The 72,089-nt window shown below is 39.1% G+C and overlaps 2 protein-coding genes across 4 annotated transcripts in view; one reads left to right on the plus strand and one right to left on the minus strand.

The window, feature by feature from the left end:
- The window catches only part of IL7 (interleukin 7), an 11,030-nt gene extending 6,965 nt beyond the window's left edge, over positions 1-4,065 (plus strand). For both annotated transcript variants that reach the window (XM_054818448.1, XM_054818449.1), the window contains exons 3-5: positions 459-545; positions 1,333-1,485; positions 2,953-4,065. In XM_054818448.1, the coding sequence (XP_054674423.1) occupies positions 459-545; positions 1,333-1,485; positions 2,953-3,096 (384 nt within the window). In that variant the 3' untranslated portion in view covers positions 3,097-4,065. The remainder of the gene's footprint in view (positions 1-458; positions 546-1,332; positions 1,486-2,952) is intronic.
- Positions 4,066-9,176: 5,111 nt separating this feature from the next.
- On the minus strand, positions 9,177-49,461 carry ZC2HC1A (zinc finger C2HC-type containing 1A). Of its 2 annotated transcripts, XM_054818444.1 has the most exons (10): positions 49,350-49,461; positions 37,051-37,124; positions 35,674-35,790; positions 35,353-35,488; positions 31,878-32,026; positions 30,766-30,865; positions 29,743-29,851; positions 20,370-20,489; positions 15,655-15,762; positions 9,177-14,975 (listed from the first exon to the last, which is right to left on the minus strand). In XM_054818444.1, exons 1-10 carry the CDS (start codon positions 49,363-49,365, stop codon positions 14,789-14,791), a joined length of 1,116 nt encoding a protein of 371 aa, XP_054674419.1. In that variant the 5' UTR covers positions 49,366-49,461; the 3' UTR covers positions 9,177-14,788. The 2 variants fall into 2 exon arrangements, with proteins under 2 accessions (XP_054674419.1, XP_054674420.1); XM_054818445.1 differs by lacking the exon at positions 20,370-20,489.
- Between the last annotated feature and the right edge of the window lie 22,628 nt (positions 49,462-72,089).

Consider the following 72,089-nt stretch of genomic DNA (forward strand, 5'->3'; position numbering starts at 1 on the left):
TGGGGCAATGGGCACAGACTGAAACACTGGAGGTTCCCTCTGAATATCCTGAAAGTTTTTCACTGTGAGGGTGACCGAGCACTGGCACAGGTTGCCCAGAGAGGTTGTGGAGTCTCCACCCTTGGAGATACTCAAAAGCCGCCTGGACGTGGTCCTGGGCAACTGGCTGTAGGTGGCCCTGCTTGAGCAAGGGGGTTGGACCAGATGACCTCCAGAGGTCACTTCCAACCTCAGCTATGCTGTGATTCTAGGTGATACTGTGAATACCCTTAGAAACTGTAGCTGGATTGGGGTTTTCTTTGCCTGCTTGCCAAGGAAAAGCTGAGAATTGTACATTGACCCTGCTACACCTGAGGAGATGCTACAGAACAATTTAGCATTGGCATTACCAGCTGTTAGAAATTTGGCTCACTTGATTAAAAGTACTTCCATGTTAAAACATATATCATATTTTACAGGTAAACATATCTGCAGAATATCGTGACAGGTGCTGCAAGAATAAAAAACATGAAAATAGCAAAGTGTTTTTCTGCAATGATACTCAGGTAAAATTTAACTTCTCAGAATTTACTTTAAAGAATACAAACTCAAATGGGTTCTTTGTATAGTCCAGTCCCTGAATAACATATTGTGATAGAGAGTAATATTACCTTTTAATAATCAAATGATAATATTCCGCAGTGTTCCTTTTTTGAATTTGGAATCCAACAATTGTCAAGTAAATTGATATTTTTAAAATTAAATTATTAAGCAATTCCATATCCAAGAAATCATTTTTTTTCCTACTATAAAGATTCTTTTATATTTTTAATCCAAAATCGTACAAAAAACTTATTTTATTTTGCCAATGGAAGTAAACATAAAAATTTCCCAACATCTGTTTTCAGTTTTCTAAAGAAAATCATATTAGCTAAGCTTTTCACTTCAGATCTGAAAGCTTTAAAAATAATAGTTTGGGCAGATCTCAAATGATGGAAAACACAATTTTCAGCTGTTGCTGCAAATTTAATCATCATTTGATAAAAGGACTGACTCCAAAAATCACGCGCTGTTTTCCTGACTGGATCAGCTGATTTCATTACGACTAAGATTTCTCCCTAACATCCTTTCACTATTATTATTACTACTACTACAAATTGATACTTTAAATATTTTGAAGAGATGGCAGGTAGGTCAGATTAGTCATGTGTTTTGTTGGAAAAGAATGGCGCTATGAAAGCAAAAGAAACTAATGGTAACTGATGGAGCTTTTTTTTAAAGACAAACCAACATTATAAAGAATTAATGGTGCACAGACTTTTCAGGACATATTTTTTCTTGCTTTCTTTACAGGAAATAGAATCACTACAGAGTATGGCATGCAACATGCTCAGATTCTTTCATAAGCAAAAAATCAGCAAAGACTTTAGATGGAAAGCAGCATTAGTCTCATGTGGGACATTACAGGTTCTACAGTGCAAATGTGAAAGACATAAAAAAGAAAAGGTGAGTGGTAGTGATGGTCTACAGTTTATTGGACATATGTGACTTACTCCTTAGAGCTCTTCAACACAGACTATCATATCTACCTCTCAAAGGTACAAGTACCATGCACATGTTATATACATGATTAATTTTGCTTTGTAGAGCATATGTCTTGTAATAGACATTAAGCCCAGTGCAAAGACTGAGAAAGACGGTGATCTGGAAGTCTATAGTAAAGTTTTATGCTCTCGTTCAGTACTGAAATACCTGAATTAATTCTCCAGTAAAAGACAAAGACCACACTTGTGCAAAGAGGGCCTTGAACTTCTCTAGTGTATAAAATCGTAGCTGTTAATTGTCATTGGGGTTCTACCCTAAGATTAATGTTTAATTTGGTTTGTTTCAACAAGTAGTGGGAATTTCTCTCCTTTCCTTATTCCCTTTGATCTTTATTTTAACTACAATATCTCAAACTTAACAAGAACAGTTAAATATGAAAAGATTTGGATTTTTAGTCATTGGCAGAATCTGGTCCTTGGTTTTGTCACTCAAATCTAGCACAATGATCTATACATTACTTTAGCAAAGGAAGAGCCTTCTTTTAAGTGTGGCTTACAGTTACCTATTGAACACAAAAATATTGACCAACATCAAAAAGCCTCTCCATAGGCACCAAGGGATATAATTCTTTATGACTGGCTTAAATAGTCAGATTGAAGGCTGCATTTAACTGCTTTTTTTTCTCCTTGAAATGGAGAAACTCTTATAATCTAGGACCAGATCTTCAAAGTAATGTTGGTGTCTGTATTTTGCGTAGCCATCTGTGGTGAATCCAACATTTCTCTTGCCATAAGAGGTATCCCAGTTAAGTCATAGAAGTCAAAGAGTGTCACCCTTGAAACTTCTTCCAAACCTTGTGGTTGCCTGGTTTTATATAAAGACCAATTAAAATAATTTGGTAAAAATAATGAATGGTCATTGGGATATGGACAAGAGCCACGGTTGTCTTGTTTCTGGGTGAGATCCTGAACACTAGGCCTCAGCACCAACCCCTGGGAACAGGTCTGTCTTGTTCCACCAGTCTCAGGGTACCACACATGTAGTCATATCTTTGGAAGTTTGGCTCGCAATTTAATTTGCTTTATTTTTCCAGTCCTTCAAATAACAGAGGATAAATTTTAAACCACTGACAGAAGACGTACATGTTCTCAGTTGAACACACTGGTTTCAGCTGTCCCTACTTGTTGCGTGTTAAAACATGAGGGGCAGGGGTGGCAGCAGGGCTGTGCTTAGAGTGAGAACATCAGAGTGATGTAGGCTGTGTCCTGCCATGGCATGTTTTGTGAGTAGCCCAACTTTCTGGCTTAATTACCATGTAAGGTACCTCCATTATTTATTGAGATGTCATGGAATCAGTTTGTTTTAAAAGATGTCTGTATGAAAAGATTAAGCACTTCTCAATTAACAATACAAACTATTCTTTTTCAGGTATGCATGCAGGTAAATACGCATAATAAAGAAGATACAGAACAGTCCAAAAAGAAATGTAACCAAGAATTTTGTGAACTGAAAGAAAATATATCTAGCCTTCGATCCTGCTGGAATAAATTTGAAAAAATAATTTCCAGGTGAATCCTGCTCGCTGTTTTCTTTTGAAGTGGCATTACTTGGTATCTTTGCATTTTATATGCATTCTTCGAGTAACTCTACTCACTTATATGAACGCTTTATGCCAGAATTCTGATGGAAAGCTACTGTACCTTGTTCCTGGAGATGGAGTAAACAGAAACAGCTAAACCAAGCTGCCGAAATCCAAGAAGTGGAAATAAAAGACCAGTGTTTGAAACAAAGAACTCTGCAGAAGGCTGTGTCCCACCTTTGTGCTCTGGAAACTACTTTGAATTTTCTGATCTTTTGTGTAACTTTATAATACCATCATATGAAAGCAATCTACTTACATGTCTACTGCAATTTATAAAAACAACTTACAAGCTGCAGGTGAAGAAAACAGAATGGAAAAGTAGCTGGTTTCTTTATATAAAATGCATGAAGGACCAAAACAATTTACCAAACAATCAGCTGATCTTGGGTCTGTTCTGCTGATGCAATAATGTTTTCAGCATGGGTATCTAATGGGTCTGCAAACTGAGTTAGGTTTGGAAAAACAGGGAAAAAGTTAACTTTTTGAAAAACTTAGGAAGAGTACTGATTTTTGAGAGATGTAGCACACACCTACTGGCTGAAGTAGAGGCAAGAAAGCAAGACCTATGGAAGGCGGAAAAGGAGATGCCTGAATGTTTGTTCAGCTGACTGGAAACAGCACTAACCTTATGTATTTGGTTGTCCTAGAGTTAGCTGCAGGAGGAGCTAGAATTTCTTACCTTCAGATTGTGATTTCTTATATGCAATTATTTTATATAACGTGTTCAACATGTTAGACAAACGTTGACTTAAAATGTGTTAATATTTTCAGAGAATAATATATTGGCATTTAACTAATAAAGTGTTCATATTTAATTTTGGATAAATAGAAGTATTTTTATAGTTGTTTATAACTCTTTTGCAGTTTCTTACTTTGATATTATAACTCCTTTGGTAATAAAATATTTGTCTACTATGGAATCGGGCTGTTGAATTTTTGAGTGTCATTACTCCTTTTTTAGCTTTTTTTCACAGCTAGTCATTAAAAGCACAGCCAGCAATGTAACCTCCTGCTGCTTGGGACTTCCCATTATGAAATACCTATTTCTTAGTTGCTTATAACCTGGCCAGGTTAGGTAGACACTTCCATACCAGGTATCTGCCTTGGACTGCAGGGTCCAAAGTGGCAATGCTCGTGCCATTGCATCCAACTTGGGAATAAGGCAGGACAAGCAGAGCAGCAACAAATGCTCCTTAGCTGCCTCCCAAGATGAGAATCAGAAGGCGAACCACCTCGAGGGTGTGTATGGCTATGATGGATCCTCCTGCACCCCTCCAGGGAAACCTCCATGCTCCATTACCTCTCTGAAATGCCTGTACCCCAATGCATGCAGCATGGGGAATAAACAGGAAGAACTAGAGGCCTGTGTGTGGTCACAGGGTCGCGATCTCATTCTTGACAGGATAGCTCGCATGACTGGAATGCTGTCATGGATGGCTGCATACTTTTTAGGAAAGAGAGTCCAGCAAGGGGAGGTGGTGGAGTTGCTCTTTATGTGAGAGAGCAACTGGAACGTATCAAGCTCTGCCTTGGGGTGGATGACAAATGTGTCAAGAGTTTATGGGTAAGAATCAAGGGGCAGGCTAATATGGGTGACACTGTTGTGGCTGTTTACTACAGGCCACCTGATCAGGAAGAGGAAGTTGATGAAGCCTTCTACAGACTGCTGGAAGTAGCGTCACGATCGCAGGCCCTGGTCCTCATGGGGGACTTCAACCACCCTGATATTTGCTGGAAAGGCAACATGGCACATACAGTCCAGGAGGTTCCTTCAGAGCACTGGTGATAACTTTTTGACATAGGTGGTAGAGGAGCCAACAAGGAGAGGTGTGCTGCCAGACCTTGTACTAACAAACAAATGGTTGGGGATGTGGGCTTGGGAGCAGCCTTGGCTGCAGTGACCATGAGATGGTAGAGTTTAAGATCTTGCATGGAGGGAGCAGTGCAATAAGTAGGATTACGACCCTGGGTTTCAGGAGAGCTAACTTTGTCCTCTTCAAAGACCTACTTGGGAGAATTCCATGGGTTAGGGCTCTAGAAGGTAGGGGGGGATCAAGAGAGCTGGTCAATATTCAAGCACCACTTCCTCCAAGCTCAAGATCAGTGCATCCCTATGAGTAAGAAATGAAGCAAAGGAGGGAGGAGACCTGCATGGATGAGGAACATGCTTCTGGAAAAAGAGGGAAGAAGGAAGTTTACAGAACATGGAAGAAGGGACTGGCCACTTGGGAGGAATATATGAACCCTGTCAGAGTATGCAGGGATGCAGTGAGGAAGGCTAAGGCCCACTCGGAATTAAATCTGGCAAGGATTGTCAAGGACAACAAGAAGGTCTTCAAGTACATCAGCAGCAAAAGGAAGACTAGGGAAAATGTGGGCCCACTGCTGAATGAGGTGGGTGCCCTGGTGATGGAGGATACAGAGAAGGTGGAGTTACTGAATGCCTTCTTTGCTTCAGTCTTTACTGCTAAGGCTGGCCCTCAAGAAACCCAGACCCTGGAGATAAGAGAGAAAGTCTGGAGAAAGGAAGACTTTCCCTTGGTCAAGGAGGATTGGGTTAGAGAACATCTAGGCAAATTCCACATCCACAAATCCATGGGCCCCAATGGGACGCACCCACGAGTGCTCAGGGAGCTGGCAGATGTTATTGCTAAGCCACTCTCCATCATCTTTTAAAGGTCATGGAGAACAGCAGAGGTGCCTGAGGACTGGAGGAAAGCCAATGTCACTCCAGTCTTCAAAAAAGGTAAGAAGGAGGACTTAGAAAACTACAGGACAGTCAGCCTCACCTCCATCCCTGGAAAGGTGACGGAACAGCTCATTCTGGTTGTCACCTCTAAGCATGTGGAGGAAAAGAAGGTTATTGGGAGTGGTCAACATGGATTCACCAGGGGGAAATCATGCCTGACCAATCTGATAGCCTTCTGTGATGGCATGACCAGTTGGGTGGATGAGGGGAGAGCAGTGGATGTTGTCTACCTTGACTTCAGCTAGGCTTTTGACACTGTCTCCCATAATATCCTCATTGGCAAGCTTAGGAAGTGTGGGCTAGATGAGTGGACAGTGAGGTGGGTTGAGAACTGGCCGAATGGCAGAGCTCAGGGGGTTGTGGTAAGCAGCACAGAGTCTAGTTGGAGGCCTGTAGCTAGCAGTGTGCCCCAGGGGTCAGTACTGGGTCTGGTCTTGTTCAACATATTCATCAATGACCTGGATGAAGGGACAGAGTGCACCTTCAGCAAGTCTGCTGACAGTACAAAACTGGGAGGAGTGGCCGACACACCAGAAGGCTGCGTTGCCATTCAGCGAGACCTGGACAGGCCGGAGAGTTGGGCAGAGAGGAACCAAATGAAATTTAACAAGGGCAAGTGTAGGGTCCTGCACCTAGGGAGGAATAACCCCAAGCACCAGTACAGGTTGGGGGTTGACCTGCTGGGAAGCAGCGCTGTGGAGAAGGACCTGGGAGTCCTGGTGGACAATAAGTTAAGCATGAGCCAGCAGTGTGCCCTTGTGGCCAAGAAGGCCAATGGTACCTGAGGTGCCTTAAGGAGAACGTGTCCAGCAGGTCAAGGGAGGTTATCCTGCCCCTCTACTCTGCCCTGGTGAGGCCACACCTGGAGTTCTGTGTCCAGTTCTGGGCTCCCCAGTTCAAGAAAGACAGGGAACTACTGGAGAGAGTCCAGTGGAGGGCTACGAGGATGATGAGGGGACTGGAGAATCTCTCTCATGAGGAAAGGCTGAGAGAGCTGGGTCTGTTTAGCCTGGAGAAGACTGAGAGGGGATCTTATCAATGCTTACAAATATCTAATGGGTGGATGCCAAGAGGATGGGGCCAGGCTCTTTTGAGTGGTGCCCAGTGACAGGACAAGGGGCAATGGGCACAAACTGGAACACAGGGAGTTCTGTCTTAATCTGAGGAAAAACATCTTCACCGTGAGGGTGACCGAGCACTGGAACAGGCTGCCCAGAGAGGTTGTGGAGTCTCCTTCTCTGGAGACATTAAAAACCCGCGTGGACGTGATCCTGTGCAACCTGCTCTAGGTGATCCTGCTTTAGCAGGGGGGTTGGACTACATGATCGCCAAGAGGTCCCTTCCACCCCCTACTGTTCTGTGATTCTGTGACTAAATATTTGTGGAAAGCTTTAGTTAAGTCAGCCTGTTGTTTCCTGGTTCACAGTATGGTAACATATATTGTTTTATCTGTGCTAAAATACACTTTCCATGGAACTACTCTGAGAAAATTTTTGTATTCAGAACAAAGACCTGAAAAATGCTGGGATGTGCTTCACAGAACTGTATGGATCTCCTTTGAGTGGAATAAGATCTGCTGTAATGAATCCATGAAACCCAGTGTACCCTACTGGTAATGGTGAGGGAAGAGGTTAAGAGCAAAGCAAATATATCATTATGCTGTTCTGGAATACACTCACCTCAGCGCCCCCATCATTTTTGGTGAAGAGACTTCCTGAGGTAGGAGTAGTATCTTTGTAAAACTGTGATTAAGACTTTCACATATTCTCTAGCTCTTGATGTCAGAGATTGCCACTTGAATTCCAAATGGTGGGGGAAAAAAAACCCTGACCAAACCCAACCCATAACTTTTTTAAATAATAGGAAATGGAAACAGATTTCCCAATATCATACTGCAGATAAGAGAATGTAACTGCTATGGTAAGGACTTCTCTGGAAATCCCTTCTACTCAAAGAAGTCCCAGCAGACTGAGGACTAAGTTTGTCTCTGAGACTGAAGACCAGTTGCTTTTCTTTGGAAATTCAGGAACAGTTGAATGCCAAGATTTATTTCCTAACAACCACTTGGCAAGGAAAGGTCAGTGGGAATTAAAAGAAAAACACACAGATGCAATATTAGCTACTACAAAACTGAAAGCTGTCAGCTTAACTGACTTAAGCAGCAGCCCACAACTTAAATCTTGAGGCAAATCAAACAGTTTCAGGGCTATCCTGCAGAAAAGACCAGAGCAGAAATTTAAATTGAGTAATTATGAAATTGTGGGGTTTTTCTGATTGCTTCTCAAAAAATACCCTGCCTGCTTGATTCTTTGAATCTTATTGCCAAATTTCCTGAGTCACCACTTATATGCAAAGACTAACTCCTAAACTCAGTGACTTGTGCTCTTTGATTTATTCCTTCCGTTTGAGAACCTTCTCCTGAAATTACAAATGCGACAACAATAAACTGCTCTGCAGGAATGGACGAAGGGATGAAAATGTTGCAGGGTACCGCTACCACGCATCCCTCCCTGCCACTTTCATTTACATATTTATTTAAATATCTGGCCACAGGAAAGAAGGAATATGAGTAAGTCAAAACCATGATTTAGAAATGTGTGGAATTTATGGGAAGGTGTCACGGGAAAACATCTTAGGTATTTAAATTAGTAAAAAGAATTTTAGCACTGTTGTTGCAAGGGATTAGGAGAAAGCAGAAATGGGTGACTAACCCCTGTGAGCATTTCCTTTACAGGAAAAATAGAACTTCTGCCTTTTTTCCTGCCTAAACATTTCATCAACAAAACAGTGCACTAGCCACATGAAGGAGAACAAACCCAGATCAAGCTTAGGTTATATATTATACCTTACAGCCTTATTAAAAAAAAAGAAAAAAAAAGAATTATTTACTACAGGTATCACAGTGATAGGCTCTATATAAACTAAACTCTCCATATAGTTGGGAAAAAGAACAGATACAGAGTTAAATTCATATACATGGATCACACTGATTTAAATATCTGGTATACAGTATTTTTCAAGGTGACTGAGGAATCTGAATCTCACCTCACAAGTCAATTAAAAACTCCTGTCCTTTGAAAATAATAACTAAGTGGTTCTCTCCCAACCACTAGAAGACAATTGATGGTCCTCACATCAGGTCTGGTGTACTTGAGACGAAAGATATCATGATATTCATGAGGTTGAAATGATGTTACCTATTCCTATGTTACTTAAGACAATTTCACATTTGGCTACAAAAATGTGTGCATCACAAAAAAATTTATTGGCATATTTGCTTTATTGTTAACGAGTGGCAAATAAGCATTGGGTGGTGATTTACATTTATTAAACAGAACTGACACTTTAAAATAAACATAATATACCAAATAAGATGCAGACAAACCCAGGAATTCTGCAAAAAAACATCGGATGGTCACAAACAAAAATATTCAATGTACTGAGGGGCAAGGCAAACATAATAAATGCAATGTTGACAAAATTAATCACCTCAAACACATGAATGAACATTTCATTTAAAACCATAGAACATCAATAAATAAACTTATGAAGATACATACTAAATATCATATTAAGGATGAACACCAAAAGTTAGAGCAATCATGTAAAGTAGGTATTGTAACAGTCATAGAATACTCAGCACTTTAAAGATCAGACCCAAATCCATTCACGCTTCTGCCAGAAATCCAAATACAAATGTAGAGCTAAGGTAAACCATGCACTACTATTTAGATCTCAAGTTCAATATTCAGCTATATTAAACTGAATATTTGATTTGCTGACTAAAGAAGAAACACTAATTAAGAAAAAATCTGAATAAGCTGTTTTCTGGCAACATGAAATGGAATGGGGTTAAGTAGGATCCTCCAGAAATGTGCATTCTGGAATGACATAACAAAAATCCAACAACAACCCTGAACTAGTATGCAAGAGTAATGTCTTATATTGTGAATATCAGAAAGAAAATATTAACCAAGTAACTGCTGAATACAGCTAGAGAATCTTTTACCTAACATTTCTTTCAACACAATTAGGTAACTCAAACCTTACACAGTGAGTTGAAGGAAAAAAAAAAAGCAACAAAACCATATCAAGTTGGAACGAGCTGTACTTGAAAGGCAATAAAACTATTTTCACCAGTCACCAAAACAAATTTCACCAAAGATGAAGATTCTACCCTGTCATACAACCCATACAATTATTCATAGCTTAGTCAAACTGAAAAGAATTAAAGTTGCAAAAGACGCTCTTACGAAACACAAATTTGTCAGCCAAGATTAAAAAAAAACCAAACTTCTAACAAGTTTGTTCTTTGCAGAATACAAAGTCTATGTGATGGAAACTAGCACTTCTTGAGAACTTTGCAATACACAGACAATACCATTTCATTTTATACTCAGACTAATTACATAGCCTACATCAGTTCGCACTGCTACATGCCTTGTTTATAAGCATTTACACTACTGCAGTCGTACCTCCTTCCACTGATTTGATAAGCGTGCATCATAAAAATGTTCTCTTTGCACACTGCATTTCAGGCGCTCACTCTCAGTTGCAATGATGAATCAGGAGCTAGTCTCTCTCAGATGACAGAGAGCTTCCGTGACACTTGAAGATCAAGTCAGGTTTTAAAACACATTGTGGAGTTACAAGCCTGAGGACCTCGCTACCTGAGGCACTGCGGGAAGAGGGTGAGCGCCGGAGCACCATGGAGAGCTCCCCAACCAGAGAGCTCCCCGCACAGAGAGCTCCTCACCCACCACTATCTCCTTTCCCGGCCAAGGAACCAACCCTTCGGGTTGAGCTCTTCAGAGCCCCCCAGGAGGTTAAGGGCTCTTGGGAGTCTCTTTGGCAAATTTGAAAAACTCTGCCTAAATGTTCATTTCATAGGTACAAGCTGAAAGGGTGGTAAAGCACCTCCCCCTGCCCGCTTCCCTAGAGTGGTGTGTAAGACTGAGGGTATAACTATATCCATATAACCATATACATAAGTTGCTGTATATTTAGAGATTCCAGTTCTGAAACTACCTGGGGTGTGAGTATCATGCATAAATATAAACCTGTGTAAGATACATCATCTAAAGATCAAGCCTTATGCTATGTTGTTTTTACTACTGAAGCTGGCATTTCTCGTAACTCCATTGCACTTAAATAAGCGTAGTGCCTTTCTGGCATAGAGCTGTCCCTTGGATAACAGATATCCACAAAAGCAGAATGGGAATGTAAACACCTCAAAACCAGCCTTCTTGTTTCTTTAGATGGAATTTTACTTTTTTTTTTTCTTTTTTTGTCTCTTTAATTGAATGGAAGAACCTCAATAAGCACATTAAGAAGATACAGTGGCAGACGGTAAAAGAATGTCTGTCATAGGGTCAGACATTGGTATAGAAATCATTAAAAAAATCACAGCAATAGATTTCACTTTAAATGGATAGTAACTACATTAGTCCACTGTCTGAGGCTTCACACTCCTCCAGTAGCATTCAGTCCTGTTTTGTACCAACTCTGCTTTAACAAAGCAACTTCTACATTTGTATAACTTATGTGTTCTCAGAAAATACATGTGTGTTCACATGCACACACTATATATATATATACACACACACAGAGAAAACTGCAAAGACAGATGCTAAATGCAGTAATCACATAATCCTAATTTTACACATAAACTCTAAGGAATTTAGACTTTTAAGTTAAATACCTGTCAACAAGGCATACAGGGGATGACACTAGCTGAGTTGAGGATCATCAATCAGTGTAGTGAATCAGCGGTGCATAGTTCACGTAGGGGTTTTATCTTCACAACTATATATATTTTGATTCTTGAGACATTTTGGAACCTTCCCCTTTCAGTATATGTATCCTCCCCTGCAAACCAAGGCATAAAGGCGGGGGGAAGACTAGGGCAAGAGAGTTTGGACCTAAGTCATTCATAAATTAAATTCAGGAACTGTCTACACATGTAACATACTTGAAGATTCAAAATTCAAGGTCCATCTCCCCTAATAGTTTATCTTTTCTTTAAATATATTAAAAAAATGCTTCCCCTATTCAGTTCAGCAGGGGCATTATGAAAACAAATCTACGATTTCCTAACAAACATTCCACTGAGATGGGATTACAGTGATCTGTGCTGATAACCTGTGTGATACAATCGACTGTTGGTAACATCAAAGACTTTAGAAACCTGTGTCATTCAGTAACAAAAACAGTTGTTGAAGCGGAAACATATTACGCCTCTTGATAGTCTCACTATACAGTAATAAACTGCATAGTCAATTATATTTTCATTGTCTGCTTATCTTTATTATAGAATCAAACTCATACACATTATCCAATGTTACTATCAGCAGTCATTTATGTTCAATGGACCTTCTTGTAAGACCAAGTGAAAAGCTAAGGAAATATTTTTAAACTTCTTCTTTCAGTTTAGGTTAATACCTTGTCTAGTTCTTGCTATAAATCATAGAAATGTAAACAAAGTGAACGATGTGTCACTCAATTTACTAAACGGTGCATTGGAAGCAGAGGGTTACACAAACAGCTCAAAAAGCAAAAGTTACGGTAACTGTATGTGGATTGATTTAAAACTAGGAAACCTGTCACCTACAGTTCCAAGGAGAAACAGCCAATATGTTTTTTCTACAATTACAGCAATCCTGGAAAACCTGGAAGACATATCCTTATTTCCTTACTAAACTTTCCCTTTGTAGAAAGCACTCTCAATACATGCTAAATGCATTTTTCCAGCAGAAACAAGAACTGGAAATTCATCAAGTCAGACAAAGGAATTGATTCCTCAGTAGATTCACTAACTGATCAAACCTATTCTGGAGATGGATCTTTGCTGATGGGCACTCAGCTTGCAGTAATTCAGTCTGCAGATGTCCCTGGCCCAAGTCCAGGGCAAATTTTCTAAACCAGGCTTCTCTATGCAAAGGATGCAGGATTCCAATTTTTCCAAGTACAGATATGAATGTGCCAAAATATGGATCCTAGAACCTAAACTACCTAGAAGATAATTTGGCTAAGATTTGCCAGTTCTATCATTACCAGTCATCCATCCTACCATGCTCAGTAGCCAAGTTACACAAATTATAAGAAGACTACACAGACTGAAAGGACGATTTCTAAAAATAATTTTGTATAAAAAGTATAAGACAATTCCATGCCATTGAACTAATTCTAAAACATCAATAGTTTGTGGCCTGCAACATGACTACATCAAGTCTCTTAAATCTTTCATCTTCCAAGACTAGTACTTGCTTTGGAAATGCTTTTCTTCAATCGTGTTTTCTTCATAATTGGCCCCAGTGATAGTAATCACAGTTTTGAAAATGCAAACAATGATTGTAATACTATCATGGAAAACTACATTATATTTTGCATAAGCCACAATGAAATTACATAAATTGATACTAATGGTGTTTGTGAGCTGAAAGTAACCATTTCTGACAAAAAGAGTGTATGTCTTGTGGGAAAGGCACAATTAAGTTCTTTCAGATTGTTCTTCCACGCGTAACTAAGATGGTGCCAGTACTTCAAAACAAAACTTCACAAAACAAATTATTACATTCAGATACAAGTGATTCAGCTTGTGAATGGTTTTAATATCCTGTGTAATTTATAAAAAACAACAACAACTTCCAGGGCCTGACTCTTCTTCCCAATGAATTAATGTGAAGTTTGTTACTAACTTGAAGAGGCTGCTGTTCAGAGCCCAAGAATGCACAGAATTGCAAAAAAATCATATAAGGTATAGACATATAAACCTGTGGACCACAGTTGCTCCATTATGCACTTATATGTAAGCTGTGCTATTTGCACAGGAATAAGAATAAAAAACAGTCACTACTTACATCAAGTTCTACTGCTCTAATAACATACATTTTTATGGAAGTCTTTTTTTGTATTGGATACATCAAGAAGGCTGTTTTCAAAATAAGAGTTCAACATTTAGGTACGGTAAGTATAGACTTTGTCTCTCCTTCAGAAAATGAGGAATAGGTAAAAAAAGAATGGGACCATTGGAGACCTTTAAAGATAAAAAGCATGGAACTTCAGATATGCTAGTCATGGTGGAGCACAGGAGAAAGACGACAAGTACTTCTGAATAAAAGGAACAATAAAATGAGGATACCATATTTGTACTTATAAATACATTAAAATATTAACAAGTTCTTATGGAAAACAGAACATGGAAAGCCACAAACATAAATCTTGCTTTTCTTCTTATATGCAAACAGAATTTTCAGATGGTTTTTCTACTTTGAGTCTTTAAAAAAATCCTAGGAAGTAACTGGAAAGTCCAATTAGGATATTACTGTTAAAAGACTTTAAAGAGATCCAGTCTTTTTACACTTTTAACTAGGAATTTATAGGGAGTAGCTCATTGTTTTCACTTAGAACACAGTGTCTAAGTTACTATCACATACGAAGGAAATGCCTCCACAGAGAAACTTTTGAAGCCCAAGTTCTTCATGGCTAATTCCCTATGGGTAAGTATCTTCCTACATAAGTGATTTAGATAATCCTTTATCTAGTAGGATTTACAAGAAAAAGAACACTGAACCACTTCTGCTACCTAAGTTACTTAACACATTTTAACCTTAATTTTAAATATTTCCAACAGAGATTAAAGAGTATTTCCTCGAATGGCACAGTTTTAGGTACCTGCTATTTTTATATACAGTATATATATTTGTTTATAAATAACTGTGTAACCAGAAGATTGCACTCAGAAAATTACAATATGATGTTTCAACATGTTTGCAGCATGAAGTTTAACTGGAAGGAGTGCTCTAGCTTTCCATGCAGCAGTACATAGCAGATGCTTCCAATTTCTCATTTTCTTTTCGCTTTTAAGAATGTGTTCACACAACCATTCTTCGAATTCCACACTCACAGCAAAACTTTGCCCATTCCACTGGATACCTTGTTCCACATTCATGGCAGAACTTTGATAACTGTACAGGTGAATTTCCTTCGCTGCTTTTTGAACTTCCTCCGTTGACTGAGGATGGGCAGTCTCCACTGTCATACCCGATTTTACTGTCAGACCTGCAAATCCCCAGATACAGAACATTCTCTGTAACTCAGTTCAGTATAACTTCATGCAAAATTATTTTAATCCTTGCAGTGATTACTGCCATTGTTACTGTAATTTTCATGCTCACACTTCCTATTTATTTACAGTGGTATACCTTATAACTCTACCTAGACTCCCCTACTTATCTCCAGATAACCCCCTTCCCTGCAAGAATGCAAAAAATGCCAAAATTTTAGGAGCAGGATCAAATATTTGAGTCTCTAGTTAGATTAACTACAGTGTTTGAAAACTTAAAATTTAGCTTGTCAAAACAAGAAAGGCTAAAACAGCAATATTTTTTCTCCTCCCCTTTAAAAGGGCAGACACCAGAGAATTTCTTTGTGTGCTTTGCATGCAAATCTCATTCCAACTGAACCACTCACTTCCCATTTGAAAGACCATTCACTTATTTTTCAACAGCTTCTAAGATGTTTTTGACATTTTTAACACCATCTTCTGTGCATATCTGAGAGAGCTGATGACAAAGGTGTTCTGTTAGATGATAAATATGCAAAATACATGCCAAATCATATTGGCCATGAGTTATCTATTAACTGCAGAGAATAATATTTTCCCCAACTTCTTTCGTAATAAGTACTCCCCTTTAATGAAGGTTCTACTGCTGACAAAATCCACAAAGTTAAAAGCTACCTTGAGTAACTGTCTGAATTGCTAGTTTTTCTTTTGTTTGTTAGAGCACCTGTGCTCATGGTTCTTGCCACACTAGGAGGGGTTGACGTCCGTGTTTTTGTTGCGCCTCTAAAAAAGAATAAATGTCTGATGAATTATATACACACAGAATTATACATAAAAATATGCATTTACAAATCATATAAAAAAATGAGTTCAACAATCTATGAATCAATTAACTATATGAAAAAATATAACTTCTTTCTTACCAAGAGCAGACAGAAGAGCTTTGGCATGATTTGCTTGCTTCAGACTGAATAGGACTTGGATCTTAGAATAACAAGCTAAATGAAACAGCAAGTCCCATTCTGTTCATGTGTTTCACTTGCTGTCACACCAAAATACAGGTAGATCCTGCACTACTGGTTGTTTAGTATGTTCTAATGTCTACCCTGACAGACTACGAGTCACTTTTTAAGACTGGCAGGTATTTCAGAGAAATAGAGAGCAGCTGACTGCAGGTTTTAATAGTTTTAAAAAAATGTAGAAAGGATACCATATTCTCAATACTTTGTGACCAATATGAAGTGAGTCACAAGACTCACAAGAGCAAAGAAAGTCTATTCAGCTGGGCATTACGGCCTACAGTTTTTCTAGCATGTCACAGCGTTCTTAAGGTTGGCTTTGATAGCATGACCTCATAGGTGTGAAAGCTGCTTTCCTCGACACTTACAGGTTTTATGAGAAGCCAGTATGCAATGAATTGCACATCCTAAACATACAGAACATCTCACTGCTTGCTTTGATGAGGAGGGAAACATCAGAATCCCCTGAAAAATCTGAGTAACACTAAGAGAGAGAGATAGGAAGGGGCATCCTTTAATCATCAGTGACCAAGGACAGAATTCTTCTTCATTGCTCAAAAGAATTACCATTCACTGGGATTATTTCTTCTTTGGCAAAACTTCAGTGACTCATATCTTGTGCATGACCCAACAAGTTTTTCTGTTCTCATTCTTGAATATCGATGCATAAATGAAATTTAAGTTGGGACTAGCTCATGGACATTAAATTAAAAAAAAAAAAATTAAAACAAGACTCCATTTAAAAAACTGATCACCAAGAACCCAATCAGCAACAAAAACCCAAAAGTGATTTATTTTTTTTCCCTACCTAACTGCTCCTTTCAGAATTATAAACAACTTAGTCCTGGTTTGGTTTTCAAAGCACATATATGGAAATGCATGCAATTCCAGTAACTTCAAATGCAACACTGACACAACTGAGGAACAATGTAATAACTCCTGATTTTTAGACATGTTGCATAAAACATTTCTTCCTTCATGTGATGACCATAGGCTAAAGATGGCTTTTCAGTGCCTTCCATCACTTAAAACACTTCAGTGGAGAAGTGATCAAATACTAAGCACAAAAGCGGAAATCAGGAACTAAATTTAGGATTAAATCAAGTGAAATTGTATCTAACTAAGGTATTCAAATTTAACAAGAATGGTTTCTACATGCCAGTGGAACCATCAAAGATTCTGGCTTACTGGGCAGAACACCAACCTTCTCCATTAGTTTTCCTGTCTGTCCTTTTATTTGGCAAGGAGATTCTAAAGATTATTTTATTTAAAAAAATACTGTGCAAAATGAAAAGCACTACATAAGTTATATCAGAATTAAAACCTATTAAAAGTTATGTCAGTCTTTCAAAAGTTACAGAATTCCAGGATAAAAGCTCCAAGGGTAACCTAAATTATGCTGTTACAAGTATGCACAACAGTACAGATACTACATACTTTATCGTGTGTTATTTCCCCCATCTTGTTTTCACACCGAAGAGAGACCTTTCCTTATAATTGAGTAAAGTTCATTAGAGCTTAATAGTGGAAAAAACATACTGAACTGTTACTTTACTTGTTATAGAAACTTGGAAAAAACATATAAAGAAAAATTCAACTGTAGACACAGAAATGGTATGGATCATCATGGAGCAGGGATGAACAGACAATTATGCAAAGAACAGAACTGTGTCTCAATTCCTGTTTACACGACTACAAGTAATTTAAAACAAATTTTTCAAAAGTATTACTGATTTAGTTTTCTCTGTATTTTCAACTTGGGACCAACATACTACTTTTTCAAAACTAACAGCTTTAATTTTTTTACTAAAGTCTCTTCAGGGTGTACTTTGAATCAATAATTTTTTAACATAATGCTAGGAGACTTAGATATTTGAAAAAAATTAACACGAAAAATTGTCCACTAGTCTTTCCTGTATTTCAACTGTTCACTTCTCTAAAATATGTATATTATACTCTCATCCCACTAGGTACTGTGAAAATTCACCTGATACTTTAATACTAGGTATATACTAATTTCCCAGAAATCAGTGTCTTAAAAACAGGATTTGTACTATGTCTAGTACAGCATACAGACCACTGATTGAACCAGAAAAAAAAAATAAATCAAAGTTCTGAAAAGCCACATTGAAAGTGCACTATCCTGTGTACTGAGGGAGGCAGAGTTCCACGAACACATAAAACATTATTCATTAAAGGTTTAACAGAACATCTTAATTCTGAAGTGTTTAATCATAGTTTTCTGCAAAATTTCTGTAGATTTCTTTTACCAATTTTCCTGTAAAAATCAGAAAAAAATCTATTTTAAGACTAGAAACTTTAATATGAGTCTTATAACTGCCTGCAATGATTTCTGCCATTTTGACGAGTAAATCAACAGAACTAGCAGGCTGCCACTGTCTACAACTTTATTCATCCCAGATCTAGACACATAATTAGCATCAGGTTTCAGGTATATTTGATGACAAATCTTTAAATGACATCCTTAAGTTGTAATCTGATCTCTAGACACAGATGTCTTCCAACAAAGTCAGACATTCTTGACTATCTCAACTTTTGTCACCACAGCTCGGTCTCTTCTGATCTGTCCAACCTTTGCCACTTCTACCTAGTTGTCCAGTTCTGGGTTTTTTGTTTGGTTGGATTCTTTCATTTGTTTTGCTTTTGCAAAGATATATAAATCCCTGTTCAAAGTTGTATCATGTTAAGTATTAATGGAGCCTGACAGCAGATAAGGCTGTGTACCAGTGCCACCTCAAACTCTTAAAACCTGGACATACATTTAAAGATGTTTATTATCCAGTCTCGATTTCAAAATAAGGTTGATTCCTAAAGCAGCTCATGTTGTACATCTAGTTGTATTACCACTGCTTGCAAAATGAAAAACTGAAAGAAATTTGTAGAAGAAGCTTGCCTTTTTCTATTCATGTATTCACAATTTGGTTGGTTTTTGCTATAAAATACAGACTATCAAGCTTGCTTCCTAGACAGGGCGTTTTCAGATATTCTTGACAGCTGTCACTGTCACCCACAACAGCTCATAGTTCTGTGCAAAATCATAAATAAGTTCCTTATGACTAATGGCACACACGCCAATGTCCAGAAACCTTTGCCATAAACTGTAACCATCCACATAGCTATGCTGAATTTAACAACGGCTAGTAGCTATTCAGATTTGTCCAGTGCTGTTGGCGGATAACAATGTTGAGCAACCTCCTGCAAGGAAGGCAGATTTAATTCACAAACCCAGTGAACATTTGAATACGAACAACAGTGATGTTATGAAGAGCAGAATAAGTGCCTATACTCCTACAGAAGTTCTCTCAAGAAGAAAAAAAAATTAAAAAAAATCACTGCTCTATGGATAGGGGCTGCTGTAATCATGTGTAGTAACTCACTAAGCCAGATTTTCAATATCTTAGTAGTGTATTATAAAATCAAAAACGGATCTAATTTTTGATGGTTCACAGGATTTATAACTCTAATGAAGCATACAAAGGAACAAAAAACCAAATCTGTTTGTCTAAGAAGAGCTTCCCCTTCCTTCATTCCTTTTGCTTCTTCAAATAGAAACCGAAGTTCAAGATACTTCAGCTCTGGTTACAACACTAAAACAGCATTAACAGATTTAGAAACATTTCTACTATCTAAAGCATTACATTCCATGCATATGCCACATAATTAATTTTTAATTTCTCTTTTGCAATATGCTTTAAGGTATTGTTTATGAAAAATCAGCCCATTTGAATTTGGCATCTTCCAAATTATAGCACAGGGTTAACTACAATATACTATCTATCTCCTCTTTAAAAGACTGGAATACCCTTTCTTCCAAACTTAGATCTTAAGCTTGCTGAATATTCAAAGTCTTTGTATGAGATAAGTTGGACTTTACCTCTCATTACAAAGTCTGCTTTGCTTACATTCTTGGACCACCACAGCTATCTTACAGAAGTAGGAGACATATAATAATTGACTTTAAGAGAATAAAATTACTTTGTCATACAACATTTGCCTATAAGGCAGATATTTGTAGTTATCAGGCTTAAATGCTTGCTTCAGCTTTACACCATGCAAATTCAGTATTAACTCAGGTTTACAAAGGTAGAAGTTAATTACTCTTAGTCCATAATGAGTCAGTGACAGAAGAAATAAAATCTGAGAAGTCTTCACCTTTCCTGTCCCACTATGAAGCTGTTTAGCTAGCATAAACCAGACACTTATACTAATTATATTATATACTCTTTTCCCACAGCATTTATATTGACATACTGAGCAGCAGGTGTCTGTCAAGGTCACACTTTATTATTCCAGTGCTTTGGAGGAACATTTCTGCAAAACAGATAAACCACACTGATTTGTAATACTTACTTCTTCATAGGCAACAACTCATTTGGTCTTTTGATGGTACTGTCTGTTTTTGTATCAGTGTCATAAAACCTTTGCACATCTCTTCCAGTTCGCAGTGGTGGGCCTAACTTGTCCATCTTACTATTAAAATATATAAAGGGGTACTCATAAGGAGATTGCTAGATTGCTATTTAAGTAATTGCAAAAAAAAAAAAATTTACAATTAAATAGTTATATTCCCAAAGAATTCCCATTGACTAAAAAAAAAAATGTACAAATCAGACTTTAATAATCCAGCAAACAAAAGGGTTCTTAAATAGGAGAGGATTTTATAGACTTATATTTGGATTAGGTTTCCAATGCATTTTTTTATTCTTTAAAAAAAAAACCAAACCCAAATGTCAGTTATCCTCACAATCTGCACAATGCACTCACATTTGGCCTTTTGTCTTTTAAGAATGGCATTCATAATGTCAAACTTATCACATCTAGAAAAGGGGGCTCATAATTACAAGTCATAGTAACTTTATTAAGATGGTAGAAAATAAGAGATGTAAGTACAAGCCTCCTTAACTTAAGAATTAGCAAGAAGGAAAATTTTTCCTTTTTCACTTTTTTTTTTTCTCATAAAGGCTGAACATTGTGCCCAGAGAGAATAACATGCCTTCCATTCTCTTTTTTTTTTTTTAATGGAGATGAGAAAAGAAGAGAGGAAAGCCTGAAAGAAAAACGACTTTGTTTTAATATCAAAAAAACCACTCACAAGAGACAGTACTATACACACAGGCAAGACTTTAATACTTTTTTACTATTATAGATAACATTTCCAAACCAAAAAATAATAAACCAAAAATCAAATTTTAAACCCATTAAATTTAAAAAAACAACCAAACAACAAAATAAAACACACCAGCAACCCTCCCTCCCACACATCATAAGGAGAATTGCAGCTTTTGAGAAATCACAACTTATATTAGAAAAATTAGGTCTTCAAGTTCTGCATTTTTATCATGTTATACCATACAGTAACATCTGCAAGAAGACCATTATACCTCCATCCCTACGTCAATAATGTAACAGAAGTTTCTTCTTATTCTCAAGAAAAGCCTGGTAACTTAAGCCTTAACTGGAAAATGATGACACTTAGAATATTTTTATTGATCTTTCTGACATTAAAGAACTATAAAGAAACAAACCAAGCAAGATTTATGGAAATGTCTAGGTAGCTGAAACTTAGCTCCTCTGTAAGCTTTCTACCCATAAAGGGATGTCATAAGGAAAAACAAACCAGCAAAATCAACAAAACACACCCTCACACAGAGAAATATGTTCTTAAAATTACTGTGCAGTTTTCTGATTCTTGTCATACCACCTTAATAAATTACAATGCCAGGAATATTACTAAACAGGTAATTGCTGTCAAGGAAGCACATTATTTTCGATATAGCTTTTAATATAGGAAAAAAAAAAAAAAGCTCTGATGTGTCTCCAACACCTATATCATACTGCTTTTCATACATCATATTAAAAGGCACAGAACCTATGAAGTTTGCAACATAATTTGGATTTTTTTTAGGAAGCTTCTGGTGTGAACCTTACAATCCACATTACATCTGCAAAGCAAAGGAAATTTCTCCTTAAGGGAAAAAAAAATAAAAATCAACAATGCTAATTGATGTTAATTCATTATAAAGTCAGCAGGGAACACCAAGATTTTAGTCTTGACAATTTAGCCCCAAATAATGCAGGCTGTAAGATCAGTTCCCCTAGAGTTCCTCTTCCCACTCCTCCTCCCAAACAGATTTTTTAGTTCAAACTAATTAACTCAGGAAATGCTTAATCAATTCCTGTTTGACCAAATACATACTCTTTACATATTTCCCAAGGACTGAGAAGCAAGACTGAGTTTTTGACACTGCAAGACATATATTCCAACGTATCATAATTTTCTTAGCTCTTTTCTGAACCTTTAAGAATTTATTAACATCATCTGCAAACTACAGAATCTCATAGAATACCAAAGACAATAACCTGAAAAGAGTCATGATACTGCCCAAATAAAGAACTACAGTATTCTTCCACACTTAAACAAAACCGAAAAACCCAAAGCTGACAGCCCTTTCATGTACTAATGAAAAAAAGCATAATCATAAGAATCTTCTGAAATGCAAATATCACCAAGACAAATTCTTATTTACCTTGATTTCACTGAACAAAGCTAGGTAAGTTAGAGTCTTAATGAAAGGAAAAAGCTATTTTAAAAATATAATGTTTTTAAAGGCTGCACATGGTGTATGGCAAATACGTAAATGGAATTTAAAATTTACTGATACTGGTTAGGTGTGCCATTCATATTGCATTTCAGCTGTTAGGTGGTACTGGATGTGTCACTAACAGACATCATTGCCAGGAGCCATAACTTTGATCAGCTTAACATTAAATAGTATGTTTTATCCCCAAAATAAAAATGACGAAGTAATTTCTAAGGGTTCATTTGCAATGTTGAAAAACATCACATAATTTTCCAAGTCCCAGTTAAAAACAAAAATAAATACTGTACATAAATAAAACATGCATAGACAATTAATCTGTACATGCAAAAGATCCCTGGCTCGCCACAAACAGTGGTATCAAGTTCTGCTGGGCAAAACAGTTTGCCTGTGGGGGTGGACTTAGCCTGTTTACTTAGCCTTAAGACAGGAAGAAGAACCTACGCCATTTTTTCTCCTGAAGATCTGATTACTTCTCACAGGTTACTAGAACTGCCTTACCCCTAAAAAATGTAAGATAGTGCTAAACTTTGTACTCTTACAAAAAAATGTATCAAACTTAGGATCTTAACATGATTCACTATGAAATATAAGCCTAACTACAATTTCTGTAGAATTTATTTTCCTTTTCTCAGTTCTTCAAGGCCAAAAAGGATTAAATCCTATTTTCATGCAAGTGAATGAGAGTTTTCCTACTGACTACAATAGAGTCACACGCTACTCTTGCACTTTCACTTGATTCTGTAGAACTCAGAAATAATACCGTTACAAGTATTAGTGGAAGTGTAGCGTAACTGGCTGTGCTCTTACTGCGTCCAGGCATAACAAGAAAACTCTCACAGCAGAGCTCGGCTGACACATCATGATCTGTGTGTACAAAGTTAGCCTCACTAACACTAACCTAGCTTATATTGATGATGCTGTGGTGTGCTCTCTCGGTAGTCCTTTACTTGAGGAGCAGAATAGGAGAATTCAAATTAAAATACAAATAGTATAGCAAAAATTACTTAAAAGGAATTCATAAAATTTGGTTGCATTTCTCCTCATATAAAATAAAAAATTATACTGCAATATTGAAGTTGAACTTTGGATGAAATGAAGTTCAAGAATCTTTCCTTTACAGAACTGATCACTTTAGAGACCCAGTTCGTTTTAGCCTTCATGTGGAACACAAATGCACGAACGAGCAGTTCAAGAGTGCCACCTAAAGAGCAAGAAGGAAACTGCATGCCTGTATATTTTAATCACTTCTGACTGTAACATTAGCCCCCAGATAGTCCTTACTTGCCCCTTCCCATATCCATCACAGAGAACAGGTACCATGACTCTACAGAAAGCAGCAGTGTCTTATTAAATTCCTCCCCTCTAATATACGTATCATTCATCCTTGATATTGCACAATATAATTGTAATTCTACTATTAAGCCTCACTACCTGTCAAAACTGGAATTACAGCAATCTATGCAAAAATGGAAGGTTTTACTGAATTAATACGCAAAAAGCCAAAAAAATTACAGCTTGCCTTAGAGTAAACGGCAGGAGCTTATTTCTTGCAGCAAAAATTGGAATTTCACCTGGTCAAAAAAGTGTGCAGGCTCTTAAATATTTGCCAAGGAAAAAAAATAATCACATGATCTCTTTAACATTCCATTTGAAAGCCTGCCCTTAAAACAATACATGCACAACACTGTGCTCAGTAAATCTGTTCACTAATAACTCAGAAAGAAGGACATAACATCTTACAGCATGAGCTCTGATTTAGGTACAACAGAATCCCAGATCTCATGCTATGGCTTGTCATTTTACTGGTTAAATCATAAATCTAGCAAAAGAAATGTATCTTGTTTCATTGTAATGAAGGTTATTTTTATAAAATTTTAGAAGTGATTTTATTTTATAAAATAATTCTAACTGCAATTAGTTATAGCCTAAATTGTAAGATGTTTTAGTGTTCAAAATCTGTGTCACCACAATATTAACTATTCTTACTCTCTGACTTCGGATGTTGACTGTTAGTGTCTCAGTCTGTGCTCTGATATAATTTTGTAGGCATTTCAGCAGAACCCTACATATTTTCCCCTCACAGCCCAATGCTGAGGCTGAGATGATTAAGGGTAAAAGTGTCACTAGTGACCACTCCGAGGCACTTAACTCTTCCATGTTGTACTCTTTGATTCAATGTAGCTCCTGACAAACTTGTTCTCAGAAGTGAATGCAAAGTAGCCAAAAGAAAAAGAATTGCTGGATCTCAGGTAGAACTCTTAGAAAAAGAGACACTGCCATCTGTGAGAAGACTGGTTAGTATGACCAGCAAGAAATCATAAGGACTGTCTGGCAAAGTCAAGAAGAGAACATACATTTTTAAGAAGAGAGAAGTGAGGACTGCAGGAATAAACACACTCATCACATCCACACTCTTAAAAACTGGAAATTGTGTAGGCAATTAAGTGAGGTTATGAGCCAAGCTAACATTCACTGCCTCTCAGCAGAGATAATTATCTGAAAGCTATGCCAATCACAAGTCATTTATTTGCAGCTAACAGCATGTGTGAACAGAGAGAACCTGTGCAAACATCTCTCCATGTATTAACTGCTATTTGGCTTGCTCACATCACAAGTCTTCCTCCAAGCTTCAGAAGAGGAAATGGAAGACTACAGAATACAAGATAGTAAGTCCAGCGAGCAACTGACCGGCAAAATTAAACAAAACTTCCTTGTTAAGAAGGGAAGACCAAAACCTGTACCCCCTCACAAACCAATACAGACTGCAATTAGAAACTCTGTCAACAGGAAAAAGACTTTTCCAGTCAGCTGGGATTCATCACTGAGGTCAGAAACATGCCTTCGAATTAGCTGACTTGTTTTACTGTGGTTTGCAGACCTACTTGTTTGCCACTCATCAGTATGTGTTAATTCAACTTGGGCATCTCAGCCATCATGTGCCTTCTCCACATGGTTTTGAATTCTATTATTTCCTTTTCCCAGGGAAAGGACACTTCTGTACCCAGCATTTCCACCTCTTCTTTCTTCCCCATATCACCATTCCTCTCTCTCACTGATCTAAGTTTCACATACTAAACCACCTCTCTGCCTGTGGTAACATTCACTTGTAATCATGCTACCCCTACCCAACCCAATCCTCCTTGCTTCTGATAAAAATAATTTGCTTTTGCTCACATTCATCTTATGCAATTTTCCAGAACTGCACAAGATGACTCTTTCCTTTATTCTTGCACCCCATCCATTTGTTGCTTCTGAAATATTGTCTCTGATTACATCACAATTAGCTATGACACACCCATAACTTGATTATTCTCTAAGGCTCTCATCTCTCGCAATGACCTAGATCGCTATTACCAGATTTTACAATTCTGAGAAAACACAGGAAAATAAAGCAGCAGGAACAGAAAAGCTGAAGTCTGATATAAGGCAAAGAAAAGCAAAGGTCATCACCACACAGGGCAGCACAGCGACCCTTTTCCTTTTCTGTTTTCCATTACAATGTGTTTCTTCACCTAACACCATGAGTAACATTCCTCTGATTTATTGAAACATATAAAAGGCAGGGATGTGATTAGAGACAGCCAACACAGCTTCACCAATGGCAAATCATGCCTGACTAACCTAGTGACCTTCTACGATGGAGTGACTGCACCAGTGGAAAAGGGAACTACTGATGTCATCTACCTGGACTTCTGCAAGGCCTTTGATACAGTCCCCCACAACAGTCTTGCCACTAAGTTGGAGAGATACGGATTTGATGGATGGACTTAGATAAGGAATTGACTGCATGGCCACATCCAAAAGTTAATGGTCAATGGCTCAGTGGAAGCCAGTAACGACTGGTGTCTCTCAATGGTCTGTACTGGGACCATTACTATTTAATATCTAGATAGTGGACCTGAGAGCACCCTCAGCAGGTTTGCAGATGATACCAAGCTGAGTGGTGCAGCTGACATGCTTGAAAAAAAGGGATGTAATCCAGAAGGACCTTGACAGGCTTATGAAGTGGGCCTAGATGAACCTCATGAAGTTCAAAAAGGCCAAATGTAAGGTCCTGCGCCCAGGTCACGGCAATCCCCAATATCAATAGACTGGGGGATGAATGGATTGAGAACAGCCCTGTGGAGGAGGACTTGGGGATACTGGTGGATGAAAAATTGGCTATGAGCCAGCAATGTGCACTTGTAGTCCAGAAAGCCAACTGTGTCCTGGGCTGCGTACAAAGAATTGTGGCCAGCAGGTTCAGGGAGGTGATTCTGCCCCTCTACTCTGCTCTTGTGAGACTCCCACCTGGAGTACTGCATCCAGCTCTGGGGGCCCCAGCACAAGACAGACACGAACCTGTTAAAGCAGGTCCGGGGGGGCCATGAAAATGGTCAGAGGGCTGGAACACCCCTCCTTGTAAGGAAAGGCTGAGAGAGTTGGTGTTGTTCAGCTTGGAGAAAAGAAGGCTCCAGGGAGACCTTATAGCAGCCTTTCAATACCTAAAGATGACTTACAAGATAATGGAGAGAGGCTTCTTACCAAGGCCTGTAGCAACAGGCCCCATCACTGGCAGTGTTCAAGGCCAGGCTGAATGGGGTTTTGAGCAATGTGATCTAGTGAAAGATGTCCCAGCCCATGGCAGGGGAGGGCTGGACTGGATGATCTTTAAAGGTCCCTTCCAAATGAAACCATTCTGTGATTTCTAAGGTTTTCATCTTGACCTCTCAACTCCTCTTGTTCATTTTCCAGAGTTCCAGTGTTCACAGAGTTTCAATTTACTTAGTCTTCACCATGTGCTGCCCTCTACCAGGGCTGCTGCTGGGAACTCCTCCTAGCATTAGAAGTCCATATTTACATAAATTTTTCTTTTAATAAAACACATTAAAAAAAAAAAAGGATTATGACTGCCCCCACATACAACACGTGCAACACAACAACACTGGCAACTTCTAGTTGGTTCTGTTCCATCTTTAAGTTTGTTGGTTCACAATCATCCTTTCTTTCTTCCAAATACATACATTATTTTGTCCTATCGCATCCCCTTCAGCCCCTGCTTCATCTAATTTTTGCTCTTAAAATGCAGAGGACCTTTATCAGAAATCTTTTAATCAAACAAAGCTTCTCTACTGCATGTATTTTCTCTTTCCATTGTGTCATCTCACAATTAAAGAATTCTAATGGTTAACTCCCACAACCCAGCCATTTTTTGTTCGTTTCCTCAAGTCATTCCCTCCTTTCCCTCCATAGAAAACTTGTTTTTTACTAATAGAAAGACTATCTTTGTCCTCTCAACTTACCTTCCTACTCCTGGTATGGTCTTGTCCTTAACCTTGGAGACTGAAGTGCCCATTCTCTTCAAATTCCAGTTGTTTCACCAACTTCACATCACATTCTTTACCTCCTTCACATTCTTGCCAACCCTTTTGTTTCCTCTAAAACAGGTTTTTCCAGCTCCATGTCTTAAGTCTATAACCTCTTCCATCTGAAAAATCCTAATAATCCTTGTGTGACCAACTGGTCCTGCTAGGCCCATACTGAGAGGGCCTCCACAACAAACCTGGAGACTGTCTAAAGAACACATCAAGGCCAATGACTTGTACTTACTCAGCTAAGAGAGAGATGGGTGCTGTGTGAGCACAATAGCAGAGTATGACAAAACATGCTGCTTTGGTATGCAAAGCATTTGCTTAGAAGATGAGCAAGGACTTGCTTAATTTGAACTAAGAAGAGCTATAAAGGTTAAAGTCAAATTATTTGACTTAGGAAGCATGTAAGGTAAGCAATATATAATCAATGTGACTAGATAACCCAAGGAGAGTTTTGGAGATCTTTTGTGGGTTAGAACCATTTAGGGCAACCTATACCTAGGCAACCATACCAGTAACGCCATACACAGCTGAAGTTACCTAGATAACTGTATCAGAAGCATCAAATTTAGTTACAGAAAGAGAAAACAGGGACCAATGGAGAAAAAATTAGAGGCAGGTTGCTTATTTGGGAGGAAAGTGGGCAAAAGAGTGATGAAAACAGGCCCAGAAAATGGAGCAGGAGAGGTTGGGAGGAAAATAGAGAAATGTGATAAAAAAAAAATCAGTCAGTGATTAACAGAGAGTGAGATTTTCTGACAGTAGAAGCATAGATGCCTACAAACAGTAGTGAAGCTGATTTGTATACCAAAGACTACTAGGAGACTGGAGCAGCGGGGGGGAAGGTGGTAGTGAAATTGACTAGAGGTAGAGTCCGTGAGGTTGTAAACAGCGTCTGAAAGGCTTAGTACGAGTGGGTCAAGCAAGGAGGGACAGAACTGCATTCTCATACTACATGGTGTTAGGAGGGAGGTGTGACAGAGCTGTAATTCATACTTGTGCATAACTTGTAAGACTTAAGAGTGAAAAACTAAAAATCACTAGTTTTGTGTCATTAATAAAGCTGTCCATCCCCATGAGTTCTTTCAGAATCTCCTTCTTCCTCACAAACTTAAGCCATAGTTTTTCTTCACCTTATACAGCTGTCATCCAATCTGATACTCTTTTTTTATAGGAAGAAGCCTTCTTCAATCACCAATGATACCTACAACATATCTACATCTACCGCTGCTTGTTGCTGTTGTAGAGCAGTGGTTTCTGTTGCCTTATTTGTACTCATTCATTTGTTGTCTCTTGAGTATTTTAAGACAGGAAAGGGAAGGGGGGAAACTATTCAGCCTTTTGTGCTAAGAGGGAACATCCTATCACGATTGGCTCGTGGTCTGTGGCAGAGGCCTCTTTCTTTTATTTCCACAAACTGCAGGAAATTATGCCTAATGTTTTAATCCTTTAAGTCTTTTCACTTTTACAAAGAAAAAAAATATGGTTGCAACTACTTCTGCATATTCTGTAACTTTTTAATCTACTTGATATCTCGTTTTATCACTTTACCTCCTTTGCTGTTACTTTAACATTAGAAAATGCATCCTTGCCTACTCTGATGTTCCTTAAACATTAATTGTGTTTATAAATAAAGGATGAATTCAAAACATTGCACTTCCAAAGCTTACAGAAAAAAAAACCGCAAGTGAAACAGACCAGAGACTTATAGAACTAGCACAACATAAATATGAAATAAAGTATAAATAATAACATTAAATGGAAACTTACCCTGCCTGTGGGTTCACCATTCCCAATGAGTTTTTATGAGCTGGCGATAATGACTGAATTTTGCTCCCACTCGATCCAGATGAAGATAGTGCTTTATTTGAAGAGGCACCTTGCAGTTGAAAGCAAGCATGGAAATGTAAGAAAACATAAGGTTTTGATGTTGGAATGATACAATTCATTATATATTTTTAGTAGTAAAATTCAAAATGAGTTTTAGAAATATCAAGATATGAAAAAGTGTCAAGATCCTATGAAAAAGCAAGTATGCATATTTTCTGTACATTTCTGGAAACAACTGAGACTGTTCTATTCTCGTAAAAAACATTGGATCTCAATTACTTCAGAAAAAAAAGGAAAGACAAGAAGTCTAGAATGGCAAAGTATGTAACAAACAGAACACGTTTGATATCTGATGATATCTGAAATCAGATAAGACCAGTGCTTGCATAATTATAACAGACATGGCTTGACTATGTATTTTCACCAATTCATGATCGTATTCATACGAATTGTTACAGAATTAAGCAACAGAAAAAATCTCAGGTGAGAGAACAGTATTAGATACAATTTTGCATTTTGCATAATCACACAGAATGATTCTGCAGATTCAACTCTGAAAAAATCCCCTTGTTTGACCTGATATATAAACCACAGAAGGATTCTATGTGCTAAAGAGTTTTGTTGGCTGCCAAGCAGTACCTCCTCCAACTGTGCTTTAAATGAATTTTTACAAACCACTATTATCAATTTCAACAATAAAGTACATAGCCATCATACATACAAGTCAAAAAAATCAGGTCACAAAATCATTGATTAAAAAAATTGTATTATGAAAACCAGATGTCATCTTGTCCACTCATGTAACTTGGAGCTCCTCCTATAGTTTTTTTACTTCATCAGTTTAAATCAGTGTGCAATGCAGTAGAAACCCTTCCAGCTATTAAAATTATAGTACTTTTACTGTATAGTTTGAGAACTAATATTTAGAAAGGAAATGAAAAATTCATAACACTCATTTCATACCTACAACAGTTTTGCTAACACCACTTGGCTGTGGTAAGCGTGATGATGACGATGGTGTTGATCCTACAGAAGGCATCTTCTTAAGTGCAGCAGGTTTGTACTGTAACAAAATACAACCTAGAAATTTAAGCAATTAAATCAAACTATCTATATAACATGAGAGGCAATTATCTCAGGTACTGTGGGAAAACAATTATTGCCTACTAGGAAAACTGTTTCTGGTATGGAATCATACAAATGGTTTCCACTAGTCTACTTTCTTATACATGCAGATGATTCCAGTAGGAAGGATTATCTAACTTTACTCAGTGGTTTTTGTTTTTTCATTTAACTGTATGTCTTTTTGTATTTTCTGCTTTTCTATAGCTTTTCTCATCTTTTTCCATAGTTGTCTTGTGAGCTTAACATTATCACCTCATTACCAGTTAATTTTAAAAAGAATATTCAAGGGTAGGATCATTTTTTTTTCTTTCAAATTTTACTTTCACCTGTGTGCTCTGGAAAAGTCCCAACACTGATTCAGAATGCAGTGCAAGAATCACTAAGGAACTGCTTGTGTCTGTTTAACTCTTCACAGCTTCCAGAAAAGAGCGCGTTGACTACCCAATGAAAACACTCCTACACTTTAATCCTTCATTTGTTTCCATTGTAAGTTAACTACTGCAGCTCTTACCTTAATATGCTTGAATTCCTTTAAGCCTCTAATTAGCCCAAATATTGCTGTCAGTTGTTCTGTAGTCATGCACCTTTGTCCACTAAAGGAATGGTCTTGAATTGGATTTAGAAAACTTGTGCAAAAGAAATCCAACTTTCTTTACAAACACTGCATCTCTACTTCCTGCTGCTACCCTTACCTGTCATTTTCACAAATCTCTGGATTATGTTTATGACGGTTTTTGGCTTTGCAATTGCTGCCATTTGATTTATGGATCTCTGCAACTCTTGTAAGAATGCAAAAACCTCTTCCATGCTTAGTGTCTAATTTCAGTCTAGCACAAATAATAAAATTAAAGAATAAAATCGTTAATTCAATTTAAGAGCAACACACTATTTAACAAGCTTGATTTGATGTTGAATTGAAGTTACAAATTAAGAAAAATGTTGTAGCTCACCTGTGTTCGAGTAGGAAGCTTTCCTTTGGTATCAGCTGCCAGTTTCCCCTTATTAGTAATACGTGCTGCTTGTTCCTTACAGAAATTGATGTGTCTATCAGCTGCATTTTCATTAAATCTCCTCTGACAATATGGACACTGAATGTAATCTTAAACAGAAAAACCTAACATTAATAACTTTTTTTTTTAAAAATAAAATGTTTTAAAGTCTTTCAAAGACCAGCCCCACCCACCAAAAAAATTAATGCCTCTTGAATCTGAAAATGAAATACATATTGCTGGGGAAAATAATATTGTCCACATGTAACATAAAAAATGTTTCTTGTTTGATGGATGATAATGAGAAGAGTGGTTGAGGATCAGAAATAACCTAAGTGAAATCAGAAACACCTTGAGACGCACTATTCAGCAAAGAAGGTGGCCAAAGAGCATATGGACATGGCAGGGATATCAGATGGAAGGAAGTGGAGATGAGGCTAAACAACACAGTTCAGTTTGTTCAAAACATGAAAATGCATTAAAGCTTTTCCCATACAAATAGCAAGAGACAACAAAATCTATTTCCTCTGGCAATTTTGAAATGACTGAGAAATACTAAATGCAATACTGCAAACGAGCATTTAAAAAAAAAATCAGAAATTTAACCAATAAAAAAGGATCTGAGGAAATCCAGCTGAAATTAGGAGATATCAATAGAGACATGCAAAACAAGATAATTGGTGGGTGTATTATTTTTCAAGATTAATTTAGTCACATTACAAACAATGCTACTTGCAGAAAATCTTATTACTAACATTGGGGAAAAAACCCAGAAAGGCTATGTAAACGTTTAAAATACTAAAAGATCCCTCATCTGTATGCTGGAAATATACCCCTTAAAATATACTGCCCTTGGAAAGTAAAATCTTTGGACTGCAGTTTCAGACAGACATTTTAGTGTCTAGAGACATGGATGTTAAATTCCCCAGATTTCAGTATTCAAAACCATGTAAACATCAACTTCAGGAGAGCTGGACTCTGGTAAAGCAGGTTAAATTAGTACGTTCCCCAATGATTTTAGAAACGTACTGAAGAAAGTGAGGAGAGATTCAAACGTCACTGCTTCCAAGATCACAGTTAGATATTATAAAATCCAACACAAGATTTGGATTATATGTTACTACTCCAAATGCAGCAGATCTGGCTTAAGTAGTTATCCCTTTAAATTAACAAACAATTTTGAGTAAGTCAAATGATGGCCATCAAACCATAAACTTTGACCCAAGAAGTGTGAGCAAAGGACACAGGAAGAACATAGGAATTCTTCACAGAAGCAATAGCATGGGAATCTTATAACAACAATGACTTTTCATTTATTTTACATAAACTTTACTACTGTCAGAATACTTAAACTATATCTTAAGAGACAGATATTACAGTTCTTTTCTTCTGAGTTTCTATATGGTCAAACCAAGATCGGCCCAAACAAAGTTAAAAAAAAAGCAAAAAAAAGCAGCAAAATAAAGCAGCTATGGAAGCCCCTAGAAGAAAAGAAAAGATATTTCTAGCTGGTGCACAGCTCAGTTCCCACAGAAGACTTTCAAAGCCCACTAAAGTAAATGGATCAGACTGTCGGATTGATGTACATTCTTTCAAGAATCAAGGATTGTATCTTCATCCTTTTGCAAAATGCTTAGCACCAGTCAGCCACCTAGCTATGTGGAAATACTGTTTGTACTGTCCAGAAGAACTGTTAGGATTCGATGTAAGCTTTATAAAATACAAAGTAATCAAAGTAAGTGGGCAGTACACATATGCAGTCAAGTTCAACGCAAATGGGGTGACTTAAGGTCCTTCTTAGTATCATGAGGCTATTCTGCACTTCTTCTAGGGAAAAGGTGGAACAAGAGATCAAAGAACCAGCAATACTGCTTGTTTGCAAGCTCAAAGCATGCAATTAAGTAGGAAATATTAATACAGAACTCTTTTCCTTGAGAAAAAAATGACTAGCAGCTAGGTAGAAATAGGCATGCCAAAGACAGAGCTGAGTAGGAGAGGATGGATACACACCATGATACCATGCATAATTCTCCCCCTCTCCTACACGTAAAGTGGAAAAGGAGCAAGGATAGCTCCCCCGCTACCCTTCGTTCTGTTCTATTTGTGGGAAGACAATCCATTGGTTAATTCACGCCTTTTCATTCCTGGTTCCCTCCTCCTAAGTCTTACCCACTGCAGCAGAATGAAGCCAGGAGATTACAAACAGTAAAACTCAGCTTGGAACAGTAAAAAAATGCAAGGAAGAGAAACAGAGGAACAGTATCTTTCTCTTCCCTTTACCTCCTATCTGCTTTCAAGCAGGCTGAATAGAGTTACTTCCTTCACTTCAAACTCATTTGCAGTCTCTGGAACCAAGGGAGAACCATTTTAGTCGCTCTTCAAGCTAGATTTAGTTCTGGGCTCTTCTGCTTGTAATTCAGAACCTACACAACTAGAGCATTAATGATCCTTTCCATGAGTGAGCCTTATGTTTCCCATCCACAGCATTACCTATTGGTTTTATTTTACTTTAAAATGCTTATGGCATTTCAAGATAGAGTGTACTGAATGCTGAATAATACGACTTCTCTTCTTACTATGAATGCACAATTACAATCCTAACATGTTTCCTGTAGAGAAATAAGGTAGAGAACACTCACAACCTCGTTTGAGCACAGATAGGCAGAAGCAAACAGATGATTTTTTTCCATTTTTCCCAATCTTTCTGAAAATAGCCATTGAGCTGATCGAATGGTTTAGTTCTTAGGACAAGAGAAAGAAATATATTCTCCAACCTATTATCGCATCACAGAAGTTCACTGAAAACTGTACTTCCTTCTCACTAACACCAGACTGCTTCAACACTTTACCCAGCTTCAGTTCTGAAGGCACACAAGGACTGTTACTCCCTTCTTAATACGAATCCCACGTCTCATACTCAAAACGCAAGTACTCCCCTCCATGAGGAAGGATCACATGCACACTAAAGCATACACAGCATACATGAAACTAAACATGAATTCAGCAAGAAATGGAAGAGACTACATTTGAAGAACATAGTCAACGTGCATCCCTACAGCGTAAATAGATTGTGGGTGTCCCGCATTGGCAGCTAATTACAAAAGTAGTCTGCTCTTTCTGAGCAGTTCCACTGTTGTGGACAGAAACAAGGTGTTGAAACAATGTGCCCAGCCTATGGTTTCTAAGAGGGTAGCAAGCTGCAAGTTGGCCACAATTACCTTTGGATGCATTAAAAACAAAGTCATGGGCTTTGAAATCTACACTGGATGCTAGCCAGCCAGACCCACAGTCACAAACCAGCATCTACATAGGGATAATCAGATAGTCATCTTCAAGAACTTATGAATATTGTATTCCAACAACTTCCTTTCCAATTCAAATTTTTACAAATTAAGTTTAAAGAAAAATCTCTAAAGAACTCAACTGTTTTACATACCAGGGTCATATGATGGTGGAGGTGGTGGAGGGAGTTTTCCACCATCTTTAAGATTAAGTCCTTTGGCTGCTCGTATAGTTGCTATAAATTCTTCGTGCTTTCGTCTCCAGTTGGAAGGTTTTTTGGGTGGTTCTGGCTACAAAGCCAAAAAAGAAAGAGCTTTATACGTTTGAAGCTCTTATTTTAGTACACAACATTATAGTTAGATTTCTTCCAGATCCTAGTCGATCTAATGATCATGAGTTACCAGCAGAAATAAGCCTTATTACAATGCATACAGTTTGCTTAAAATGTTCATATGCAGATTAAATTATAACATACCCGTGGCTTAAGAGGCTTTACTGTGGGAATATCAGTTCCTTCTGCTCTCTGTCGGCTAGAATCAAATGTCTTCCTTTTCTTGGCAGAAGTTTTTTGGCAAATGGGTCCATGCTTTTTCTACAAGTAGAAGAAAAACAAAAGGAGAATACAGAACTTAGAGTTAATTTTCTTTCTAGTAGCCAGTATAGTGCTGTGTTTCGTATTTAGTATGAGAATAATGTTGATAACACACTGATGTTTTTTAGTTGTTGCTAGGCAGTTGCAGTGTCTACACCAAGTCAAGGACTTTCCAGCTTCTCACACCCTGCCAGGTGCACAAGAAGCTGGGAGAGCACAGCCAGGACAGCTGACCCAGACTGGCCAAAGGGATATTCCCTGCCATAGAACGTCATGCTCCCTATATAACTGGGGAAGCTAGCCGGAGGCAGGATTGCTGCTTAGGAACAGACTGGGCATCAGGTGTGGGTTTTTGTCATGGGTGGCGAGCAATTGTATTTGTGCATCACTTGTTTCATATATATTATTATTATTATTCTCTTCCTTTGTTATCCAATTAAACTGTCTTTATCTCAGCCTGTGAGGTTTTTTTCTCCATTCTCCTCCCCATCCCCTTGGAGGGGAAGGTGTGAGCAAGCAGCTGTGTGATGCTCAGGTACCGGCTGGGGTTAAACCACGGCAGTTTTGAAAACATAAGTTATTACCGTGCTATTTCCCTCTTTCTTGATATGCCAATCAGCAAACAAGGTCAAACTCTTGATGGAGTAAGATCAGACTGCTCTCACTCAAATATTTATGCTATACTTTTAAAATGGAACTACAGGAATACATAAATGCATATATATGATCACAAAAACTTGGGCAATGAGGAAGAAAAATAGGAGGCATCTGTATTTGCTTCTTGAAAATAAAAATTTGATGATAGGTAGGCAGCATTTACATTGAGTGGCAAGACAAATCAGAAGTGTCTGAAACCCTTTTCATATTTAAGGACAGACCAATTTCTATTAGGACTGGAAAACACAGTATTTTGAAGATGGCTAACAAAACACCTCATTTACTAGCTGAGACTGCATGATGCTAAGGCTTACATCTGCAGAGGTAAGGAATGACTCTGTGAGCCCAGAGAAGATCCTTTTAGAACATGTAATTTCAGAAAGTGATGGTATACTGAAACAAAATTAACCTCCTTCTAAGGAGCTTCAAAACTGAGACAATTGGAATTTATAATTATTTGGGGGGGGGAAACAACCCGCAACCCCCCCCCCCCCCCCCCCAAAACCAAGCATCTAGATCTACTTTAGTTAGCTATAGTTACCACTGCTTAACTCTCATACCAACTTAACAGATCTAAAAGCCAACAGTGCTCGTATCACTTACCAGTGCTGCTGGAAAGAAAGTTCTTCCACAAATCCTACATGGCAACAGATCTCCAGTTTGCACTGTAACCTCACCTTAAAAAAATCCACAAACATACTTCTATAAGAAAATTTGTTTCCATTTGTGATAAAAATGTCTTCCTAGATTGCTAATCTCATTTACTTAGCAATACTAAAAGTTGTTACTGTAAAAGTATACATTCTTTGAACTATGCAGAGATTGTACAGATCAGAAAGGAAAAGAAGATATACAAGTCCTTACATACTTCTGGAAGCAGTCAGGCCCATTAACACGTCAGCATCAATTCTGATAATTTACAGTATGAAACTCTGCACCTTTAAAGGGATGCCTGTATGTCAGCATGCAAATGACAGATTCACTGTAAGTCACAATGACAGCCCAAACACTCACCAAGAAAAATGATATTTAGTGGGCATTTCTGTGACTTTGGAAGAGAATCACCTGTTACAGCATCAAATATAAGTCACATTCCATCACATTTTTCTCTACTAAGTTAAACTATTCCACTTTCTCTTGTAAAGAAAAAACCTTTACTGCTATTTTAACTACGTATTTTATTCAGATTATTATTGACAGTTTACAAAAGCAGTTCTGATGTTGCTATTCAAGCATTAGTAACAAAAATGTAAATGGTATACTTTACATACAACAGATTCACAGAACCAAGAGAGACCAACAAATCAAGGTATCCAAGCCTACACAAGCAAACATATTCCTATAGTACACATGATGCAGTGGAGTCATGGTAGAGATGAAAAACTCCACAGGGTTTCCCAGTAACAGGCATCTATTATATTTAGTACTGTACCAGAGATACAGGGATGTTTTTGCATCACGTACACATCAATGAAGAGGAAGTAAGTTTGTATTAAGTTTGAGACTTATTAGTTGCTTTCTCTGTATTCAGTCTGACTATTGCAGACAATAGAGCTCCCTCTATTTATACAAAGTTAAACCAAAACCACTTTGAATTGACTTGCATTTTAGGCAAACTAGCGGCTTAAACTAATGAAGTTATGAACATAGCAACATTCAATGATTTGATCAGGTTTTGTTCCCAGTTCCCGAGTGGAAAACAATTTTCCATCTAAACATACATACTTGTCAGTTAACTGTAGGACCAGTCTTAAAGAAGATGAATAATCAAACAAAATGTTTCATGGCAAACCAACGTAGATTCAGGTAGCCACGGTTTGCACTGAAAAACTTTTTTCCAAATGTAAAGATTAAAATTGAGTGAGATTTCTAGTACCAATATGTAACTATTAGGTCTATTTCTGTATTTTTAAATTGTTTGAATGAAATTCATCATCAGTATGTAACTACATATAATGTATTTTGTAAATATACTACAGAGCATAATCGATTTTGAGAATCACAAGTCACATGAAAAGCATTCTGCAGTTTAAAACATTTATGTTCATATCTATTCATATGTTCATATCTATGTTCATATTTATACACCTGGTCCACATAGACATGAATAGGCCCTTGTCACAGTATAGCAGGACTATACTGACTGTAACTGAGTTTTACAACTGAAGCCATAATCAAGTTCCTTTTGTGTCATCTAAACGTATGTGTGTTTAGATGCACACATGTAGGGGGGAAGTAGGAAAGACAGAAAACACGCAGATAAATCTTGGTTTTCTTCTATTCTTGCATCTGAATTATACTTGCATGCTATCAACATTTACTAGGAATTTTTTTTATTGTTAACTGTATTTTTTCAATCCTTATTTTAAGCAATCATGTCTGAATTTTTTTCCATAGGCCTGTTTTCCTAAATCCACAGGCCTGAAAATAATGTTAATCACAAGTAATAATGTGCACATGGGTCATACATAACTTAGATGGCTGGCACCTGCCCTCACCATTTTCCTCAAGGGTAAGCAGCAATGGTTGTAAGCTCTTCTCAATTCTCCCACTCAAAAATACAAGGTATGCACAAATTATTTTTTTATTTGGTTCATTACTTCATTCTCCAGTGTTCTCAGCACTCTTAATAATGCTAACAGACATCACTGCAAACTCACTTCTGCTAAAGAATTCAATTTCCTTTTATGACGTTATTCTAATAAAACTCAGCTTTGCAGAAACAAGCAAGAGAGGCATTCCATGGAAACACAAAGTGACACTGTTTGTGTCTAAGAAATTAGCTGAAATAAGTCAGAACTAGTGATCTTGAAATCAGGTGTATAGCGTAAGATTAAGAATTTCACTGAAACAAGAATTCTTTCAAATACCTGCCTTAGTAAAAGAAGAAAAGCTACATTTTCCACCATATTCTTCTGTTCACTGAACTCTGGAATTCGAGCTTGTGTTTAAATTCACTATTAAAGGAAGTAGACTTGATAGATGCTCACCTGATAGAGCAGTATTTACATACGACATATCAATGCATAACGAATGCCAATTAGCACTCACTGTAGCTACAGTTACAGAGCTGGATTTCCTTACAGCATTCCCAACCCTCCTCTGCTGCTGGCAGGTACTCAATCGCATTTGCCAAGAACTATTTCTACTGCAAAGACCTCCTTCCCCCCAATACAAATCACTGACCCAAAACACAAAATCAAGTAGTTTAAAAAATAAAAGTTCCTTAAGTTTTGTTGAAAATAGGAAGCCTACAGTCTTTTATATTTGCACACTTATCCCTTCAGTCTCTTCATCATTCCTCTGTGAATTTCCTTTCCTTTAAGGCAACCCCCCCCCCCCCCCCAAAAAAAAAAACAGCCAACAACATAAACCAAAACCCACCACAAAACACCCCACCACAAACAACACGAAACCTCAAAATCTTAATGTTTCTCTCTAGGAGCCCATGAGCCTTCCCTTACAGAAGGATTAGCAATGTCATTAACATGGAATCTGATAATTTTAAAATAAAGCATGGGAATAAAATTGTGAAAGTTGGAAAGGAGTTGGTTTGGGGGTTTTTTGTTTGTTGTTTTTTTTTTTTTTTAAAAAAGGCATTCCTGCATGATATCTAATGCCCTCAGTACACTTGTTATTTACATAGCTTCTGCACATGACAAATGAATAAAGGGAGATGAATTCTTACATTTTTAGTAGTAATGTAAAAACTTAGTATTTCTAACACCAGCAATAGATAGGGTAACTTTTTTCAATGAAATTATTTTGGCTATAGTTCTCTGGCATAATGACTATAAAATTCAGTAAAAATGGAAAAAAACCCCACGTTAGTCTAAGTTATTTTAGTCTGATAAAATTAAAGCAGAACAAACAAAAGCAAAGTCTCACTTTTGGATTTCTTAAAAACAAAAAAGGCATGGACTGACTGAATCTTGTTCCCCTGATCAAAATTTAACAGAAATGGGTTGTTAAATAGGGATGTATCGGGCCGGGGGGAGGAGGTAAAAAACAGGGAACACTCAAATCAAGAAACAGAATAAGGATGTGCTTGGCAAACGTGTCCGAGAATAGAAATGGATAGTAAGACGGTGTCATAGCAATTTTCTTCAGTCTGCTTTAAATCTAGCAACAATGCAGGGATTGCCCTCGCTTTGGTTATACAACCACAGAAGACCCAAGATCCAGCAGCAACACTTCTTTTTCCTTTTACCATCTTTAATACCACTAATCATCAGCAGTTCACATGCCTGTATTAAACATGAATGAATATAGTTAACTTAAAAAAGACAGTTAGGGAAAACAGAAGTATGTTCAAAAAAGGTTATGTGAATACCAAAGGAAGAAGAAGTATTTGAGTTGAAATGATGCCAAAACTACAATATACAGCTTTACACTTTATATTCCTACTGTCTGCCTGAGACTAGGTCTCAAATAAAAACACGGAGTTCAACCGGGTAAGATGCTGGGTATCTGAATTAAACAACTAGATTGGGAGTTTTATTAGCAGCACTACAATAATCTCACCACTTGTGTTTCTAAACTGTCCCTGTCAGAGCTCTTCCTCCTCCAGCTACTTGCAGAGTACAATCATGTTCAATTTTTTTTTTCTACCTGCAAATGACTAAGTTATTGCACACATTCCTTTTGAATATGGTCACAGTCCAAGTACCCATACTTTCTGTTCTTGAAGTTCAGTTGTAAAGTTTGGGTAGACCTCAAAGTCTGACAGTCTCCCAGATGTAGCACAGTGCTTGCAGTACTCTTATAGATGAGTTTAGTCTTCCTTGAAACCTAGATTTCCAGAGAACAACTTTTTTCTTTCTCTCCTCTGACATTCAAATACAGCAACTGATTACAGTGCAAAGGGCGATCTGTCAGTCCTCAGATTTCTCTCTCTCAGTACAATGTGTGGACCCATCAATACATACAATTTTGATCTGACACAGTCACAGGCATAATGCTAGCTCTTGCTGTCATGTTTACGAATTAAGCAGTTGTGCAAATAGACCCCACACCTAGAAGGAGCAGAAGTCTTCAGTATTACTAAACAGCTATTAATTGAAGTTTTGTTACAGTTTTCTCTTTTGGTGAGCTTTGTATATCCAAGTATGTGTCTGCACTAGATATAGAATGCTTTAAAGAAACAAAACTGCATTTAGTATTTTGTTGTGTTGTAAAATCTGGGTTTTTTTACTGCCCTTCAAAACCTTTTATTTGTATTCATTGTCACAGCAATGACAGTACTAAACAACTTTGGCCAGACAACTGCAATAATCAGAACCATCAAGCCTCACTGAATTCAAACTTGCAGAAACACTCCGGTATGATTTCCAGCCTTGAGACTAGGTATCTATTTGAAACCAGCAAGTCATCTATGACTGTTGAAAGCTATTACCTGAAATGTGCTTGCCAAATTCTTCTGCAAAATTGTATTTATTGCTTTTAGCATAGCTCCCCCCTCATCCCCCAAAACAGGGTATTTTCCACTTAAGAGCTCCATGTATATACTTCAAGTAGAAAAAAGTGCAGTGCATTCCCCACATTAACTGGAATCTATATCATCAAGCCACAGCGTCTAGTTCTTTGGGGACTGTCAGTCTCCAACATATGTCCACTAATCAGTACTGACTGGGTTATATTTTTTAATCAGCACATTAACTAACAACAGTGGAAAAGACTAATGACAAATACCATAAACAAGAGTCACCTAAAAATGATACCGCTGCAGTGACATAGGTAGGGAACACTTCTTTGAACAGCCAAATACAATTTAGAGCATTAACTTTTAAAAAGTAATTTTAAAGAGCATCAAATAAAGTAATGAAAAGATGAATGTATAAAAGTAGAAAAAAGTACACCAATAATGGTGTAAATTTTGCAAGTTTTCATTATTTTGCCAAAAGGAACTCTGAAATGCAAATGAAAGTCAGACAAATACATCAGACTGCTTAACAACAGGCTGTACTTGCCATACTTTGGTAAAGTCTGCTTGATAACTGCTGGTGTGCATGATTTACCCCACCAAGCAGATCCCTTCTTGCCTATGCTATTCGACAGTTTGCGGGACGAGTTAGAGAAAGGAAGAGGAAATCATAGTAAGTTCTGTTTCTCAGTATTCAACCTTTCACATACTTTGAAATTTTTACACAATTAGGTTATCTGCAATTGTGTAAGAAATAGCAAACCAATCTGCCTTTAGCTATCTACCCCTAATTTTAGAGGAAAGCCTCATAAATTCTTTTCTACTTCTGTATTGACAATGCAGTCTAATCTTGTACAAACCTGTCACTTCTGTTTCCAAAAGATAACAAAAAGCAGTATAACTTCCATTCCTTCAAGCTGAAAAGCTTCAGATTTTCATAGCACCTCTGCATGTTTTTATACCAGCTCTTCAGTCTGACAATGCAAGTGCGCTATATTTGCCAAAATTAGCTATTGCATGGAACATGAGACTGATGATGGTGAGTTCTGCATCACTTCCTTGTGAATAACATATCAAGGAGAGCCCCACTGCCTCTAAGTGACAACCTGGAGGAGGATGCTGTGGTTTTTTGTGACTGAAAAATGAATTGCATGCATTCAAGAATGGTTATAATGGCAGCATATGCAGAACTCTCATTGCAGTGTACTCCCCTTTTCTGTAACTGTCCTTCTTTCCTCCCTTCCTCACTTGAGTGTAACTTTTAATCTGAAAACATGTCAATTTCACACTACACATTCTTAAAAATAATCAGCTCTCCTGGACTCCTCCTCTAGGGCTCTATCTCACAGGAGTCTTTCAAGCAGATGCCTAAACAAGTGAAAGCTTACTTTCCTGAAATCCAGACTTGAGATCCTGCTATATGCTCAGCCTCCTCCTCTCAGAATTCTGAATTCAATCATCCCATGGTCACTGCAGATAAGACTGCCCTGACCTTCATATCTTACATGTTTATAGGTGTGAAGTCCAGCAGGAGTACTTCCCCTCGTCAGCTCTTCAACCACCTGGGTCAGGAATTTGTCATCAACGCATACCACAAGGCTCCTAGATTGCTTGTGCCTTGCTGATTTGTCCCTCCAGCAGGTATCAGGTGGTTACAGTCCCTCATGAGGACCAGAGCCTGTGAGTATGAGGCTCCTTCCAATTACCTGAAGGAGGCCTCATCATCCTCCTGATCAGGTGGTTTGTACCCCACAACACTTCCCACACTGGTCTGCCCGCTAACCCTGATCCATAAGCTCCAAGGAGGCTCCACAGCAAAGCTCTATGCATTCTCGCTGCAATCTCACATGAAGGGCAACTTCCCCCCTTGCTATCCAGCTGGTTCTTCCTGAAGAGCCTGTATTCATCCACCGCAACACTGCGGTCCTGTGAGCTGTCCTACCACCTACACACGATCCCAACAAGATCGAAGCCCTGCAACTGCACGCAGCCCTCCAATTCCTCCCATTTGCTCCCACACTGTGAGTGCTGATATACAGGCACTTTAGAGAGGCACTCAGATGTGATGATTATCCAGAAAAATCTATGAGAGCTTCCCCTGTAATGCGTATGGAAACACAACAAAATCAAAGACAAATAAGCAGCACTATTTGATAGACCTGGCTTCCAAATAAGTTATGTGATCTTCTATTAATGAGCTTTAAGATCAACTAAAGCCACTAGAAAGCATGTGACCTGCAAAATCTATGTATGTGTTACACAATTCTGCTTTGGCATCATAATCTCACTATTCTCCTGTATAAGGCTACAAGCACCATGATGACTGTAAGCAGGTAGCCAAGTGAAGACCAGCCTTCTCACACTAGCCTTAAATGAAGACTGCTTTGCACCAGTGGCCCTAAAAGCAACTCTGGACTTACGTACGCTACTACCCAAACATAATTGGACAGAGCAATCCCAATTTAAGTCTGCTTGCTTATCAGAATATTACTTGGCTAACAATAATGCGTTAAAAACAATTTTGATAATAAGCTTCATTTATAATATATTGATTCCTAGTTTGCTCCCCCCCTTGGAATTTCTTTAAAAAGTAAGCCCGCTCCTCACCTCCTCTAGTCAACTGTTTAACATACTCCTGGAACTAGATTTTACTGAAATGTAACAACTGCTTTTGATAATAACCACACCATGGGGGTGTATGTGCAGGTAAAATAAATTCATCTTCCCACTACATTCAACCAGTTGAATTCAATTACTAGATCAATCTAGTTTCTGCAATTTAAGTTAAAAAAGCAAGAATTTTACAAAAAGTACAGAAAAGGGTGTAAAACCTATTAGTTCTAAGATGGAGAAACTAATCTGAAACACTCAAACTCCTGTCTACACATATTACTACCTTTCCTTTAAAGGTGAAACATATTCTGATAGTGCACTTCCCCTATCGTATCAGCCTAAACTTAGCTTTCAGAATTTTTCCTTAAGTAAAACATTTAATTTCAATTTCTTCCCCAAAACATAAACATTAATAAAAAATAAAAACATAATTGCCTTAGAAAAAGTAAATACATTGACCACAATTATAGGGTATTAAGTATCAAAATTAGATTGCTTAACAGAGGTGCAAGTATGCCTAGTGAAACATAGCAGTTCAATGCAAAGCCATATTTATCATTGTGTTTTAAAGGCTACTGGAGACAAACAACTTCTTAAAAAAGAATATATATTAATATTGGTTTTGCATTTCAATTTTTAATAGTTTCCAGCTTGCTGATTTAAAAGCAGTATTATAAAATTAATTCTTCCTTCTGTTGGACAGATAAGATACCTTAAATAAAAAAGGAGAGGCAAAAAGAAGCAGAAGTGTTCCAAAAAGGCAGGAGCCTCTCTCAAACGGAGCTTAAGAAAATGGCTGCCAAAGTAAGGAAACTGCTGCATGCATCCAGTGCGGCAAGACAAAGATGAACACTAAAGGGAAATGCAAATTAATATTAATTTTTGTTTTCAAAACAGAAATTTTCTACACTATTAGAGGAAAAAAAAATAAGACTAGGCACTAGCTTATTCAGAAATTCTGTCAAAGCAAGCACAAGCACTTGCTTTCAACAGTAACGTTACTAATATAAACCCTCAAACTAGAATGCTTGCACTGTTTGGGGTGGAGTGGGGTGTCTCAGACATTAACAGTGCCAGTGAAGGGTCCAGGGACAAATGCTATGACAGCACAGATCTCTCAGCAGAAGACGCTATACAGCCAGCCTTATTCTTATGAGACCTCGAGGGCACACCCAGACTGCTCAGAGTCTAAATGCTTAATCACAGTAGTCCCTACTCGGCATCTGCAAGGGAAAGCTCTCGCTTTGAGACTGCAGGCTGTTTCCTGAGCAAGCAGGCACCCATCCCATGCCAGCCACAACCGGCCTTCCCCGGCTGCAGGAGCCCAGGCTGAAGGAGAATGCCGGGGCTGGGTCAGCGCTGCCATTACCCACCACAGAGAGCTGGACTCTTGGCCTTGGACACAGCTGCCCCTCTGCCCTTTACTCCTCAGGCAGCAGCAGTCCTGACCCGCTGGGATGGGCTGTGAACAAGTGTGGGAAGCGGCATTTAGTCGGCTCAAGCAGCTGTTGCCGGCATCCTCCCAGAAAAAGCAACAGACTGGAGAGAAGCTGATCAAACGCTACCATTGGACTGCTCTGGCTTAAATCAAGTCAGGAATTCAGTGCTTGTCCACCTCCTTCAAGCAAAACACAGAGGAACAAACATGCCAATGTGACAGCTTTTTGCTTGCTATCCAGCAGTGAAAGCAACAAGCACCATGTTAACCCATCAAAAATGGTACTGAGATTCAGCACATGGTGGACTACTCAGGAAAGGATTTTTAAACTCACCTTAGAGATCACTACATTTTCAGGCACAGTCAGCCTATTGCTCTAAGCATTTTCACCAGTGAATTAAAATGAAAATTGAAAACCAGCCAAACAGCACACAGGCTGCAAAGTAACAAATGCTGAGCTAGTGATTTTAGATTTAACATCAAATTTGTCACTTGTCATTACAAGTGTGCACTTATTCCGTGTACAAAACTTTAAATTTATAAATTTGATCTTCAGTTTCAATCTAGTAATATAACAATACTGATATACAAATAAAATAATAAAGCAGCAGACTTAAAAAAGCAACAAAAGTAAATTTCAGAAGAAACTTCTAAGTCACACAGCAACCTACTTTGCCATTCCACTGAACGTTTAAAGTTGCACGTAGTGAGAAAATGCAACTGCAACACTGGAAATATTATTTAGCTTTTTAAATGTCACTAATGCAGCTCCACAAGCCAACTAATACATACTCAACTCTCTACATTATGGAAAGTATCATTATAAACTGGGTAGAGTTCTTTTTTTTATTAATAGCATGCTTAAACAAACAGAAATAAAATAGACCTTGCATCTATAATACTGAGCTTCAGAAAAGCAAAGCACCAGCTTCTGAGGGCAGAAAGTCCAGGCCAAGCGTTCTGAGCTTGAGGGGTCTTCCACTGTCGTAAAAACACACCAGCACACTGCTACCAAGTGACAAAATCCTGCCCTCCACCACAACCACGTCTCTCACACACACAACTGCCACGGCCTGCTGTAGAAATCAGCTCTGGGAAATGATTTTGCTAAGCACTAACACAGAGAGGGAGCAGGCTGAGCCAGATTTCAGAAGTAGTCCATGCTTCCATGTTGAATGGATATGACTCTGCAACTGTGCTTCTAAACAGAACTTTAATCTAAAATGGCAACCAGCAACGTTCTTCTGAGTTGCCAGTGGAGCAATGACTGGAAAAAAGCATAATACCCAAAGAAATAATTTATTCTTGTTATTGTGTTTGCCTACATTTTTCCTGTCTTGGGGACACCTTTCTACACAAACTTCATCTCAGCCTAACCTAATGTGCATCAAGAGAGACAGCTTAAACTGAAAAACTGTAAATAAAACTACTTGCTTCAAATGTTTTGAAGCAAAAAGGGAAGCATTTTATGTCGTGGCAATTTGTTTAGAGAAAGGAAAACATAGCACACAGTGACCCACAAAAATGAAAACCACTATTTTTTCAGTTTCAAGAACTTTAGCATTCAAGGATACTGGATAACAGTGTGGAATATGAGTGTTCACAATGCAGGGATATCTGAAGTTTTTGAAATACCTGTGCTATTCTCAAATTAATCTCGAGTGTTCAGAAAGAATACTTCATATCATCGAAAAATATTTTGATAAGCTCTAAATTTTGAAAGTACTTTCAAGAAATGGTTCACAAACATGAAATTTCACCCATGATTTAGCAGTTATTCCTCCCACCCCTCCCTGTACCTACTGAAATACAAACAAAATGTAAACCATTTCCAGCAGTCATAAGTTGGACAAATTCTACTGCAAGAATGACACAGTTTTGCAGGCTTCTGCTGTTATCTGTAAATCTGCTTTCTTCCCACCCTCTGTTATGAAGGTGTTAGAGCTTATACAACACAGCTGGCATAACTGGCCTTGCTAAGTTAGCTCACAGCCAAATCAATTGATGGATGGGCTGCAGATGATATGCAGTCCCAACTGCAGTCAAGCACATAGCTGACTCAAAATTAAAGCAAGCTTTCCCCTTCTGGACAGCCAACATATGATTGTCACAGGAATGCCATGAGAGTTGGGAGTACCTGATAAAGCATTATTGGATAAGGCACTGGACACCACCTTTCAAATTTAAAAGGCGTTAATAGTCATTAAAGCAAGGAGAGCAAATCAAATAAAAGAGAACCTCTTGAGATTTTAATGTCAAATCATGTTGTCAAAATTTATAGTCTTGATGAAGTCACTAGGTATAAGAACTGGGTCTGATGACTATAAAATCTACTAACAACAGAAGACAGGTATTCAGTGAGAATTACTTCCCTTCTCCAACTGTGCTAGAAGGGAAAAAGAACAAAGGCCAGTTTGGGCTCACCTCTGTTTAAGCACTCAAGTTACCTCTAGTGAAGCAGAACACGAAAGACTTAATGACTGTTTTGTGATAGTTACTCAGAACAGGTCTGTATTTTTTTCTTCAGTAATATGGTTAAAGCTGCTTTCAAAACACAGTAATGACAAGCCTACCAAAATGCTCAGATAACAAGCTGTAACTTCATAAATTCCAAGCTGATATCTATGCTATGATGGATACTCTGGAGGATGATGATATCTTCATTAACGTAACCGGCACAGGATGAAGTTGCAAATACCCTGTTAGCAAATACGTACCTAGTCTTCACTGTACTGAACGCTTCCTTAGCATTATAAGCGTATCCTAACACCCACTTTAGCCATCTGTTTGCAGAAAAAACCCCGATGCCTGGCAAAGATGCCCGCACGACTCGATGCCATTCCCACCCCGGGGCACCCGCCGCCTGCGGCATATCCCCGAGCCGCCTCACTACCATCCGAGTTTGGCTGCGGCAGGAAAGGGCCCGGCGGGGAACGGCCCCAACCCCGTAGCTCGGCTGCGAGAGCCGAACAGCGCCCGAGACAAAGCGGAGCCAGGCCAGGTCAGGCCAGGCCAGGCCGGCCCTGCCCGCCGCGCCTGCTTGTCTCCTCGCCCGGCAGGGCCCCCCAGCCCGCCGAGCTCCGCGCAGGGGCCCGCTGCCTCCCATCTTTATTTGCCACCCCGAAAGCACGCTGACCCCTTTCTGTGGCGCTCCCCCACCTCAGCCCCGTCGGCCTCCAGCACTCGCGACGGAGCGAGGCGAGGCCGCCACGCCGCCTCAGGGGGCTCCGAGAACGGGGAAGGCGGCGGCCGAGCCGCCGCAACTCCCGCTGCTGCCGCTGCCGCCGCCGCCGCCCAAGCACGCCCCGCCAAAGCACAAAGGCGCGGCGCGACCTGGCTCGACCCGGCCCCGCCCCTCTCGGCTCACCCCAGGCGCCCGCCGGCTGCCCCCAGCGAAGGGAAGAGACCCCCCGCACCGCCGCCCCTCACCTTCCAGCCCCTCCATAGCGCGCCCCGACCGCCACCGGCCCCGCCGCTGCTGTGGCAACGCCGCCACCTCCCGGCACGCTAACAACCGCCGCTCCCATTGGTCGGGCGGGCGGGCCGGCTCTCACGGCCACAGCTCCGGGGCGGGCGGGCCTCTCTCGCGGTGCGCTAGCGCCGCTGTTTCGCTCCTCTCCGAGCCCGCCCTGCCTCTGCGTTCCGGCCCCCAGCCCGCCCCACCCCACCTCACCGGCCCGGACACCCGCCGCCCCCCGGCAGCCGCCCGACGCAGGGAGTCCCGAGCCCCGCTCCGCCCCGCCAGGCCCAGGTGGTGCCACCTGCCCTTCGGCTGCGCCCCGTTTGGTCGGTCTTCCCAAGGGAGCAGGGCACCAGGGCTGAGCGTCTTCCTGCAAAAACCAGTCTTAGCCCCACTCTGGTACAATCTGGCATGTCGTTTAGTCCATAACGTTGAGGTGACACTTCGATCAGGGTCTTTTTCTTCCAAGAGCAGCGCTTATACATGAAGAAGGCCGAAGTAAAACACGGGGAAGAAATAACCGTGCTGTTGAAAAAGCAGGAGAGCAGGCCGTCCCTGGGCCGACATGGCGTGCAAGGGCCCTGCTGCCCCCAGCACTTGCGGGCCGAACTGAGGGGTGCTGGGGTGCAGTGTGAGGCTGGAACGGGTGCCCCTTGCTTGCAGGAAAACCGCGGACAATCACAGGAAAAACACAAAGAATGCCTTTCAGGTTCATGTCCTGAAAATAATTGCAGGCAATGGATTCCTCCCCCTTTTTTCCTCCTGATGTTTCCTTAACTGAAAGAGATGCTAATATCAAATTAATATCAGAGAGTATCTCCTGCTACAGGATAACATTTGAGTAATGGATGTTTTTGGCAAATAGTACTACTAAATAGCTGTTGACTAATGAATATGATTAATGCTTGATACATATTGAAATTCTTCTGTTCCTTTTACAAGAGCTCTCCACATTTTTAGCTACAAAAGCATTTCAACATTTTTTTCTTCAAGACATGATTTTAGAATTAATTCTTAAGATCTTTTATTTGTCTTTCTTGTGGCAATATGCCATGAGCAACTAATAAAGTTTTTTCTATATAAACTACAATAAATCTTATAGAAATTACTACTGTCTTTACAGGCACATGCAAATGATTTCTTATTCTAGACAAGTTGGTTGATACAGATTTGCTTGTCCATAGAATCACAGTTACTGTCCCAATCATGGTGCATCTGGGAATGCAGCTCAAAGGAAGCAAAACAAATACATAACCCATAAATTAAATCGGAGATTATGATCATGTTGTCTTCTCTGCATCCCCTTAGCACGGGACAAATAGATCCAGATGCTACATGCCAAACAGCCAGCATGTAAACCATGATTAATATATGATTAAAATCATCCTTTGAGACCAAAAGCTTGAATATATATGGTAATTCTAGCTGCAATTTTTCTAGGTAGCTTAGAACCATGCTAAAAATACATTTCAGGTTTGCCTCTGATCTATAGAGTTTATGCTTATAAAATTACAGGCCGTGCCAGAAGGAACTAGTTTGCCACCATGTTGCAGAGTCCTAAAGTTTGCAAATTATTCCTTAAGTCTTTGACATAAAACTTAAATGAGCCCATAGGTAGCAAGCATTTGCTGTTTAACTCACCATTAGGGTAGCATATCAGAAGTGCACTTCTTTGCATGGTATGTCGGTACTTGAACTGCAAACTCAAACCAGAGGCCTAGGATAATTTCATCCTTCAGCAGGCAAATCCTTCATAATAAAAATGTAATTTTAATCTTATGTTCTCAATTTAGTGAAGGGTTTCAATGTCCAAGTGGTGATGAGAGGTGTTCCTCAGGGGTCGGTACTGGGACCGGCAGTTTAACATCTTTGTCAGTGACATGGACAGTGGGATCGAGTGCACCCTCAGCAAGTTTGACGACGACACCAAGCTGTGTGGTGGGGTCGACACGCTGGAGGGAAGGGATGCCATCCAGAGGGACCTTGACAGGCTGGAGAGGTGGGCCCATGCAAACCGCATGAAGTTCAACAAGGCCAAGTGCAAGGTCCTGCACGTGGGTCGGCGCAATCCCAAGCACGACTATAGGCTGGGCGAGGAATGGATTGAGAGCAGCCCTGAGGAGAAGGACTTGGGGGTATTGATTGATAAGTTCAACACGAGCCAGGAATGTGCATTTGCAGCCCAGAAAGCCAACCGTGTCCTGGGCTGCATCAAAAGAGGTGTGACCAGCAGGTCAAGGGAGGTGATCCTGCCCCTCTACTCTGCTCTTGTGAGACCCTACCTGGAGTACTGCGTCCAGCTCTGGGGTCCCCAGTACAGGGGAGACATGGAGCTGTTGGAGCGAGACCAGAGGAGGGCCACGAAGTTGATCAGAGGGCTGGAGCACCTCTCGTGTGAGGACAGGCTGAGAGAGTTGGGGTTGTTCAGCCTGGAGAAGAGAAGGCTCCGGGGAGACCTTATAGCAGCCTTCCAGTACCTGAAGGGGCCTACAGGAAAGCTGGAGAGGGACTGTTTATAAGGGCATAAGGGGTAATGAGTTTAAGCTGAAAGACGGTAGATTTAGATTAGATGTTAGGAAGAAATTTTTCACTGTGAGGGTGGTGAGGTACTGGAACAGGTTGCCCAGAGAGGTTGTGGAGGCCCCCTCCCTGGAAGTGTTTAAGACCAGGTTGGATGAGGCTTTGGGCAACGTGGTCTAGTGGAGGGTGTCCCTGCCCATGGCAGGGGGGGTTGGAACTAAATGATCTTTGAGGTCACTTCCAACCCAAACTATTATATGATTCTATGATTCTATATTAGAGGAGCATTTTCTTTGTTTGGTTCATTGTTTCTCTTTGAAATTTGTGTTTATTTTTGTTCAAAACTGGGGCAGGAGATAACTTCAGCTCACTCGTCTTTGTCTACAACTTGGTGCTCACATCTGAGCTACCTGTTGCATTCCCCAATAAAATCTATAGACATTTGTCTTCGTAGTTAATATTCTCTACGGGATTGAGGGTGCAATCTGCCTGGCCAAATGTAATGCCTGTTTCCGGATAAGAGACAAGTAAATAGTCAACACCCACATGAGAGTAGTCAAATCCTACTCTATACTTCTTCAGGCTGAATCCTGTACTGAAAACAGACTTAATGCTTAGTTTTGCTCTGCAAAGGTGCCATTGCTTGACTTTATCATCCCATTACTCATCTAAGAAGTGAAAGAACTAAGAGCTGGCTTACAAAACAAATGGGCAAGTGGCCATTCTGCTGCAAAGCTAAAAGGTTCTCCTGGCTCTTGTGGCTGGGGTATAAACATTCGTTGTGTAACTGTGCATATGGACAGCATACCTTAAAAGACCCCTGATGCTGAAAAGTACCTGTCTTTTAATTGTGGTGTCCATGTGAGGAACAGGGCACTAGTCCTCTATTATTATAGCCATGTGCCACATGAGTGCCTTCATAAATTTACCTTAGCTCCATGCTGAAAAAACCCTAAGCCTGTGTAATTCCGCTGTAGACCTACTACTCCAAATGCAAGCCTGTTCTGCAATGACATTCCTATAACATTTAGGATTTTTTTTTCCAAATTCTATGCTAAATTTATTAATTGCTAGTTTGTACCACGTATGCTTCTGCCAACATTGATTTCTGGCTTAAATATTTTCCTTATTGTTTACCTCTTTGATGTATTTATAGGCAATTATCATGCATTGTTTCAGTATTTGGCTTGTTAGCCTAAACAAAATAGATCTTTTCTGAGCTGTTCTCAGAAACTATGCTTTCCATTTCCATGGTCATCATGGTACCCTTTATTTGCACCTATTGCTTGTTAGTTCAGAATCCTAAATGTGTTGGGTTTGCGTGGCAAGGTTTTGGTAGCGGGGGGGCTACAGGGGTGGCTTCTGTGAGAAGCTGCTAGAAGCTCCCCCTGTGTCTGACAGAGCCAATGCCAGCCGGCTCCAAGACGGACCCGCCACTGGCCAAGGCCAAGCCAATCAGCGCCTCTGTGATAACATATTTAAGAAGAAGAAAAACACTTAGAGAGAGAGCTTTTGCAGCCGGAGAGAGGAGTGAGAAGATGTAAGAAACTCTGCAGACACCAAGGTCAGTGCAGATGGAGGGGGAGGAGGAGCTCCAGGCGCCGGAGCAAAGATCCCCCTGCAGCCCGTGGTGAAGACCATGGTGAAGCAGGCTGTCCCCCTGCAGCCCATGGGGGAAGGATGAGGGGGTGTAGCGATTCCACCTGCAGCCCGTGGAGGACCCCACGCCGGAGCAGGTGGAGGCACCTGAAGGAGGCTGTGGCCTGTGGGAAGCCCACGCTGGAGCAAGTTCCAGGCCGGACCGGTGGACCCGTGAAGAGGGGAGCCCACGCCAGGGCAGGTTTGCTGGCAGGACTTGTGACCCCGTGGGGGACCCCACGCTGGAGCAGTTTGCTCCTGAAGGTCTGCACCCCGTAAGAGGGACTCCATGCTGGAGCAGGGGAACGATGAGAGGAGTCCTCCCCCTGAGGATGAAGAAGCGGCAGAAACACCGTGAGATGAACTGACCGTAACCCCCACTCCCTGTCCCCCTGTGCCGCTGAGGGGGGGAAGGTTGAAGCCGGGAGTGAAGTTGAGCCCGGGAAGATGGGAGCGGTGGGGGGAAGTGTTTTAAGAGTTGATTTTATTTTCTCATTCCTCTACTCTGTTTTGCCTAGTAATAAATCAGATGAATTCCCTCTCTAAGTTTGGTCTGTTTTGCTCGTGACAACAATTAGTGAGTGATCTCTCCCTGTCCTTATCTCGACCTACAAGCATTTCATTATGCCTTTTTCTCCCCTGTTTAGTGAATGAGGGGAGTGAGAGAGCGGCTCTGGTGGGCACCTGGCCCCCAGCCAGGCTCAACCCACCACACTAAACTATCCCTCAGAGGTGATCTTAACTGCATTGCTTAGAGTTCTTCACCTCTGCTGGGAGTATTTCTGCTAATGCATCTTAGGTTACATGTGCTGTGTTATGGTAAGCTTGTAGGCACCAGTATATATTTAGCTCCTTTTCCATATCAGTTGTTTTGCAGAGGCAGCAATGATGATAGGAATTTTTGCCTCTAAAGAGTAATACAGTCTGAACACTTTCTGTTCAGAATCTTCAGTATCTCTAAGAAGGACCAAGAAAATATGGCCCTGAATGCAAAAGTCCCATCTTCCTTGCTCACCCTTCTTTTAAAGAATTGAAATACAAACACTAACATAGATATGATTACCTATGACCGAATTCCAGAAGGAATTCCAAAGGAGAGAGGTAAAAGGTAACCTGTGGCAATCTCAGACATTAAGCAGGAGTATAGACATGCCACCTAAATTCAGATACAGTTTCTAAAAAGACTCAGGTCTCTTTCTGCTGGCCAATAAAGAGACTTTTTTCAGTTTTAGTTGGTAAAAAAGAGGAGTCTGCCCACAAGGATAAGTTGTGAGTGGTAAGTTATGAATTTGTGACAAATTGTGAAGACCCATTTTCCTTACGGTTTGTGGGCATAGATAAAAGTTACAGCTTCATCTGGGTCTTCGGTTGCATAAGTTAGCATTTTCAAAAGTGCCTAGAGATGTGGAATTGTGGTCTAAGATTTGAAAGGGTCCTGAATTTCAAAATGCAGGGAAGCAGCAATACCAAACCTTTCTGCCAGAATCTCTCAAACCTTTTGCAGAAGAACTGGAGGATTGTACTCACAGGTCCCAGGTGTAGTACTGATACGTACGGTTTGTCTCCTTCCCTGGGTGTGATGCTCAGGACTAGCAGAGCATGACTGGTCACACAACGAACTCGAGCCATCTCCTACGTGTAAGCCCTGTTTGTCGTGCAGCTTCTCATGTGACAGAGATACCTGGATTTGCATCATCTGAAAGGCACATATTGATCACAGGATATATTTTGTGTAATGCAATGGGGAGAGGATTCTGGCATTTATGAAATATTAATAAGGCCAACAGGCACCTCAGGTAAGGAGGGCTGAAGTGGGAAATGGACTATGAATATTCTAAACAGTTCAGACAGGCCAATAGGAGCTGTGGAATAAATATGGCTTACTGTGTATATCAATATAGAAACCGCCCTAAACTGAAGCACTCCAAATCATTAGTCGTTTTAGAAAGTGACTCTGGGATCCAGAGTTTGCCAATACATTGCCTGGGAACTTTGCAAAGCTGTGCAAATCCTTCATTTGGGGCAGAAGTGTCATAAAAGGACTAAGTCCTGTGAAATGATAAGAATTTCATTAACATTTCTAATGTTCTTCACCATTTGAATCCCTGTCATGGTGACTAAAAACTTTCTAGAAAATCAAAACCTGTTCACTATCTTTCATGTTAATAATGAACATTGGATAAAGAAGGATTTCCCAAAGTGGCATTTTAATTAATACGCTTTGCACTATAACTATCTTCTGGGAATTCAGATATGCTTGCACAGGGAGACTTTAAAATTTAAATATTCCTAATAAGCTTTTTCTTACAATTAACAGTAATTGAGGACTACAGACAAGAATGATTACTCTCCTACTAAAATAATTCCTCAATTGAATTACTACTTGAGTGCCTTTTGTTCTTTTGTGGGTTATAGTCCCAATTTATATTCAGGACTGGAGTATTGTGATTTTGCTATCAATCTTTTTAGCAACCCAGGTTTTTTTCAATACACTTTTATAGTTTTGTTTGCTATGGGACTCCCAAGTTAGACAGACCACAATGAAAATTGGTGAGCACTGCTGGCGTGAATAGTTTTTGTTCTCTCCAAACATGAATTGCTCAATTTATAAAGCTGAGTCTAAACTGGAAGTATTAGAGCAAATGTGATGTAATAATGCCCAAAACACAGATAAAAGAATAGTCTAAATTCTAGGATGCTGTTAGATATATTTTCTCGAGCCAAGTAGCCAGTAATAGGAGGCAGCCAGGGACTGTGACTTTATCTAAGGCTGTAATTCTTCAGTTGGATAGCAAACAGCAAAAGAAAGACTATTTTTTCCATCAGATACTCTACTGCTGGAGCGATGCTATACCTTTTTGATCATCATCATCATCACCACCACCAAACCCAGTTGTCCTTCTCTGACGACCATGGTTTCTCAGTTCTTCACTCTGACATGCTTCTCCTCCTCATTGTGCTGGCCTAGATGTTCACGTGCTCAGGTGGTTTTGGGACTTCCCAGCTCCAACATCCCCCTATCTGCTCTGTGCATCTTTCTGGCTATGTGAGCAGCTGTGTACCAGCACAGGGAGGGATGTCTGCATCAAAATCAGACTGGGTAGCCAGGGTCTTTGAGGAAGACAGAATAGACACTTCCATTGCTAGATTGTGTTGGTTTAAAGAGCAGATAAAATTGAGAGTCAATTCAGCTCAGCCTGTTGGACACAGTGACAAAATATGGAGGTTTTTCTCCAGCAATAAACCTGAAGATTTGCAAAAAGATTGCAAGTTTCTAATCTCCCATCTCTGATGTTAAATATCTTCCTTGATCTCTGATTTTGTTGGTTTTGTTTTTGTTGTTGGGTTGGGTTTTTTGTTGTTTTGTTGTTGGCTTTGTTTTAATATTCCATGCCCATTAAAATGCCTCGTCTTCTTCTGATCCAGAAAGGCAAAACCCCGGCACTTAAAATACAGCCCAGTGTGCAGGATTGGGTTGTGCTGTCTCTAAGGTGCTATGTGAAACCCTAATGGGTCCATTACGCAAGTCTCACAGGAGCGAATTTTGTTTATTCTTTAAATGAGCTCAAATCCTTTCATGATTTTGTAGCAGCCATTTCAAAAATAGAAGGGACAAAATGAGGAAAGCTGGCAATCCTGGTTGTTGCTTGTCAGTCTGGCTGAAATATGAACTGTTGCATGTTACCCTTTCTTCTTCCTTGTGTTTTCAAGAAATCCTGACATTTTTCTCCCTCAGATAGATGAATATTTAGAGACTGGACCAAAATAGCAGCTGTGGAAAATGCTAAACTGTTGGAACAGTAGGAACTGCTGGAGAAGTTGTTTTCCCAAATTGTTTGTGCTTCTGCCAGACATGTTCTCCCAGCAGCCTTTTCCCACCCGCCAAAGTACACCGTACTGCTAGAGAGCGAGACCGAATCCTTCTTGTTCAGGGTATGGTGTCAGTCTCCTCTCGTTAGGATAACAGCTTGCTTCTGCAAACTGAGGTATGCTTGTGGTATCTGTAAAGCCAGTACTGATAAGCCGAAGTTTCAGGATTGAAGAAACAGGAGGGTTATTAAGTTCTTTGCTTACATATTCCTTACATTTTACATATTTGCTTACATTTTCTCTTTTAAAACAGGATTGCCTGTGTATCACCCCTGCACTGCCCCAGCTGCGCCTTTCTATCTGAAGAAGCTTTATTTACTTTGCAAGACCAATTTGATAATTCCAAATTTATGCATTGAGCATGAAATTCTGGTCTTTTCTGACTCCACATTTTTATGGTGGAGTCAAATTACACAATACACGTAATTTTTCTATATAATCTTCCAAGTCCTGATTAGAGACATAAAGTAGTATTACATCATGTAGTACCTCTACCGCTTTCTTATTTCCATATATTGGCATCTGCAACCTATATAACAGTCTTCAAATGATGGGGTGTTAGTTTTCACAGTTCTACTAGCAGGGTAGTTCTTAAAACTGAGTGGGAAAGTCAGAGTACAGAATATGTCAGCCAAACAGACTGACGTTTAGTAAATCCCCTGCACTGTTTGTGTTTCATTTCCAACACACTTACACTCTTCGGCTTGTTGGTTTAGGACGTGATCTTGTTTTCTAAGGCATGGCACAAACCAGAGCTGAGAGATTACTGAGAAACAAAGCAATGCTACAAAGCTGATTTTGCGGAGCCGTTTTATATGAGGGAGTTCCACAAAGCACTTTATGTGTTTCTTTTCCCTAAGCGCTCGCTTAGAAGATGGACTTTGCTGGGTAGGCATGTTAAAATTGGTTGCATCTGTGTATTGTACAAATTGGCCACACAGCTGGTGAAATATTCTACTCATCTGGAATTCTCAAAATGCCTGATATGGCAATTAAAATTCTACATATGTACCGTGGTCCTGGGGATGAGATGAGGTGATTTCACCCTTCTAGGAGATTTTTTTCTTTAATTGAGAAATTAAAATGGCATTGCAATTTAATCTACATTTATACTAACTTGTAATTGTTTAGTGATTTTCTTCACTGTGCAGAGGAAAAGGTTATATTAAATTGTAGAAAGAGTAGAATTTATTGACTGAACTTAGATTTTGTTTAAGAATAAAATATTTTGACATATTGGTTTCCTTTTTATTTACCACTTCAGATACTCAGATTCTTGCCATTTTGTGTCCCAGAATGTGATCTTGTGATTCTTCTATTCTTAGACAAAAACCTAGACAGATTATGCAGTGTGTATCATCTCTTACCACCTTCCAATATGTGACTAAATTTGCAGATTTGCAGTTCTCTTTGGGAATATGTAGTCATGGATATGGTGGTAAAAACCCTTCTTAAAACAAAGCATTTTACATGGTACAGTGCATATTTTACATAGCAAAGAAGGGAAACATTAAAGTTTCATCTAGTTTTAGATGAACGTTTAGTTTCATCTGATCCAAGTGTCATTAAATTGGATGTGCCTTCCTTAAGTTAAACAAAAAGAGCCCAATCAGTGGATTCCTCAGGGCTGTTCTAGTTGTAGCTGATCTCCCAGTGATTGTCTTTTAGTATTCTTCCTTCCAAAGCCACAACCTCACTCCATATGTGTCTTTGCCCTTTCTCCTTCTATCTCCTCTTACCAGCAATGCATGGCCATGGTGAGAATTCCCTCAGTCTCCTAATGATTTGTGATATTTTTTTTTCTAAATGCCAGATACCTGCATGCCCCGTGTTGGTTTTCAGTGTAAAGTAATATCAGTGATTAGACCTATGTATGGTGCGGGGTGAAAATTGGCTCTTCAGCCTCTCTGACACCCAACTCAACAGGGTACTGCAATAAATGCCATCTTAGGTATAGATCACTGTGCTGAACATTATCAACAAACTGAAAGTTATTGTGGTAAATGTGGTGGCGCTCAGTCTGAGCAACTCTGAGATGGCTTTCTCTGTACAAGTTGGCTTTGCTATGTAGTTAGAGAAAACAGTAATCTCACCGTAAGATACAACTCCACTGATACTTCCCGATTCACGTGAATACTTACGGAAGAGTCATGACACATTTGGCACAGGCTAGATTGTGAATCATTATTCATGGTGATAAATAGTTGCTCATGAGTGACCTTAATAATTACTGTAAGTTCTAATATAAAGAACTAATACAATGTTGCATTTTATTTTTTAATTTGGATTTACCATCTGGCGTGAAGTTCTCTTTTCCACGTCTTTATAAAAAGTCATCAAATATATATGGGCTCCAACAAGAAACACAGAAATATTAGTCAATGCTTTCACTTTGAGCAATAGGCCTGTCATGCTGATGGCATCATACTGAACTAATTCAACAACTGGGCTGTGGCATACTTCCTTTTTTTAATCATAGAAATCAAAAATACAGGGGGGACATGTTAGTTCAGAATAATTCTCACAATATATACTTAAGTATTTTGTGTTATTTGATCAAACTGTAGAATTTAGAAGTGCAAAAATCTTTGATTATTTATTTGATTCACTGGAGAGTATTTAATTAGACATAGCTTAATGTTTCAATCTCTTCTTTGGTTAATCGTGAAATTTCATATTGATTTAAAAGATTTACATACCTTGTCTTAAAACTGAAATTGAGCAAAGGTTTCTGTTTTTATCCAATAGTATGAGACCCACTTTGAACTCAGAGCTTGAATTAAGCTGATCTTTGCTCTAAGATACGCAGTCTGAAAAAACCTATTTGGAGAGAGAAGCTATTACTTATGAAAATAATGGCCAGCAACTAAGGAAATCTTTTGATCTCAAACTGTTACTGATGCTGGCAGTGTAAGACATGGAAGGGGGAAGTGAAATCACACAAAAAATCACAAGCAGAATGAAGAGTTGAAATTATGTCCCCCGACTCTTACTCACAATCACCTTCCTTTTGCACAAAGAAAGCTAAATACTTGCAAAATAAAAATTTAAATATGTGAGTTTGGCTTTCAATTCATACAGGGTACCAAAGGAGATTTTGAGAAGACAGTATTCCACACTGATTACAACACTCTTTATGACTGCAGTATGCATTTGGGGTTTTTTTGTTTTCCTTATACCACTTTCATGCAATTTTTGAAGAGTTCGTTGATTTTAAATGGGATTCAATTTTATTTTCTCAACAAATAATATATAAAATAAGGTTAAGATAAAATGGCAAATTCCTCAAATAAAAATTTTTTGTGTGTGTATGTACATCCACATGTCTTATGTGACTCTTCTTAGTCTTTAGCCCATGAACATACTTTAAGTGCTCTGTTTAGTAGCTTTTTATGTCCATTTGGAAAGGCCATTTAGAACTTAAATGTATCAGATGGTGACAAGTACTGTCAACTAAAACACAAAGGAGTTACTCAGAGGTCAACCATAAACAGTAATGAGAGAAAAAAAATGGGTGTTTTGCTGGCAGGCACTGCTGGTTTTCCCCCTCCTTATTGATTCCTTCGCTTTTTCTTTACATACTTTTGGAGAACTGATTCTTTGAAAGGTCTGGTTAAAACTGAAAAGGAGAAACAAGGAAATCAAACTGAGCTTCAAGCCAAAATTGGCATTTTTGAATATGATTTTTGTGCGCATCCAATGCCACTAAGCCAGCACAAATCTTTTACAGCTCTAGGATACTGACTTGTTGCAGCTCCTGAAATATTCACAATACAGTATTCTCTCTGGTGCAGCTTCAGCTGCCTCCCTCTGATGTGGGGACCACTTCATCCATTTTCCACCAGAATTAACTTCTTGCTTTTTGTGGGCCTATATCCTTTAGCAATAGAACAGAATAGACACTGCTTAGCGATGTCTCGTAACGGGCAGTTCAGGTAGAAACCCCATTGAATTCTATTACTCCTTTGAATACCTTAAAATCAGTCTCTTGTATTGGATTGACTTTCTCTGAATCTTTCAGACTGTGCTATTTCCTATGTCCTCTGTCCTTTTGCTCCAAAGTTTTGCTTACAAGAAGAATTCCTTCTGGCACCTCAGTTTCTGTTCCTGGTTATTGCCTCCCTCTGGTTCTTATTGCCCCTCACTGATTTCTGTGCTGTAAATAGAACCAAATGAGGCCAGCTCCTCATTTGCATCTCTGATCTGGCTTGGATGACTATGTCTATATTATCCCTTGTGCACAATTCATACACCATAAACAAAATTTGAGAAAGCAGAGTCAGTAGAGACGTGACTGCTTGTACCTCCTTTTTCCTGCATGCTTAAGCTAAAGCTGCATACAAATGTGATTAGACTTTGTAAAAGGAGATTCTTGGGCACCTCAGAGTACTCCAGATTCTTATGTCTGTCCAGTATCAGACATAAATCACTGTATGCAGTTGGGATAGATGGAGGCCGTTCAGCCAGGCTTTGGGAGCTAGGGCTCTTTGCACTTCAGATAAATATGTGACTAAATGCAGCGTATGCAGACAAACGCGGAGTTTTCCTGAGGGCATCACGGCTGAGTCACTGTAAAGCAAGCCCCATTTGTGTCTTACAAGTCAGCAATCTGTGTACCTGCTGAATTTAGCCTTTAGCCCATATTTAAACGTAGACATACCCTCCCTACTGACCAGACCTACAACCTCAAGTTACCTTAAGGCTTGGTGCATTTGTCCTTGCAGCAAAGGCGGCAAATGATGTCCTGGGCTCCATGAGACAAAGTATTGCCAGCAGGTCAAGGAAGGTAATACTGCTGCTCTATTCAGCACTGGTGGGGTCACACCTGGAGTGCTGTGTCCAGTTCTGGGCACCCCAGTACAGGAGAGACATGGACATACTGCACATACTGGGACATGAAGGGGCTGAAGCACCTTTCCTATGAGGAGAAGCTGAGAGAGCTGGGATTGTTCAGCCTGGAGAAGAGAAGGCTCAGGGGATCTCATCAATGTGTAGAAATACCTGAAAGGAGGGTGCAAAGAGGGTGAAACCAGGCTCTTCTCAGTGGTGTCCAGTGACGGGACCAGAGGCAACAGGCACACACTGAAACACAGGAGGTTCCCTCTGAACATCAGGAAACACTTTTTTCTCTGTGAGGGTGATGGAGCACTGGCACAGGTTGTCCAGGGAGGTTGCGGAGTCTCAGTCCTTGGAGATCTTGGAAAGCAATCTGGATACGGTCCAGGGCAACTGGCTCTAGGTGGCCCTGCTTGAGCAGGAGGTTGGATCAGATGACCTCCAGAGGTCCCTTCCTACCATTCTATGATTCTGTAATTCATTCCAAACATAAAAGTTCAGCACAGTTGTGAACATCCCCTTGCACTATTATTTCCATGTTAGAACTACAATGTATTATGGATGAATAGATTTCTCTTAGGTCTTTCAGTTTCCCTACATTCAGACCCCAAACTTTTTGGACCTTGGGCATTGGATTTGAACTACCATTTTAGCTCTTCCCAGTTCTGTGCTCCCCTGTAAGTCCTCCATAGAAATCTCAAATGTAATTTCCATCAGCTGATTAAAAGCTGGAGAGGGACTGTTTACAAGGGTATATCCTTTGATAGGACAAGGGGTAATGGCTTTAAACTGAAGGAGGATAGATGTAGATTAGATATTAGGAAGAAATTCTTCACTGTGAGGGTGGTGAGACGCTGGAACAGGTTGTCCAGAGAAGCTGTAGATGCCCCATCCCTGGAAGTGTTTAAGGCCAGGCTGGATGGGGCTTTGGGCAATGTGATCTAGTGGAGGGTGTCCCTGCCCATGGCAGGGCGGTTGGGGCTAGATGATCTTTGAGGTCCCTTCCAACCCAAACCATTCTATGATTCTATGATTCTATGATTCTATGTGTTTAATCGTCCATTTTTGTAATCAGTCATCTTTTGTGTGTTTTATCCTATAGTTGTGTATATGCCAGTTCAGTTAATATGCTTGATGCATAAACATCTGGTAATTTCTAACAAAATGATTATTATTTTTTTCCATAAACAGAAACAAAAATTAGAAGCAAGTGTTGCCACTGACATTCTTTGAGGTAATTGGTTTTTTCTTGCCAATGATGTACAATTACTGTATGCTATTTTTGTATATAACAGATTTTTCAGTTCTAGTAGAAGGGCTGAGGTCCCTGTTTCATATCTATGGAGATGTGGATCAGCATGCAGTATTCTACTTGATACAGTAATTTACAGGATCTCTGCATTTTTCCTATTTGCACTGTGAATTCGGACACCTGTGCTTGCTGTCAAAATAGCATATGCACACCTTGCAAGGCAAATTCTCCCCGTTTTTGTTTGCTTAAGAGAACATATTTCTTTCCAGGTCCCATCACAAGGTTTGTGTTTGCAGCTCTAAAACTCCAGCCGTTCCTAGCTTAAGCAAACACCATTTTAACAGAAAATGTTGTTTAGTTATGAAACATCCACAGTACTCCTACAGGTGATTGAAACAGTACGAAAAGAGCAGAGAGGCTGAATTTGTTCGCTGCTGTGTAACAGGAGACTGATGTCCTTATCCTGCTATCAGTAATTCTTTGGGGAGTTATTTTGACAGAAACAAGGTCTTCTACAGGTGTAGGAAACCATGCAAGAGGATCTGATTGTAGGACTTGGCAAGGAAACTGTTTTGGCATCATTTTCAGAAAGATAGATTCTTCCTTTTCCAGTACTCATTTTTAGCTACAGTTCTTTTAAATGACCAGTAGAAAGCCTTTTTTTGTGAATGGAAGCACTTCCTAGTCCAGCTGGATGCTAAATAATAAAGACTGAAAAATACTGTCCAACTATGAAGCAACACTAGTGACTCCATATGGGCAAGCACTGTCATTGAATATCAGAACAACAAAACAAGCTTATCCTGCCTTTTTCTCACAGCAACTCCGTAATTTCTGGAATATTAATAATAAAAAGACGTAGATTTTTCTCCATGCTTGAGAGTAGGTGAGAAATGCCAGTTTTATATGTTTTGATCTTTCTGTTTACGGCTATTCATCTATCTACTACAAGGCAGAAAAACAGACTGAGAAATAATTTTTTTTCATGAAATTAGCTCTTTTTGTAATGGCATTGTGTTAGCTTTGTACAAAAGAACCAAGTATGTTTATATACATATTGTGACTGATACAGAAATGCTGTGGAGTTCGGTAAATATATTTGTTAGAGGGGTTTTTTTAATTTCACTTTCTAAAGAGGTGAATGAGAATATTGATCTATTATTTGGCTCTGCCTTTAATTTTGCAAGATGTGATTTTTTTCCCCTTACTTATTAAGGGTGAAAGGGTGGTATTTTTTTTTAAAAGGTGTTGACCTCAGTGCTTGACTTTCTGGCTAAAGGAGGTTACACCCACATAACTGGTGTAGAAAAAATGCGACCCTTTGTTATTAGTAGATGCTAAAGCTCTTTTATCCTTTCATGTGTTCAGTATGTGCATCCAAAACCATCAGCCTAAGATCTGACCTCACATTCTTACAGTTTCTTACATTATTCTTTCTTCTTATAGTTACTATGCAACATCTCCTTCATTTCACAGAGGATTTTGCCTGAAGGAGTTGTGCAAAAATGCCCTATGCTGTATTCAGAGATGAATTCCTAAAGTTCTGAAGGTTCAGGTCAGTTAGGAAACATAATTATAAGTAAGAGTAGAGAGTGAAACATAGTGATGTGGTCAAATGCCATTTTGAAAATATTAGTGCTGTTTACCTAACAACCCTCCTAAAATTCTAGGCAGGCCCTGATACAGTACTCCTTTTCCTTCTTATGCAAGCTATCATACTATTATATTAAACAACAAAGGCATTCACTCCAGAGGTTTTTAGCAGTGCATGAAGGGATTGCCACATAGTCTTCTGTTCCTACATTGTGCATTCTGTGACCAGCAGGACTGTAGATAAAGCTCAGCGTTTATAAAACTGGAGTTGCTAATGACACACTTCAAGAAGAAGAACCAGCTGGGAAAGTCTGAGGAAAGGTATTATAGGTGAATAAGACATTTCCTTGCAGAAGAAATCTAACTGTCCTACCCTACCCTTAAAAATACTGCTGTAAATGGAACCAGAAGCGTGGTGAGCATCAGGTTTTCCAGATCTCTGTGCATGCTGTCTGCTGTGTTCTTTGTCCTTGTAAATGTTTTAATTTCCAAACATCCTCTGTCATCTCTCTGAAAGCATTTAAACCATGAAGAATTCCTCCAACAGATCTCACACGTATTACTATAATTATGTTTAATTGTGCAGTGTACAGTATTGACAAAGTTACCTTTCTCTTTACATACTTTGAGTGAAGAAAAAATGTTCCATAATGTACCAGACATCATATCTTAGAGAAAATCTGGTCTGTAGGGTCTAGCAAGCATGGGAAGAACCCTCCAAGAATACACCACCAAACAGCTAAATTGGACGACCCAGGCTTGTGCCCTTGTGCCCCTGTGCCCCTCAGCCCCACAGGGAAGTAAAAATTGTGTGTGTATCAACTCACTGTTCCCACCCACTCTAATGATTTCCATGAGAAGGAAATTGCATCTCCTGGCCTAAAAAGTTTCTGGTTTGGACAATGAGAAAATCAGGTGTACTGAAGACAGCACTTGACCTCAGCAAACATAGTTAATAAGTTCTAAAAAGCACCATGTCTCAGGTAAAAAGGATTTAGCATGAGACCTTCCCTTTTTCCCCTCCCAGTAAACAAAGGTGAGGGTGAAGTAGAGAAGTGGCGTCACCCAGGTTCATGGGTATGCCAGTCACAGGGTGGACATGTCCTAAGGGTGAAACTTGGAGGCATGTAGAAGATGTCTGTTGCTGATACATACCATTAAATTAAATTAATTACTTGCCATATATTAAATATATGCATGCAGTGATTTTATTTTTTACCCTTATATGGATGACATCTTGTTTCTATTTGGGTGACTATTTTGTAAGAAAGTCTTGCAGAGTCAAGCTATGATGGAAAAAAATGAAATCAGTGTTTTATTTTTATACCTCCATGTTGTTGTTGTTGTTGTTGATATTGTTGTTGTTGTTGTTGTTGTTGTTGTTGTTATTATTATTATTATTATTATTATTATTATTATTTTCCCTCTTCATGACTCCTCAAGTAAAGTCTTAAAGCTGAATGGCAAATAAATATGAGGGGGATAAAAATAATCAAGGTTTTGTCTGAAGGATTGCTTTTTTGTTTGTGTTTCCAATTTATTGTTTGGTCTTCTGGACTTTCAAAACCTTATGCTATCCTCAGACAGTGCCATGCAGCTCTAACACTAGAAGGAGTAACAATATTGTATTCATATGCTGAAAGAAAGAGCTGAGCTCTGAAATATCTTTGCTGGATTCCGTTAAGGATCATTTTTTAGGATAAAGACATTTTGCATAAAAGGAACTCCAGTCCAATGATGGAACCCCCCCGGTGGACCTGAACTAGCAATTATGCAGCAAACATGGCCTAGAAATAAATACATCTATACAGAGATTTAAATCTGCTAAAATATGATGCTGATTTACAGCATGGGCTTGATGCAGAAATTATAGGGTACAGTTGATTCCTGCTCTCAAAGCTTATAAATAAGTGTAATATTCACTTCAGCATTGTAACTCCAGATTTATATCATAGGAACTGAATTTGTCCCAGCAGTCTCACATCTACTCAGGGACAATGTATTATAGAGAGTTGGAGTCAAGGGAAAACTCCCACTTGTAATTTTCTTTTTTCAGATGACCACTCAATTTCAGTGTCTGACTTCATCAATTTCTCTAGTCATAGTTATAGATTTACGATGTACTTTTCTGTCATATATATTCCTATTTCTATGCACACCAGATATACTTTTCTGTTAAACACAGCAGTATAAGCTCTATTGGTTTTTTCTGTTTGTCTGAAGTATATTTTCTTAGTGAAGAATAGGTCTTTATTTATAAATGTCTTGTCAAGTTATTTGTTCAGAATACTGTAAAAGCAACTCCCCAGGTCAGGAAAGGACTAACTCCAATGATTTTGTAGATTTTTTTCTTCCTCCGTCCCCAAATTATATTCATTCAGTTGTACGCATCTCTTGATGAATGATGGTTTGGGATTTTTTATGAACTAGTAACATCATACATGAGAAAGGCAGGTTGTGTGCTAAATGCAAAGACCTTAGGATGGGGAAGCGGTGGTTAACCGACAGCTTCAAAAGCAGCTGTTTGTCACTAGCCTCTCCCAAAATTAGCCTGGAATATTAATGCCAGAATGAAATCCGCTCCTAGATGCTGCTGATTGGTTGAATAGTTATGGTTTAAGGAGGTTTTATTATTCTTCTTGTTGGATGGAAAATGTTGGTTATATTTAGATTTCAGATCAGTCATGGTTTGTGATCTCTTGTGTGAGAGCTGCAGAGAGTTAATAAACGTTGGACTGCGTTCATGAGGAGGATACAACTACTGCACTTCTCTGTCCTTTGAGGATGCCTACACTGGTCTGGGTTATGGGCATAGAAATGGGATCTACAGAAGTCATGTGCCTGTACATAAGCCTGTAAAGAATAGCACAAGGTGGTGTTTAAGACCTGCTTGTCACGGATGTAAATCTCTCCCTTTGGGCTGGGGGGTACCTTTCTCTTCTTTGGCTTGACCGCTCTTATTAAGCATGTAAATGCCTTTGAGTAGTGTCCTTTGAAGATGAGCTTATCAATCCTACTACTTTTCCTTAAAGAAAACAGAGTAGGTTTGGACCCATTGTCAGGTCCTCTAGTGGTTAGGGCATTCACCTGGGAGAAGGTAAGCCCTTTAATTTCTTTTTACACAGTGGGGAAACACTTTAAAAGGAAGGCTTGAGAGTCTGCGCCAGAATACTTTCTTGCCTAGAAGGTAGATGATGGAGATTCAAAGCCTTAGACAAAGGATGGGATTTATTCTGAACCTTTGATGTCATGGATCAAAGCTTTAATCTTCAAACTGTTGGCGAAACAGGTGCTGTTGTTACATCCTTTGATAAAGTGGTGTCCTGGGAAGACTAAATGTTAGACAAAGACACAGTGTACTGTCATGATCACCTGGCCCTTGTTTTGCTTCACGTATGCTTGAGGTACTTTCTTTAAAGAATAAAATGCCCCAAAGTTTCTGTGGCTTTCAACAGGAAAGGGGAAGAGATCTCACCACCAACCATAACAGGACACAGCATCTAGACCCTGAGCAATATTTAGGTCCCTTATTTAAGGTTTTGAGTTTTGACTTTAAAAGATCAGCTGGCAAAAGTGATGAATAGCTGTCTGTAAGAGAAGGAACCCAACGTTCTGGAAGAATGAAGGCTTTAGGAGGCAGGTCTGGCCTCAGTACTCTCATACTCAGTGGCTGTCATACTCAGAGCCATAAATGAGCTTAGTCAAAAGCAATCTCTGTGGGAGAACCCTTCTCTCCAACATTTATTTCAGCTTTCTGGTAAGGATGAGTGAGCATATCAGCTTACAGCTAAAAGATGATAACTGAAAGAAAGAGCTAACCTTTTTCATGTGTGAAGCTTCAAGATTGTGCGCTGCACCTTCGCTTCAAGTACAGTGTATTTGCACTTCCTTGTGATGCAGCCTGGCAGACTGGTTCATAGAAATCACAGATCTCAAAGCCCAAGCTGTCAAACTAAAGCATGAAAGCTTTTAAGATAAAATTGCTTACTTTTCCTGTAATGTATCTGCAAAAGGCCTGGTGTGCTATCTTTACTAGAATTTAAATGCTAACGTGCCATTACATCTCCATAATGTACATGTGATCAAGCATAGAGCTTTGAATTAAACAGTTCATCTATTTGAACAAAGACAAACATAATCTCAGCCTGCCTGGACAAGTCAGGTATTACAATGCTCATGAAAAAAAGTGTTCTGCTTTTCCTGTTGCTGAAACTGAAAAAATAATGACTGAATTGCCATGTGATTGTAGTTGGTTAGTCAAGTGATTTTTCTGCTTGGGGAAACTGTACTGTTCTACTCATTATAGAATATAGAGATTTGTAATATGTAATATATATCTATAATATCTCTATATATCTATATGATTATAGCTGTAGAAATGTAGTTAGTGTGTCTCCATATAGCTATATCTAATTCATATGATTAGATGTAGATATAGATATAGATATAAATAGATATAGATATAGATATAGATACAGCTATTTTATTGATGAACTGCGTCGTTCAAGAAACAAGTAGTAAGAAAGGGAGCTTTTCACTGGTCTGAACTCATTCAGATCTTAAGTGGGCAAAACCTATTACTCTGGCTGAGTAGTGGAATGGATTGATTTTCTTAGTATGCCTCCATATTATGAAGAAAACTCATCAGGATCTTTCTGACACCCTTCCTAATTGTTCTCTGCTGTAGACAAACCAGCAAAATAACAAAACCTGAATTTTCACCTCAAAGCTGTTAGCTACAGAGTGCAGATGCTTCTCTGAAGCTCCATGTGTCCTATGGAAAAATGTTTGAAAAGCCTTTTTATTTTACTCAAAGAGGCCTAAATGGGCTAATCTTCAAAGTATTAAAAGTAGATGTCTTAGGCTCAAACAAGCAATGTATGCAGTCTTTAGAAAGTGGCAAAACAAAGGTCAGAGAGAAATGTCAGTATATGGTACATAACCAGTAAAAAATGTAAATCAGTTTACTGATCAAATTTTTAAGATTAAATTACTGATTTAAATATTTTACAAATTCAAGGTGTTCCTAAAACATAATGGTGACTATACTGAAACTGGGACAGATTTCTTGAATAGCTGATCCACTTTGGATATGAGTCCTTGCTCTCTCATTTCATGAGAAAGGACAAAATGAACAGAAAATTAGATGAAAAGACAGGCTTGTGAGTTCTGATTCTCCAGTGTATAGGTGTAAGGAAATATTCGTGCTAGAAACTGAAGGGAATTGTCTGTGTAACTAAGCCAGGTTGTCCCCCTAAACACTTTTCGTAGGGGGCAACTCAGAGAATCTAAACTAGATTGTCTTTCTTAATCAGCCTCTGGAGAAGCTTCTCTCTGTATTGACTATGCACCTGGAAACTTAACTTTATCCCAGTCAAAACCAGTACACTTGGTTAGATAGGGAATAAGAATCATCGGTTTTAAATTGGGTCAATTTATTTAATGAAACCTCAGGGCAAAAAAATACTCTGTTAATTCTCCTTGTGATTGAAACTCACCAAAAATGCGTCAGCTGAATCTGCTTCTGGTAGTCCAAGTGTTCCTTCGCGTGAGTTTTATACTCGCCCAAGTCTATTGTCTGCAGTGAAGGGAGTTTTTATGAGGTTGCTCTATAATCTGTATAAATCACATCCCCCCTTTTTTAAAAAAAAAAACCTGTTATTTTTGCTGAATGAACTGAGCACAGTCTAATTATTTGTGTATTTGTAGTGTGTTGTAAACCTCAAAGTAGTTACTTGCTTCTTTTCTAGCTTGAAATTAACAGCTCAGTTCTTTTCATTCACTTATTCAGTATTACTGTGAAAATGTTTAGGAAACTGGAATAGCTACTGAACAGTCTCACTTGCCCTCAAATAAAAAATAAAGAAATATACACAGCAGAGAAAAAAAATAACAATGTTTCAATATGGGAGATAAAAGTAGTAAGTTCTAAATATTTTTTTATAACTTCAAAACACGTGAGTAACAATAACTGAAGTATTTTAAAGAAACAGAATAATGCTTCAGAGAATGAAGCCTGAAGAGACGGGGACCAAAAAGAGGTTGTGAGCTCTTAGGAAGCTGTTGAAGTGCCTTGCGGGTAGCTGACATGAAAGCAGGTCTCCTGCAGGTCAAATGCTGATAAAAAAATTATGTTGATGCATCTGTGTACAAGCTTTGCATCAGCATAACTGATGGCAAACCCACCATGGTAGAATAAATAAGGTACTTTGGCTTTTGAAACAACAGTGTCTCCAAGGCAAGTGACAATGCAAGGAGCTGACGTTAACATTAGATCTTTTACGGCCAAAATTTGGTAGCAGAATGCTACTTAGTAAAGGGTGTGGATTTTTCTGTAATGTTAAATATGGGAACTTGGTTTCCTTTGATTTTCACGGGCCAGTAACTAGTACAAAACATACCGAAGAAAGGAATGTCTGCCTATTTTTTCCAGTCCTTCAATATTCATATATATATATATATAAAATATATCTATCAGAAATGTACATAGTTTTCATCAGGGAGATTTATCATTTTCAGCTTTTGAAAACAAGGAAGTTTTAGGGAAGGATGTGTTCCCAAACACAAGAAACAGAATCTACAGATTCACAGTGGCTGGATACATTGAGGTACACCAGTAACTCCACTGGAGAAAGCTGTACATGTGGCACCACTGCGTTTGGAATAGTTAAATAGCAATTTCAACTTTTTGAGTGATAAAAGCATAACATTTTTGCTCTGTTTGGGAGTACCATTGTACAAGAACTTACCGTCACTGGCATAATCATATTCCAATATTATGTGGATCCTGAATTTGCGAAAGTGCAGCTAGGCTACTTTGAAGGGAATGTAATTTCTCTGTGTGGCTTTGTCTCATGCAGAACCATTTCATAATCCTAAAAATGATTGGTCTAAAGACTTGATTTTGAAGAAGGAAGATGTTATACATGGTGTAATGAGAAATTTGTTGATATAAAATGGAATTTCTGACACTAACATTGCCTAACATGGGACTCACTGC

Source organism: Grus americana, chromosome 2 (genome assembly GCF_028858705.1).
Source record: "Grus americana isolate bGruAme1 chromosome 2, bGruAme1.mat, whole genome shotgun sequence".
Taxonomy (NCBI): domain Eukaryota; kingdom Metazoa; phylum Chordata; class Aves; order Gruiformes; family Gruidae; genus Grus; species Grus americana.

Excerpts from the sequence above, each read along its gene's own strand:
- ZC2HC1A (XM_054818444.1), bottom strand. Across the intron at positions 30,866-31,877 it reads AGCTTCCTACTCGAACACAG|TACAAACCTGCTGCACTTAA; the intron begins GTGAGCTACAAC and ends ATTTTGTTACAG. Across the intron at positions 29,852-30,765 it reads TGTTAGCAAAACTGTTGTAG|GTGCCTCTTCAAATAAAGCA; the intron begins GTATGAAATGAG and ends TTCAACTGCAAG.